Source organism: Brachyistius frenatus, unplaced genomic scaffold (genome assembly GCF_029030835.1).
Source record: "Brachyistius frenatus isolate BFR_SWC_R1_liver_20210118 unplaced genomic scaffold, ASM2903083v1 Contig_42, whole genome shotgun sequence".
Classification (NCBI taxonomy): Eukaryota; Metazoa; Chordata; class Actinopteri; family Embiotocidae; genus Brachyistius; species Brachyistius frenatus.
In genome coordinates, this window is record NW_027210641.1 from 2,960,778 (window position 1) to 3,021,725 (window position 60,948).

The window sequence follows — 60,948 nt, forward strand, 5'->3', positions numbered from 1 at the left end:
AATTTGATATTAAGATGGTAAATTGTATATTGGCTTGGTGTGAAGGCTAACTGTTAGAATGAAAGAATATCTCGAGGCTTGTCCTATAAGGTTCTTGTTATACTGGTGGATTGAGTTGTCTTACTTGTCCTAATGCAGTTTTCAAGGAACCTACACTGATCTATTAAAATTCAAAGCACATTCAACTTCCAGACCTTTGTTGCATGTCATTCCCTTTACTTTCTTGCTTTCTTCCTTAATTTTGTGGGTGTCTCAACTGTTACCCAGAAAATAAATCCAAGTGTGTCAAAAAAAAAAAAAAAACTCGTTCGATCGTTTCTGGCATTCGATGTTGGTAAAATAATTTTTTTTCATTGGTTTTCTTTACACAGTACCACCAGATCTTGGCCTTTCACTTGTAGCCGTTACGCTTTCATTTCTGTAGGTTGACAATTGTCATGAGGTTTTTCACATTCACCTTTTTTGCAGAGCTGCTTGTCTGCCTGTGGATGCAACAAGAGGAGCCTCACACATCTCACAAGCCTTGTTATCATGATACATGTCGAATAAATTATTTTTGTTACAGACCAGCTGTGGATTTGCATGTAAATGCATGTCCTCAAGGGTCAATGTGCCAATCCTCCAACATTTCAATTCAGAATCAGAACGCAGGAGTCAAACCTCCCTCTCCAAAGCTTATGGGTTAAAGAGTTGATGTTTCTGCTTTCTATTTTTAAAGAAACTCTCTGGGGATCTAAGAGTTAAGACAACTTCTTCCAAATTCTCAAAATGCAAACTCTTACACTTAAAAGCATTTTTGATTCTTCATAGCATCCAGTGCAGTTTTGGTTGGTCGCCGGCAATATGGGTTTAATAAATTCTAAACCTCGTGCATTTTGGGGGAAAGGAGATAAAAATGTGACTGTCTGTGCAGAATGTGCCTTTTAAAGGCTTCATGCAAATATGCACCTAAAACCTCCCAAATGACCTGCTCATCAATCAGTCTGCAAAACAAGCGTGTGATACTGCTCTGATCCAAACACAAAACACATTAGGACTGTGAAACTAACGGGTACTTTCTGGTACAGAATTCACATTCAGTTCACATCAAACATTTGAGATGGGAGTCATGAATATAATTATGAAAAAAGAAAACAAAAACCACATCCTGCGATGCGTCGACAGACAATTCCCGAGTTTCTGCATAGCAACAAATGAAAGTCTGAACATGCAGTTTGTTAAGGGGTCAGTGCTTCAAAAAGGTATTTTCGATATTGTCCTCATGAATTTAATGAGACAAAATGTCAGTCAAACATATTCAATAATTATTGTTAGGTTTTACTTGGTCATGGTTTCTGATTTTATCTCTTTTTTCCACAACACAAACTCTAACTAGCCCAAATTATTTTGGAGATTTAATCCAACACAACACTAAAATACAATCAGTTATTCATATCTGCCTCCTGATGTGGTGTAAATGGAGTACATTATAATACAGACTAAACACATATGCATTATAAATATATTTCAGAAAATCCATACTATTTACCATTTAATCAGCTGGGTTTTAATAAGGAATCTGGAATTTGTATTACAAATTAGTCCTATAATTGTAAATAGCCTGAGCTGCAAAGACTACAGTACTGCAAGCATAAGGAAGAATGACCTGCTCCTGAAGATATATTGATTATTCAACTCAGTAATGACCACATGTTGTAACTTGTTAGACCTTAGTACTGTAAAAATCCAGCACGTAACTTCAGAGACTCCACTAACAGTAACACAGCAGAAATTTCAGGACCAAGCTTTACAGCACATGCTCACAATTACTGAAAGAGTCTTTGATGAGCATATCTTTTTTTTTTTTCTGGAGTGTAAACCTTTGATTCGAGGTTTCAACAAGAGCTCAATTGATGGTATTCTTTTTCTTTGAAAAGCAATTGTGATGCTAAAACAACTAGCTGAAGTCTTCAAGCTATGAGAAGTCTGCCCTTGCTCTTTAACATCTTTCTCGGTGTGCCCTGAAGAGAGGACTCCCCTGTTGTTGCAAATGAAATGGTGTATGACATCTGTGTGAGTCAGTTCGTTTATGAAATGGCAAAAACCCAAGACAAGAGCCTCAACGAACACCGGAAACAGACCACACCAGCTGTCTGTGTACTCCAGATCAAAATCAGTCACAAAATTGATCGGGAATGGGACAAAGGTCAGCCGATGGCTGGAATAAGATCAAGAAGAGCATCAACATTGGATGCCATAACTGAGAAAAACTGAGAAAAGGGTATTTTCTGATGAAGGCACAAGAAGTTGAAAAGCACCTGGAAAAGTGCATTGAGTTATAGAGATCTTTTAGTTTTGGCAGCTTTCATAACCCTTTTATGAGTAATCCTACTTTTTCACGGAACATTTTTAAGTAGTTTCTACATTTCATTTCTTCGCACGATGAATAAAACATTGGTATTCCGCTCATCATGTCTGTTCATTGTATGTGGAATAGGGCAGAACAAGCAGCCTGGATCTGTCCAAAGATAGAATTTGCCTATGATCACCACTAAAAGATCCCTTAATAACCCGATGTATCATATTTATTGCATCTGTACACAGAGACTGATGTAACATTACAAATAAATGTGGTTGCAGAGAAAGTTATACAGTGCAAATATGTCCATTTGCCAACATTTCTATGCAACATCTTCACTGATTGCACGATAATCGCATTGTGACGATAAGACTCAGGTAACCAAGCAAAATGACAATTTCCATTTTTTTTTATTTCAGTTTGTGTATAGATTAGAGAACCAAGATAAATATGATGTGTTGGTGGGAACATATTTTAACTTGGGACAGTTCCAGGCTGTTTGTTTCCGTTTGGTATAAATCTTTGTGTTTAATAATGCTAACTTCCTCCTGGCTTCAGATTGACACTTAAAACACAACAGCTCGATATCATGCTAGAGAATGTAGTAAACACATCAGTCCACTAGATGATACCATGGCAGCGCCACATTTTGCCACGCCCAGGCGCAAAAAGGAAGTTGCCCACTCCAGCGATGCCTCCGTGTATTCCTCCGTTTCACAAACGGAACATTTCCGTGTGCCTGATTGTGTTGAATTCCTGATTTGATCAATTTTGTTTGATTTTTGTGAATCTGGGACTGCGAGGGAAAATAAATGCTTTCTCTTTTTTTTTTGTCCATTTTGTGTTTATTATTTTTATTTCCTACCTTAAGGTGTAGCCTACAAAAGGTAATACATGTTGTTGTGCTTAAAAAAAAAGACTGTCTGTAGCAGGAAGATAAGGCGTTTCTTGTTGTACGTGGGAACCGAAGGGGTCGATGTTGAGGTAGTGACGTGATATACAATCGTCAGGCTGCACGGGGTGTTTCTATGCTGGAATCTCGATGCTGTTCCTCCGTCCGACTTCCTGCCGGGTGGATCAGCGCACTGCAGCTTATTAAGAATAGACTATAAGTGCATATTAATCTTAAGCGAAGCAGAGTACCGAGCCGCTGCTGACACGCGCATTGGGAGGAATAACAGGAATTCTCTTGAACGGCAACTTTCAGCTCAGGTGGCCGAAACGGTTCCGGTGGAAACCCGTTAAAGTTTGGGCATCGAAATCCACATGGAAAGGTCTGAGTTAAAATAAGAAATTATATATAAGTAACGTTACGTACGTTACTCAACCTACATTACATTCGCTAAATACACTACTTACGTTATTTATAAGAAATCCACTTTGACCTTTGCTAACTTGTGAACTCAAACATCAATCGTCCAGGTTAAAGACCTGGGTTGTTCCATCCCATCACCCACAATGACTTTATTTAATCTTACCACCCTGGTCATACATGCTGATACTTTTCACACCTTGGCGAGGCACCATGTGACACTGAAACTGTGTCCTGTGGTAGACTAACAGGTCCATCTTCTCATCAAACTGTTGGAAAGAAAGTGAACTGCATTTCATATTTATGCCATTTATTTATTCTGTTTACTTAGTGGAACTTTAGGAATGTGCAAGCTCAGAATAAACTTACAAAGACATATAAATGTTTAAATCTATTTGTATCTGCTTTCTCAAACACTGTACTCAGTATCAAAGGCGGAGTCACAATCCTGCTACAAAAGATCCATATATTTATCAAGATAAATATAACATGTGTGCCACTTTATTTTGGGGGTCTCTGTCGAAATTTTACCGAGCTGAATCTGGTGCATAGTCTCACGAAGGTTGTGCCAGATGCCTTGTCTCACTCTTAGCTCAAGTGTCCCACATACAGTGAGAGAGAATTGCCGGTTACACTGCTCTTAGGACTGGCAGAGAAGCAGCAGGTTAGAAAAAAAAAACCTCCCAGGAGAAATGATTCAAGGTATTGGAGAGCCAGAGAGGCGAATAAAGTGAATGCAATTTCAAAGGGGAAATAATGGAGGTCATGGCGTTTGATGTTCCTATGCTGGTCACGAAAATAACTTGGTTGATGATGGACTCAATCACACCTCCATGGCAGTGAATGTTAATGAAGATATGTTGAGTTGTTTTTTTTGCATTTTTAATAAACAGTGTTAACATCAAGCCCAGCCATCCATTGCTCCAGACAGACTGAAGCACAGTTATCTGCTGCCGTACCAGGTGACATCAGCTGACTGAAGCAATAATATTTGAAATGTGACAGCTGCTTCGTTTCTTTTTTTGGGGGGGTGCTGTTCTTCTCTTGTGTTTTTGTTGTGATGAGTGAGCACAAGGTCAAAATGGAGTTTATCCTCTGATATCACCTGCCAGTCCAGACAAGAGACATGCTCACTCAAGGTGACATTACTTTGGTGTCTGTACTCAGCATCCCACTACATCTTTCATTTCCTGTGAGCTAAAATTTACAACTTATCCTTTGACAGGAGGAGTAAACATCTCTAATATGACCCAGGCTGTGATCTTCCCGGATAAACAAAAGAAAACCTGCCTCAGCCTGCGTGATCTTTGAAAATCCCAAAGAAAGCGATAAACAAACCGCCTTTTTGTTTTTATATATTTTAAATATGAGCCTAAAGCCCTTGAAAAACGACTTTAAAGGGTATTAAAGAATCAAACTGAGCACACAACCCGACAATACAGTTATCATAAGACTTGCGATGTTGACAGTGACGGCATTTCTGCATTCAGTGTGGGATTACTGGAAGGGTGAGCGCCACAGAATGAACAGTGCTTACATAATTAGATGGAAGCACTGATAATAGATAGTTACAATGGCAGTGTGATTTGGGAGGGCTCATGACATTTTCTTATTCTTTCTGCAGTGGCACTTTATCTCGGGCACAGAAAGTTATTTAGTATGCAATGGATCAATCACCATCCTCAAAAAGTCATTTAAATTAACTTCTTGGGCAGATATCTATCCAGCAGAGTGGCCAACGGAGGGAAGGGACTATCAGAAAATTAAAAAGGACATAGCATTTATTTTTCCGTGTGAAATTGTAATGGAACAAAATTGAGCAAAGCACAGCTAGACAAACATTCCAAGATGCTCCCTGACAGATTGTCTTTTTTTAAATTTTTTGTCTTTGAATGTGTTTCTTTTCACACATTTAAACAACGAGGAGCAGAGTTATTCTCACATACAAAGCTCTCTCTGGCAACACACTCTGCCTTTTTTTGTTATTGACAACTGGACCCGCAGTTTGATGTCCTTGCATGCCACTGATGCGGCAGTCATCAAAACCGTGACTGCTAAATTCATTTTTCAGTGAAACATTGTCCAAAATTATTAATACTTAACAAGAGCCGAGGGTAAAAAGCCTGCACTGAGTCTGCCTCAGTCTCTCCTTTAAATTAATGGGAGTCCAAAGTGAATGTTTGATTTTCACTAAATAAAAATAAGCCAATGTCTGTGCAGTGCATGTCTAATTGCAGATGAAGCATCAAATTAAAATGTCAGGCACTGGTTGGAGAAGCAGTAGCTGCAGAGTCTTAGTGTTTAAATTTATGCTCGAGATTATGCCATTTTCAAGGAAGGTGTAATTTGTGCAGCAGTATTACCAGAGCAGCACCATGTTATTAGTTTCGACAATTCTCAGTCATGTTAATGTCGGGAAGGAAGGAAGACTGCGTGCCACCTAGTGGGATGTGAATAACCCGTATATCTCACCACCAATTAGTATTAGGCTGTACTGTAAAGTGACAGGAAACTAATTCATAAATACTGTAGCAACACGAAAGAGGAGGGGAGCCTTCCACAGAAGAAAAATAAACTGTCATTCCCAAACAGATAGGGGAACATCAACGGAGCCTTTCCAATTACTTCAAGGTTAACTGTGAGCCACTAATAACTTCAGGGAACTGAAGAAACAAAACATTGTTAGCTAATTACATAAGCAAGTAATTTAGACTGATTGATGCAACATATTATTCTGTCCTCCCTCTCTCCCTCTCTCTCTTTCAATTCCTCTCTCTCTCTAATTTTCTCTCCCATATAGCAGAGAACAGCATAAAAGCTGTGTTTCCTTTTGGCAGCTGCCTCCATGACGGCCCACACTGACACAATGAGACACTCTCCCTGCTCAGCAGTAAACCACAATCAACTGGTGAACAACTGGCACAGATTTATCATCATCAGCTCAGGACCAAAGCTCTACAGTCGGCGTGAGCTGACACTCTCGGTGGATAGAGAACTGCAGGCAGTACCATTACTGTTTAAGACAGAGGTCAACCGCTCTGTTACTGAGGTGGAAAAGCAGCAGCCAATCCATGTGTACATTTATTCAGTGAAAAACTAATTTAATATGCCCGTGGTTGAAAGCCTGAGGAGATGAAACAGTCAGGTTTTTGGATCGCTTTATATCGATGCCATATAAAGAAAAAGCTTAAACGGAGATCCTTTCTGTTTACCGTTGTTTCTTGATGGGTATTTGTCACAATGTGTACTCTGCATGGATATGCTAATATGTTTGTTTGTTTGTTTGTTTGTTTGTTTAACCATGGACATTAGAAGCTCACCCTTGAATACAAATTCAATCACGGTCTGAGCTTATGTTTTAGATTATTATAAATATGCTCAACATGGTAATCAGTTTCCCCAACTCTTCCAATTGAATTGTGAATAAGATTTACAGTTAAGACAAAAGGAAAGAATACTAATTGTGTGTGGGTTCGGTTTTTGGCTCCGCTTGAGATAAAGATAAAAGAGCAGAATATGGAATTTATTGTACTGAATTGCTCGTAGATGTGCTTCAGCTGAAAATGAGCACTCAGTGATCTGATTGCCAAAGCCCCTCAAAATGTACTCATCCTTTGTTTGTTCATCAGACTTGAATGCAACACATCCTTAGCCCTGCAGATGATGCCACGCTGGACTGAGATAATTAAAACACAGGCAGCCCTTTGCAAAATCACGTAAACACAACAATAGTGCTGTGTAGTGCGGTTGTCACTAAAAGCCCGAGCCATAGAATGAAGAAGCACATCTGAAAAAGAAGTGAGAGTGTAAAAGTACTGACAAATTATTGCTATGCTGCGTGATGTTACTGTTGAACACAGGCTTCCTGTGAGAAGAACTCTATTAAAGCCTGATGTTTTGTAAAAGAACAACAGCTCATAAAACTCATTGCAAAGGAAGATCCTCAAGTTAGAATGAACCCGTCACAAAAGCAGTACATTAAATGCTCTATTTATTTTACTGTATTGTGTTTTTCAGATTACATTTTAGCCAGATTGCTGTATATAAAACTATGTCCCATAAGTGTAAATGATGTTTGGGCAGCCTATAATATTTTTTTGAGGTTCCATAGCATGATGTTTCCCCCTAGTGGTACAAGAACCAAAATAGAACAGACAGACGCAGCTATTAAGTGCTGCCATGGGCTACATAAAGTACAGGATCCACTGATTAATCACCTAGTATTTCCCTAAATAACTGGTGAGGGCCTTTGCAAGTTAATGCTACCTACATGAACTTATTTTGGCCCCACAGTTTGCATGAAACTCTCCACTGATACAAAACATCATCAATGATGACTGACTTTATGCTGCTGATCCAGACATAATCAGCTTATCTTCAAATTCTAAATTCAAATAATTAATGAATGCTTGTCCGGCTCCTGCCTTGACCGTTCATACATTTTGGAAATTACCTACAGTAGGAATACAAAAGGAGCATTGATTAATGAGGGGGATGACATGGATAGATGACCTCTGCAGCATATCTTTGGGCAACATTTCCTTTGTTCTGGGTTCTTTTTACTATCTCTGATCTCTTTCTTATCTGACAGTATGTGACAACAGATATAAGAAATAAAAAAAACAGAAAATATATCAAATCAAATCCAATCATTAAACTCCAAACAATAGTGGCCTATAAGCATTGTTGTCCGCAGGGAATACCACACAGCAACCCATTGATATTTTATATAAGTTTGATTTAAATCACATTTGCAGTTTTGTATACAAAAAGGCCAACTCGTGTTCTTCAAAACAACCCACTACATACATAGACATGTATTCAAAATCTAAATGGTTTGGGTTTTAATTTTGTGTCTTATTTTCACAACTAAAATTGTAGAGAAACATTAACTGTAATATGCAACTTGCAAAAATTACACCCCTAATTGCATTTTGCACTGAATTATTAAGTAAAAAGTATTTACGATCACACTGTGAAGTGATTTCATCACTTACAGTGTTTCGACAGATAAAGACTGCAATGTGTTACTATAATTCATAACAGTGTCTCTTCAGTGCTTAACATTAAAAAGAAGATGTATGACTATAGTTGGCTGCAGTCTGGTATGACACACAGGTAGCTACTGTCATGACGGAATTTATAAAAAACAAAACAAACGTACAGATAAACAAAATCCTTATGATACCTATGACTGATTCTTGATTCATATTTTTACATATATTTTGTTTAATGTTTTTCCATGATGTTTTAATGTTTACACAATTTGTGAAACCACTTTTTATCTGAAGGTGTCTTAAAGTTCTGTTTTAACATTGTCTTTACATAAGTAACCACATAGTTTTAGTCTTCAGAATAATCTTAACAGAACATATGTTTACAATACGTAATAAGGTGCCAACTATACAAAAGTAAAGCAATACATTGAACAAATCCAAATAGAAGTGTAAATAAATAACTGCAGCTGAAGGCAGCACGCTGTGATCGCACTCTGAGGCTCTGACATGTCTGACAAAGTGGACATAGATGGTCATGATCCAGAATCCAGCTGCAGCTGCAACAGCTTTATACAATCACGGGCACAAGCATATGATGAACATTTGCAGAGAGAAAAAACAAAACAATATTCTCAGCTTGGATCAAGCTGAGAGCTTTACAAAGAGAGAAAACAATATTCTCAGATTAGGCCAGAATATAAAGATTCAAATATTTCTTGAATGATTCATGCCAGCAAGAAAATAGAGGGAGCGTGTCTTGGACATGTGAATTTTAGGTTACAGTAATTGTTCCACATTTTGAGAAATGGGCTTCTTTTGGCAGTCTTATTTAGAGTTAGATGAGAAGACTGATGCAACTCTCACATCTGTTTATTCAATATGAAGCTGGGGCTAGCAGCCAGTCAGCTAAAACCTTAAAGACTGTAAACAGGTGGAAACAACCACCCTGCCTCTCTCCAGAATCAACAAAAGCTAGCAAGGGAGAACATAAATAAACAAATGAATAATTGAATAAATAGATAGATACATAAATAAATAATCTACACTGCATGGGTCTATGTAGAGGGACTTCTTGGGGAACTCCACAGACAGGCTAGCTCTTTCCCCCTGTTTCAACTCATTATGCTAAGCTAAGCTAACCGGCTGCTGGATTCAGCTTGTTATCAACTGACAGATATGAGTGGTATCAATCATCTAATCTAAAACTCAGCAAGACATGAAATAATAAGCATATTTCTCAGATGTCACACACTTTCTTTATGGTTATGTAAAATGCTTCTACTGGCACGGATAATGAACCAAAGGTCTCTGAACCACAAACACAAACTCACATGCATATGAAGAAATGACAAGAGACTAAAGTAAAAAGCCAGGTTGTCACAGTGGAGATGTCCTCTCTATGACACACTGTACTGATAAAATGTGATTACAGTGGGATGACAAAGCCCAAGAGATAATATCCCATAATTCAGTAGAAATTGTTGTTTTGCCCCTGCAGACCTCACATGTCTCATGTTTTAACCATCATAAAGCATCAGAAATCAAAAGGAGTAAAGTTTAATTTATCTTATAAATGATGCAGTTGGCATCTTGATGGTAAATGAACATAAACACAAGTTCTCCTTCAAGACAAACTGTCAAGTCAAAAACAAAGGGTGTGTTTTTTTTGTTTTTTTTTAACAAGAGCCTTCCAATTCAGAGCATCTAAAAGTCAATATCCACACTTGGCAGTTCAGACAAAGATGAAGATGAAGTGCAAGAAGCACAAAACATTTCATTGTGGGATGGACCTGAAGCACCGAACGACATCGATTCAGAAAGGCTCCATCTTAACATGCTGGGCACACGGGGAAATTACATCGCAAAGTTGAGATGCTAAGAGGCCATAACAACATAATCACAGTCATACAGTTAACTATTTGTCAAAAATAAACTTAACACCACAGGTGCGCAGGCTACAAATGACGAGTGCAGACCTGACTCATTTGTCTGTGGACTACTGATGAGCTGAAAAGCAGCTGTAAAAACACTTTTTCCTAGTACCTGGGGAGATTTTAAATGTGCTGTGAGAGTTGCTGCAGAACATTAATGTGAAGGCCATTTGCAAATAAATGAACATGAGGTCTGTCAGCGATGGCTTTTCAAACAGACACACATTTTATAACCAAACTGTTTTATGAAAATACCTTGTGGCATAAATTGTCAGGTCAGTGCACAAGTTATTTGACCTACAAGGAGCACATAAAGCAATGATGGAGGGAACCATATTATATTGATTGATAAATGCATTTTCCCTCTGCGTAGAATTGGCTATCTGTCAAACCAGTGCTCATCACTGGGGGCACAAATGTGACCTTCTTTCTTATTGCCTGCCTTTTGCACTGTGAATCCTAAAGGTAATAACTTTGCAATTTTTTTGAACTGCGGTGACTTTGCAGAACAGAAGTATTAAATACATGTTTAAAAAAAAAAAAAAAAAAAAGGTGGTCCGCACAGCTTGAATATGGAATTCTTTTTTGCACAATGTCCTCTATTCATGAGGCATATTGTGGTCATGCGCGAGAACTCTGTTTAGTGCTTTTATGGTTACGTAAAAGCCATCTAATCCACTCCATTCCAGCTTTTATCACAGCTATCAAACATAAAAAATCAGGTATTTATGCTCATGCAAATGAGCACTGCTCTTAGCCCCCATTTCCTGCAGATGAACAGAAAACAGAAAAAAAATAATGGCTCAGGCTGCCATCAGACTCCACTCATCGCTCTTCTTCGGCAGCAGTTTTGGAAACTTTATTTTCTCTAAAGGCTGTCCCTTACATGGCTCTTATGTAACTTGTAACAGCCCCCTACTTTTGTCTCATTTGCTTTTGTGCATCAAAAGCTCTTTTAAAAGGACCTTAAAAATAATGAGGACAGAATACAGTGACAAACTAGTACATGAGGATATGAAAGTCAGCAGGTTTTGAATTGTGTTTTAAGATGTGTATTTTCGGTTAACCTTTCAGTTATACAACTCAGGAGCAAATGTTTTAAAATGTTGATGAAAAGCAATATTAAAGCAGACGTTTACATTTGAAGTTGTTGATGAAAACCCATGCACTTCCCCATGGACATGGTCCCTTGATTGAGAAATGTATTTAATTGATTTTTTTTTTCTTGCATAATTTACTTACAGACTTTCTGGGTTCTTGCAACTGCGTGTCCTGGATTTACTTTCATGTGGTTCTATTTTGGGAGATGTAAGTGTAAACACTTCAACTTTAGGACTGAAAATAATGTAAACGCAGGGTAATTTGTATGCCACAGCTACCTGATGAACAACCGGGAACCAGAGTTCGGGTGAATGTTTGTCACCCAAGCTCGTGGTTTTAAAACTCATAAATTTCTCATCAATAAATCATTTGGGATCAGTAACAGTTTGCACTTGCCCTACATCCTCATGGCTGAATAAAAGTTAATAATAGTAACCGATTCTGGAAATGTGAAAGTAAAGCTGGGCAAGCAAGTGCCTTATCGGTGCCAGAGAACTCGATTTCTCTTCGTATATCTAGTATCTTGTTCCATTTTCTGGGTTGAGGCAGATGAATTTACATACATGTGCTGAACATTTTCAGCCTCACAGCAATGAGTGACAGGCGGGAATTTGTCAAGCGACCCGATATATGTTGTACTGTCTTGTGTACAGTGATGTTAATTATTTCAAAGAGCAATGTGACAGCACCCAGCAGGATTTTGCAGGAATAATGGTTTATACTTTATTTTCCACGAGTACCAGTTCTGCTCCCTCATTTGCATGCAAGAAACTCAACCGAGCAACCAAGGAGTCTTCAAAGCCAGTCTCCCAGGTAATGGAGCAGCATCAGATTTTACATCTGATCATCACTGACTGGAGTCTTGATCATGTAGATTCAAACTGGGGGAAGAGTTCTCCATGTTTACAAATTCAGACTGGGGTTTTCTGATGGCAAGGGAGTATTATTTCATCTTCAAAATGCAATATTTTTCAATTAAAATGATGAATTGTCACATTTCATTATAGTCGTCCTGTCAACCTGTTTGAGTAAGCTGTTGAATCAATAACATTTTCCATCATTTCAATCACACTTTTATTTGAAAAAGATACATCAGAGTGCATCTCAGAACGCAGTAAACCAAAATTCAAATAATGTTACATGAGTAAACGTACAATCATACGATAATTCTGCTCTTCAAAAAAATATGTACACCTATTACAGTGAGAATGTTTACAAATATGTACATCTTTCAGTTCCATGTCAATCAGCTCACGGCTTTTTAAAACATAGTTGCAATCTCTAACGCTGTCGCTACCGTTACAATATCTGGACTCTGCCTGAGGACCGCAGCGCCTCCAACGTCAGCCTCATGCTGCTGCAGAGGGAAGTAGGAAGGAAGGGTCCCGGTCCTGTTGAAGGTTTGCATGCTGCCTCGTGATTTTTGCCGATTTGTGCCATAACTGGAGTCCTTCAAAGACTGGGGGCCGCCATGAGGATTGTTGAAGACGGGCGCTGGGGAGAAGCTGATTGTGTAGGCATTGTCTGTGGGGGCTCTGAAGCTGTGCACTGGTATGGCAGAGTAGGTGCTTTGACAATCCCCAGATAAGATGCTAGCAGTGCCTGAAATAAAAGTGAAATAAATAAGTTGTTGATGCATATGTTACATCACCACCATTAATCATTTATGTTGTTGTGGTGAATGCTTGTCTTTTACTCAGCCGTGTATGATGTCAACAATTCAAAACTCAGAGAGGAAAACTCACTTTTTAGCCGTGGGTGGAAGGTAGTGAAGTTCTTCTTGCCTCCGTCGCCACTCACATCAGAGTCACTGTCGTTGAAGTCACTGTCCCCTTTACCACTGTCCTTCACGCTCAGCTGGTCAGTGTTGCTGATGCCACTGCAAATGCAATCAACAGATACAGTATGAGCCATGACTGCACCACATTAGCTAGATTATTGATGTGTTTTTTTGTTTTTGTTTTTTTTTATCATCTACAGGGCCTGGATCTTTACTGTTCATCTGATCTCATTCAACAGGAATGCAACAATCTGTATGCAGAGTCTCACGCTTTCTATTTAAAGAGATCTTATAGTTAATAAAGCATATTTTGCATGTGAAAAATAAATCTTATGGAGTTGTCTTACCTCACTTGCAGGCAGTATTTGTCACCTTGCCACACAGACGTTGGTTGGAAATGCTTGGAGGGCAGGAACATCTAAGAGAACAAACAAAAGTGACAGCAGGGAGCTTAGTTTCCATTTCTGGCTCAAAGATCAAGGTGGCATGAGGGAAAATCATGTGCATTTTAAAAATAAAAGATGAAACAAGTCTGGAAAATATTTAACACAGCAGACTCACCTTTGTTTCTGAGTCTGCGCTCCGCTCCTCGTACAGGCAGGAATCATCCAGAGACAAAGAAGTCCTCTCATGGAAGAAGCCTCGCTGACCCGTGTAAATGTTTGGTTCTGTTGAGCCGAGCATGGCCATTGGCCTTCCGTCGAACAGGCTCTGGCACACTTCTCTTTTGGTGTTACGGCTTCTCCCCCCACGGCCGAGTTTGCATGTGACAACAACAACCACTATCGCAATCAGCAACAATGCACATCCCCCGCTGAGCGTGATAATGATAATTAGTGAGCCATCTAAGCCGGAGCCTTCTTCATCACTTGACCGCAGCACAATGAGGACTTGGTCTTCAGAGGGCTCTGTGTCTGAGACGACAAACCTAATAGCGGCCGTGCTAGAGAGCCGGGACCTGCCATTGTCACTCACTGCGATTTTCATTTCCAGCACGTCCCCAATTTCAGCTGTCAGCCATTGTTTTAGAGCAATCTCTCCAGTGTCTTTGTTCATTGTAAAAAGCTTTGCGTCCCCCTGTACAATTTGGTAGGAGAGCTCGCCATTCACTCCCTCATCATCATCTTCAGCTGAGACGCGGATGGCAAGATAGCCAGAAGGTGCATTAAAGGGCAGAGGAATATCAGCGGATTCATTCAGCAGGACAGGCAACGTGAAGTACGGATAGTTGTCATTCTGATCCACAACTCTAATCCTGATTGTTGATGCGCTTGACAGAGAGGGGAAACCTCTGTCTTCTGCTTGGATGACCAGCTCAATCTGCTGAAGCTTCTCGTAATCAAAGGACCTTAAACTATACACAGACCCCGAGAGTGAATCTATAGAGACATACGTGGACAAGAGGCCTCCCCCTGGCACCTCTGAATCTATGAGTTTGTAAGAGACTTTGGCATTCTTTCCCATATCAGGATCTCGAGCAACAACGGTGGTTACATATGAACCTGGGATGTTGTTTTCCAGCACTGAAACTTCATACAACGACATACTGAAGAGAGGGGGGTTGTCGTTCTCATCTGTAACACGGATAGTATACCGTCTGACAGTTTTGAAAGGTGGGCTCCCCAGGTCTTCTGCAACCACAGTCAGGTTATACTCAGGGATCTTCTCTCTATCTAAAGTGGTGGTGGTAACAATCATGAAAGTGTCTCCGTATGCCTGCTGGAGGGTGAAATGCTCGTGCCCGAGCAGGCTGACACGCACGTACCCATTGGAGCCAGAGTCTCTGTCCGAGGTGCTGATCAGAGCCACGAAACTCTCTGCAGCTGCAGCCTCTGTGATGTAGGCGAGTCCATCACTGCTGGAGGTCATCGGTTTGATGTTGATTTCCGGTGCGTTGTCATTCACGTCCACGATATCTATCACAATTTTGCAGGTGGATGGGACAGAGTTGGCGCCCAAATCAGACGCTTTGATGTTCAGCTCATATGACGACCTCTTCTCAAAATCAACAAGCGCCTTCAAGGTCACGTCACCAGAATTAGGGTCGATGTGGAAGAGGCGTGCAGCTTCCTGTGACAACCCCTCGGAGAACGCGTACACCACTTCACCGTTAATGCCGTCATCGGGGTCAAACGCATGCACTTTAAGAACTCGGTGACCTACCGGAGAGTCTTCATTCAGCTCAACTTTCAGAGAGCTGTGCTCAAACGTCGGGCTGTTGTCATTAAAGTCCAACACTTTGATATAAACAGTCATTGACCCGGACTTTGCAGGCTCCCCTCCGTCAGATGCAGTGACTTCGATTGTGTAGAAGTCCTCCACCTCCCTGTCGAGCTCCCTCACCAGCACCAGCTCAGCAAACTTCACTCCGTCCTCCCGATCGCGTACTTCAATGGCGAAATGACTGGATGCAGAAATGTTGTAGCTCTGAATATAGTTCTCGCCCACATCCTCGTCGAGAGCGATCTGCAGCGGGAACCTTGAGTCCAGTGGAACATTTTCCAATATCTCCAGATCTGTCTCGTTGCGCGGAAAATGAGGAGAGTGGTCGTTGATGTCTTTCACCTCTATTTCCACGTGGATGAGTTGAAACTTCTCTCTGGAGAGGGCCACGATGTCGAAGGTGATAAAGCAACGGGGAGACCTGGGGCAGAGCTGCTCTCGATCAATTATTTCAGCAACACTCAGAAGTCCGTCTATTTCCCTCATTTCAACCACAGACGAGTTGTTTTCTTGCATGAAGCGGAATGATGTGTCAGGGTCATCAGCCGGGTCAATCTTCAAATCTTGAGACAAATTGCCTATCTCCGTCCCGGGTGCATCCTCTTCATAGGTGAAATACCTTGTAGTCGTACACTGAACAGTGTATGGAAATACAGCAAGCAAAATAAAAAGTTCGGCCACTGCAGTCTTGCAAAATCCCATGATGGAGGGGCTACAAAACGCTGCCCACAAATGTCATAAATGATGCAAGCAATCCGCCTCTTGTGCTGTCAGGTCGAATCACAACTGTGTTCAACTCTGACTTTGCAGAGGGACTTTAAGCCCCGGTATATGCAAATGACCTGGCCAATGGACCAATTGCTTTCCAGTGGGGTGCCAAAAGGAAAACGTTTGAGAATGGAGCAAGCTGCTGATCGCAAATGGGTGATTAGATCAACTGATTGTTGAGCTTTAATCAGGCTGATAACAAAGTTATTTAAAGAATTCTGCACACGGCAATTACTTAAATAAATGACGTGGAGGACTACATAAAAGAGGACTTTATGCAGCAGGGGGAAGCTCAGGTCTACCTGTTGGAAACTTCATTGGGCGAGTTAGTCACCCAGCTAATGGGCAGTATGTAGAAGTAAGGGTGGAAACATAAAAACGTAGGAGGAAAAAGACACATAAAAATAAAATAATAATTGGTGGTAATTTCTGCAAAAGTTCACAGCGATTTATGACACAAGAAAGGAGGCCTATATGAGCATGATTGACAGGCTGCTTGTAGTTTTTCCTTGCTTTCCCTGCTATTTTCAAAAGGAAAAGTATGAGAGCAGTGGTGGAAGAAATGTTTAAAAGTATATGCCACAATGTAAAAAGACTCATTACACAAGTAAAAGCACAGACATATCAGAGTGCACTTCGAGTATTTAAAGTAATATAGGCTAGTGCAGAGTATCTAATTACAGAGATTATATTACTGGAAAATAACCATTGATGTTTTAACACATTAGCAGAATAATGTTATGGAGCCGCTGCTACTTTAAACAATTTTATAGTTGCCGCTGGGTCTTTTAATAATGAATTATCCTGAGTTGCACCTCAGATTACTATATATTTTTACATGTACTGTAGAATACTAATCTGCAAAGTATATAGCTGTTAGATAACTCTTGTGAACAAGTTCAATCATGCCTTTTGATATCTTGTGAAGTAGAAGTATAATAAACCCCAGACACCATACTGAGTTAATGTACTTGGTTATTTTTCCACCACTTGGTAACTGAAGAGAATATTTAATAATGGAGGATCTCGGGTCTAATGACATTCATTGTTATTCATATTCACCTAAAATCACATTCTGCTCATATTTTGACATTTAGGCTTAATAAAACTTCATAAATATTTATTTGAATTCTGTTTTTTCTCCCAATATTATTTATTCATGTAAACATTGCCCATAAATAATCTGCATGAGAAAAAGCATAAATCTCCTTTTTTCTGCTGAACGACTGTATACACTGTCTCATCTGTTCAAATAGCGGGGGAGGAATTTCAATGCAATGCGGTTAAGAAAACCCACAAAGCCAGACAAGTGCCATTTGATTAGTGTTGTGTTGTTAGGACACCCACAATGTTAATTACACACAAAATATCATTGTAGCTCCGTGTCAGAGGAAAGACTTGCCAGTACAATCAAGACCATCTGTATTGTAATAAACACTTAATTGCACTTGATTTACCCTTTTTAACAATAGTTTTTGTAACGGAAGCCTTGGAAGTCAGAAAAGACTACAGTGACTCCACACACACACACACACACACACACACACACACACACACACACACACACACACACACACACACACACACACACACACACACACACACACACACACACACACACACACACACACACACACACACACACACACACACACACACACACACACACACACACACACACACACACACACACAGATCTCATAGTGATAACAAAAGAGCATGAGTCAACCAGACCTTTGTCAAGCATATGGGGTGATTAGCTTCTGATGATTAAGAGGCATCTATTGCCCTTCAAAGGGCTCTTGACACCTCACAAAAGTTTGGTTTAAATCTGTCTGAGCCCCCCCCCCCAAGAGGACACAAACTGAAAGCTGTGAAAAAAGGCACACAATAAAGACCCACAGAGCCCAGAGACACTTGTCAGTGAGCGGCTGTATATTTAAAGTGTTATACAAGCCAAATTTTGCTTACACACTAAATGAGAAAATTGATTTTCGCTTTCAAATAATAGCGCCTGCTGTTCTTGGCAAGAATGCCAGGCAGCATTAACAAAAAACAATAACAAAATGCTGCAACACTTTGTAGCAGAGTAGGGCAATTTACAATGTGTGCTATTGAAAGCTGCCGTGTTTCCATATTGAACTTGGAACACGCTTCAGTCAGATCACATTACAGCAGAAGTGGCTGCTTATAGTTTGTTCTCAAATCCACAAGGCACCAAGTCAACAAGTGGGTTTCCTATACGCTGCATTCATCGTTACACCACAAATCATGATATCAAGTGGCATTCGGAGCTTGACGGCAGGGCAGGCCAATGCAAAATATAACCTTAATCACTAATCTGGGAAGTTCAACAGCGCTGCATCATCCTTCGAGCTACTCAGTGATAAATATTCTGATGCAGAGTTGGATGTAAACATGAAATGCAGCCTCCGTATCGGCAAATTCTGTACTTTATTTACTTGGCCTCTATTTGTGTTTTCATGCCTAATTAAAATCAAGACCATGCTGAACATATGAACCCTGAGCCAGTGGGGGAACAAACGTAAGACACCTCTGTGGCCCAAACCAGACACAAAGCCTTCAGCACAATAACCCCATGCTGGCTGCGTGTTCAAATCCAGGATTTTATGGCTATGAGGAGTCAGAAGGTAACACAGATTTATTAGCCAAATTAGTTGTTTGTCACTAAGAGGATTAAGCTTTAATCTTATCAAATGTCTCACACACTTCCATCTCTGTTTCAAGGTAACAACTGAGCAGCTGTTGATAGAATGTTTTTGTCTTGCACAGACATATCGCCTAAAAGAGCAGCTGTACAGGGAGCGCTGATGTGTTCATTTGAGAGCCCCCCCCCACCACCACCACCACCACCATGTCATTGAGCTCACTGCCTCAATAAAAAACTTTATCTACTCATGTCCAAAGTATTTTTCAAATCAATGCATCACGATAGGGTCACCGGAGGTCTGGCCACAAACAAAGCCTGGCTAACACAGGAGTGATACTTGTTTGTCACTTAAGTCAGGTGATTAATGCAGATCACGGCTTGATTAAGACGTGTCTGGTGACAGTAAGAGCTTTACCGCAGATTAATGGGTTTCACCATCTGTTCTCTCACTGAGGTGATTTTAATTAATGGTAAGAATATTGTTAATCTTGCCTTGGCAGTGGGAATCACAGTAGTCACAATGATGGTCAGAAATCAGTCTGATGTCAGCCCAGCCTTTGACATACTTTGAAGGCCATTTGAAGATTGTGCCTCCTCTAGCTCACACGGCACCAGGTAGGGAGGCAGGAAAAGCATTTGGTGACACTGGGAGCAATAATCCTGGCATATGCCACTGGGAACAAATGTCTCAAAGGTCCACCTTTTGGATAACAGCCACAATGTCACCCACTGCTAGAAAATTCAGCCAATTGTTTTTTGTCACAGTTTCCAGGTTCCCGTTCCTCAGAGAAATTCTTCGATATAAAATGCAAAAAAGGAAGGTTTTTAAATATATAAAAAAATAAAAATCTATTCAAATATGTTTACTGTTTTCTATTTGAATATGTTTCACAGTCTAATTTTGTCAGTCAAACTGAGGTGATTCTGTTGGGAATTTTTTTTAACATTGTCAAAAAAACCTAGTTATGAACAGTGAACTGAGAACATTTCGGTTTTATTTGTGCGACTGTTGGTTTTCACTGGATTTATCCTGTCATAAAACTATAAATATCACATGCCAGCATAAATATACAAAATAAATGCACACAGAGTTACACATACACGGAGTGGAGCTACAAAAATACAGGTGCATGTATACCGACTAACTACAAAATGAACACTTGAAATACGAACAAGCTTACTTAATTACGAAAACATGACACAGAATTTAAAAAAGTACAGATTTTTTTCCTTTATCCTTTGTTTTTCTGGCTCAAATTCACGACAATAACAGAAGCTCCGTGTTGTATTTTACATCACTGACTCCAATGACAGTTGTGTCATGCATTTTTAGTCACCACTAGGAGTTGTATATTTTCACCAGCTGTTCATGTACTGCAGCGAAGATCATTCTATTTGCATTAATTAAACGATTATACGCCTACTTTCAAACTTGTGTGGAATCTGAAAAGAATCACAAAACAATCAGTTCAATAAAGTTAGACTGAAATTTGACTTTAGTATCATGCTACTCCCTGGTATATTTAACCACTTGTAAATATTCTGTCACCTCATTGTTTAAACATTTGCCCTGCTGCTAAATACCCCAATGGCTGCCTCATTGATTTGCATTCATGACACAGCGTTTTTAAAATTTAAGATAGGCACAGGCTCTCTGGAAACTCATCCAGCCAGTTTCAGTCAAGCCCCTTATCGGTTTCCTCATCTCACTTTAACCTTAGGTGCTCTAATAAACTGGGGGTATACATGTCAGTACCCTGGCCGTGAGGGTCATGTGGAAGGTTTAATCTCAGCCATTTGGGCTGTCTGAAAGGCAGATAAAACAAGATTATCCTGTGCTTGGTGCTGGCCCTCGGTGAGACGAGAGGGTGGAAGCATGTGAGCAGCAGCTGTGGAGGTGCCAAATACTCAGACTGGTCCGTGGTCTCTGTTGCTTTTGGCACCTCCTGCGGCGTCAAAGGCACAGATAACCCCCCTCCCCCATCCCACCCACCTCCACCCTAACCACAGCTCATCCTCACAGCTCTCCAATTGATTACAACTGGCCAAATGTTTAACGTACTGTCCCTAATCACACCCAACATTCTGTCACAATTTGTTCCTAAATACCTTTTAGGGCCATATAAATCACAGGTACTTGCAGCCCTCGATGTTATTGGGTCTAAGGTGAAGGCTTTTTTCTTTCCGCTGTTCCTGTTTCTTTTTTTGTGCTGCAGCAAATGCATTTAGATCATTTCAGCAGGGATGAAATCTCTTTTGCACAGCTGCTGAATTTAGGACATGTGAGGGGAAACTTAAAAAGATATATTTGTAAAACAAAGATCAATTATGGAAATAAATGCATAACATAAGAAAATCAAAAAAATGCCTCACTATTTTATGAGAAATTAATTAGTCTATTAGGGCAAAGCATGAATAATGAAGGGTTTTCCTGTAATTAGATCTCAGTGGACTCTACATGTTTTAAACAAATCCAGAACATTAATATGGATGCCGTGTAAACATGTTTCCAGGATTTTCTTCATGTTGGCCACAAAAGGCTGAGTCTATTAAGAAATTTGGAAAGACAGATTTTGTTGTTTAAATCTCCTAAAAGCTGAGGCAGATCAAAAGCGGCATTAATATTCAGGGACAAATCATGTTTGGCTGAGGTTCCTCTTCCCCCACTCAACTCCAGCCATTCCCCACTGTGTAACTAATGCTCGCTGCCTGAGAACGATTGGAACAACAGTTGCTAGCTGCATTTCATTATGCATAAGCATTTCTGAGTAAGCTTTGGCCATATGCACAAACAGGTATTCTAACGCTGCAGACGAGAATATTTGTCATTACAATTTCAGCACCGAGTGGAAAATATAACATCCCAACACACCACCGTAAAGAAAATACCTTTCCAGAGAATCATAATGACAAACAAAGCAAATCAGGTTTTTGGAAAAGAGGCCAGTCATCTCAAAATGGGGAGTCACCCTAAAGGTTTGGACTAAAAGCAGGGATAAGAGTGCCATCTACAGGTTGAAATTTTGCCATGTTAACAGAGGCGACTTGCAAGCAACAACACATCCTGAACTACATCCTGAATACTTTTCCCGAATAAATAACAAGCCGGTTGCGTCCCCTGTCTGAGCGAACATGTCGTCCTGACAGACACTCTAACAGGCAAATTAGAGCCCAGACTAGCGACCTCAAAATACTGAAGCAAACAATTGGATTTCAGTCTAAATCAGCTGCCCTCCGCTTGGTGTGAAGTCTGGCCTTGCTGTGTGCTTTTATACTTTCTGTTGGTACAGGCTCCACTATGAGTTTCAATCCAATTATGATGACTACTTCACATTTCATGCCTCATATTGCATTTCAGTGCCGTAAGCTACATGGATGAGGGCCCCAAAAGATCAGCAGGCCTGCACATTAACCTCCCGTGATATTCCGGCGTGATGATTGCAGGCACATATTTGATGTGACATATCCCTATCAAATGTTCACTTTGATTTCCATTTTCCACGTCACCGCTGAACTGGTCATTGTAGATACAGCAGTAAGGAAAATCTCCTTGTTTCAGCGCGTCTGCAGCGAGCATGTACACACTTGCAGCCCATATTTCCACGGTTTGTTGGCTGTTACTATATCAGGTGAGGTAAATAAGAATTTGCTCGGTAGTCCCGGCTGTGAATAAATTTGATTCTCTCTTGGACGGTTACATTATTCAAAGCAGGGAAGATTAAGCATAGCCTCCTTGGTTGTGTGTTTTTACATGAGTGTATGCGCCACTGTGTGTGTGTGTGTGTGTGTGTGTGTGTGTGTGTGTGTGTGTGTGTGTGTGTGTGTGTGTGTGTGTGTGTGTGTGTGTGTGTGTGTGTGTGTGTGTGTGTGTGTATGTCAATGCTAATTTGTGCCTTTTCAAGGACCAGGTCTCTCTCCTCCTCCTTGAATATATTTCACATCTCCATATTGCCATCCTAGAATGTCAGCTCCTTGAAGCAATTTCCTCTCAGCCATTATCTGATGGGTGAGAACTGCTTCCCATTGGCAGGTGCAGATGACACTTGGGCTAGGCAGGAGCTGGCTGTTAAACGTAGGACTGGCTCCTTACCAAGCTCCAGTCGGCCTGGTCCTGACAGCCCCCACAGGGCTGGCCACTGGGGGCGGACTGTTGGGCCAACTGGCCACTGAGGGGTGTAATCACTCCCCCTGACATATTTGGCACAAAGCAATCCATTTGCTCCACAACAGAGCCCTGAATGACTGCTTAATCCTGTTAGGCCAGGAGATGGCAACATTGAGGTGGGAGATACACATTCGAAACACTTCGACCCTGTAATCGCTCATTTCACAAAAGGAGAGGAAAGGAAGTAAGGATGAAAACCTCAAGAAAACAAACGTATGAGAAATCCAATCCAACAAAAGAGTAAAGTATGAATTTCAGCTCTGGATATTATTAAAGGTTCATTTTATCTTATCTTATCTTATCGTAGTGGTCCTCTATTAAATGCTACTAGATGTTTTGTTCAAAATGTTAAATGAGGTGTTTCTTTGTTCACCTGGAAAACGAAATAAAAATAAATACAATAGAGTATGAAATGTTAGACAATAAGACAACCAAATATTGCTATACTGGACTATTGTCTTAAAGGTATTCATAAACCCACAAGTCCTCCTCCAACTAGAGACAGCGGTTAAAGATTCTGTATGGAGACAATACTCCCTTATTTTTCAGCCTTTGCTCATAAGAGTTCGCAATTAGGGATGCAAAACTGTAACAAAGGCACTAAAGAGGATGCCGACGGTGTCTAGTGTGTGTGCACACGAGTGGAGCAGAGAGATAGATTAATGTTGAGGGGCATCAGCTTAGAGGATGTTTTGTTTCCCCACTGTGTGCCGAGTGCAGAGGGGAGTTAAGGGATTCCAATCTGGTCGTCGAGTCCTGCGGTGCGAAGAATGCTTGGAGTATGCGTGGTGATAGCGGACTCCATTACAGGGCTGAGTCTCAGGGTAGCCTGCCATTGTACCGGCAAGCGAGGAGGTTAATCAGATCCCAGCTCCATTATGAATGCTTGCTATTTCTAAAGAGCCCTATGAATAGAAAACTGTAAGCTCTCGTAAAAATGAATCTGGGCTGGGCGCTTTTACAGAACAGCGCCTGATAAAGAGTGTTGGTGTATATTTGAAGTGATTCCACATCCTCCAGAGCAAAACCAAATGAGTGTTTTATGGAGGCCTAGTTATTAATTATCTGAGATTAAGAAATTCTCTTCCAGCTCCAAAGCCACATGTTTCCCATGTCTGCTTTGTTTGCTGTAAAGGGCAGATTAGCTTAATTGATTTTTTTAAGCATTAAATTAATTTCACAATGTAAGTCAATGACATCAGCTTGCACAAACTGACGAGCATGTTATCAGTCTTCCCTCATTAAAGCCGGACACACTGTTAAACATACTTTTTTAGCGTTCTTTTGTTTTAGCTAATGCCTGTATTTTTGAATTTATTTCAAGACTAATCTTCAGCACATTTCCTTTATTTTAGGCCTTGTAGTTGCTCATTAAACAGCTTTGTTAGTCTGTTGATCGACGGTTGATAACGCGACCTTACGATGAACTCGAACCGGGATTCATCCCTCCCTACTTTTAACCCTTCACACAGTAAGTAGTTGTTTGCCAGTGGTTTTGGCTGCGGACAGGTTCCAGGATGATGAAAAGCCCAGATTGGATTTCCTGGGTTGTTGTGAGCCCAACTCAGGAAAATATCAGAGAAGACAGGCGGCTGATGGATAACACCGCCGACATGCCTCCACTCACACACTCAGCTGAAACTCTTGTAGATTGGGCGGCTGCTGAAAAGTGCTGCTTGTCTGATGAACCTGCAGATTTGTGAGAGTAGCTGATGTCCTGTATGCTAAACATTTCAGGGTAGGAAGCAACAACGATTGTCCTGGATACTGACACACCTGACTCTCTTATGTTTTATACTTTTACCACTATATGTTTTCTTTTACACTCTTGTTTATTTTTATCTGGTTAAGTGCTTTAAATTGCAATCTGAAAAAGTGCACTATTAATAAAAAAAATTAAAAAAAAAACACATTATGAAAGCTACACTTACAAAATGTGCTTTTGGGATTTTAAACATTTACCATGAATCGCAATCCAACTTACAACGTCGCATGTCTGAGTTGAACACCGAACAAAGAAGACAACAAGACGTGACTTTTGGGAAGGATAGAAAACAGGAGATTCAACAGTCTGCCATCAAGAAAACAAACATAGCTGTGATTTAGAGCGCAATCAGCGGACGCCTGAAAAGGCAGTTCAAATTTCACACAAAATGCAGGAAAATCGAATTTCTTTGTGAAGGCACAGAAGCTAAAATTCAACTAAGCTTTGCAGAACAACAAAGCACTTATATGGGAGGAAATGTGTTAACAGGCTAGACAGTCCTATTCTGAGCAAAGAGGTATTTAAGTACTGCAGATGAAGTGAGATGGAAAATCTCATTTCCATAACAGAACAGGGAAAACAGTCTGGCAGAAGGTGTTTTTTTTTTTCTGTTGAATTGTCAGCGCAATCATAGTCGAGCCACAGCCAGGGCAGCAGACTAAAAGGAGTGGTGGTGGGGGGGGGGGGGGGGGTGGAGAGGGAGGGGGAGGGGTGAGCCCTCTTTCCAAAAACACACAAATGAACTTGAACAATCTCATGTCTACCCGCACACATACTCTCTCTCTCTCTCTCTCTCTCTCTCTCTGCGCGCACACACACACACACACACACACACACACACACACACACACACACACACACACACACACACACACACACACACACACACACACACACACACACACACACACACACACACACACACACACACACACACACCAGTATACACATAGATGCAGGGATGCACAAACATTGCTTAGTCTCAGAGGAGCAGACAGTGAGCACATTATGCAAACAGAGGCTTTGTGTGTACGCTGTCGAACGTGCCTGTGTGTTGGAGAGAGAAATTAGACTGATTAAGAATCAGGGAAAATCACAAACTGTTAGATGAATCTCCTAGGGGCTAATTAGTATGTTGAATCTTGAGCCAAAAACACACTGTTTAACAAAACTGGAAATGTAGGTATATTCATGATTTGTTTTTCTGAAATCTGATTTAAACGTTGGACATGTTTACATTTGAAATGCAAACAGTAGTCTGCACAATAACTGCACCGCGTCGTATTCCTCCGCGCAATCAATCTGTCTGCCGTACAGTCGCTGAATGTGTAATGCGGGGCTCCTGCCTTCCTTTAGGGTGAGTTATAGCTCAGCATGGAGCGAAGTAGAGAGTACGGACGAGGAGCAGGGGGTCGGTCAGTCAGTCTACAACTTTCATGTCGAAACCCAGGTAACAGCGGAGTACATTTTGGTGCTTCAGGAGCAGGAAATGAACTATTGTTAGCTTTTCTATTGTGAGTTACGCAATAGAATGACTAGAGGAGCCTGCAGGAGCAAAATTGCAATGACCCTCCTCACAAAACAGAATAAATATTTAATTCAAGCCAAAGAATAGGCTTTTTCTGAATGTTTTGTCCTTGACCATAAGCTGAGCCCCGAAGATATTAGTTCAACGAAGAAAACTATAATCAGCACACAAGCTAATTCTGTCCACCTTTATCAAAGGGAAATCTGAACTGCTCCGTTCTCTTCAATCTGGCGTTCATAAACTCAGCACAGTCTGCCAGCCCACATGAATATATTCAACATCACACAGAGACAGTGAACAGAGGGAGATCTGTTTTATGTTTGGAGCGCAGGCAGAATTCAACTTTAATATTTAAACCACTTTCCACAGTCTGGAGCTTTCCGTATCCTACTCACTGTGCCTTGTCAATTCCTCCTTGTTGCCGTGGTGTTAACAGAGCAACGGTGCCCGGTAGGTTGAATGACCATGACATGACAATCAATTGCACAGACGTACGAGAGAGGCTATCGACTGCCATACATAATGCATCCGAATTCTGTTTCATTTATCCACTGCGTTACATTTGAAATGGAATGCATGTATAGTAGAATATATACTATTCATTTATTCTAGTTTTTGCTGCAGATACCGTGTAGATTTTACTCCAATGACCCCAGCTAGAGCTCGAGAGATGGGTGAACAGCAACAGGCATGAAAGAATACAAGCACAACATATATTTTAGAGCACTATTAAGTCTCCGGTGCAGTGCAGAACAGCTCAGGTCATGTTTAGAGAAAATCTGATGTTTTGCAGAGAGCGATTTGACTGGCTGCCTCTAGCTGGTGTCTCGGGTTAAAGCTGTACGGCGCTTCAGAAAGAGCCACAAGCAATCCAGCGGGTCAGCGAAGCACACCTGTGCCTAATTAACCTTTGTGTATGTGCGTGTGAGACGGCTCAGGACCAAACCGGGGACATACAGCAGTACACGATGCAGCTACTACAAAATGTTGGACTTAGCGCTACAACAGGAACATTCAGTTATTGTCAACAAAGGTTAGAGGGGAAGAGGCTTACACAGCCAAAGTTTGAATAACCAGGAGCCATTATGTAGCCAAGTCCTCATAAACCCTAATTTAATACATTTATCAATCAATACAGCGATGATATTACTAACTGGAGTGCTGTTACTATCAATTTTATTGATTAGTTTCAAGAATAAATCTACAGACTCTTCAAGAAAAGAGAAGACTGACACTAAGACGAGGTGTACCACCACAAATCGCAACACGATGCGACCTAAATTTACTACCACACACTTCTCCGTAAATGCCATGTGCACATAACGCATACATGGAAACTGTCTTTGGTCTGCCACCAGGAAACCCAACAGAAGAATCCGTTTTAAAATATTAAAACCCACAGTGCTAAAAAAACAATCTAGCAGATAATAATCTGCACTTGACTGGAAATAAAAGACACTGACAGTTAGACAGGAGTACAGCATAAAAGTAAATTATTTCACATGCCCTCTGGCTTGTACATACTGCCTGTTTCACAGATATTCACCCAGCCCAGGCAGCCACAGATCTGTGTCCCCGAGGCACAGCTCTGGTCGACACAAATCACAACACAAGAGGCAAAACAATAAACCAACCAAGGCGTTATATTTGCAACATACTTCCACTCATAAACCATGACGTAGCCACCGACTTGTTCAGCTTTTCTTTTCTTTTTTTTAACATTATTTCAATATATTACTCGCAGCCTCCAATTTTTTTTTTATTTTTTTTATATATTATCAAGGTTAAAGAAGCTTTGGCGAGGTAACATGCGGCTTCATCAACAATTACTGTCTGGAGCCTTCACTGTGTGGTGCACTGTGAAAAATGTTCAACTTTCCTTTGGGAAATACAAAAGATTAAGTTCACTATTCAAACTTTGCTTTCCATATTTATGGTGCAAAGCATTTCCCTTTCTGCAGTGAGTGTCCTTCACAAATTGCTTGAATTGCATGAAAGGAGGTCTTCTTCAGCTAACCTTGCTTTTTACATGTAATATTACAGATTCACTTCACCTTGGAAATCTTGGGTTGGTACCCAAATGTGGAGTTGTTGGACAGATTTATAGACTATCCAGAGTAACATGCTGTAAGCACCACAAATTCAATTTGATCTATCCCCACTCTATTGGTGTGAAGACAGAAACTTTAGGGATAGATCAAAACCTCTGCAGATAGTCAACACTGAGGTTACAGATCAAGTCCAGTGATGATGTATATTTTACTTATTTTCAACACATTTCTTAAAAAGAAAACAAAACCAACAATGAATTAATAAATAGGATTAGACAAAAGCCTGCTGTAGTAATTTCCTCTGGTCCACAGGTGCACTGTAGCTAAAACAAACCACAGCCTATATTAAAAATGAAACTATTTCCGTTGATCTGTAGAAAGATTCTTGTTGTGAGTATGAATAAAGGAACGTGGCTCTGCCAGACTTTTGCTCCGGGCTTTAGTTTTAGAAAGACATCTACTGAGGTATTAGCATGCTAACCCGCTAGCCGCAGTCTGTCCTATGTTGTAAAACCACTTTGTGCCAGAAGAGGTGATCGTAAATCACTGTAGCTTCCAGTCGGCCTTCAGTCCAACATGAGAGGAAGAAGAAGTATTGTAAGCTCTCGGGATTATGAATGAAACAGTAAATACGTCAACGGCTTAAACTGTTGGCAAAACAGAAGCAGAACAAGAGTCAACGTTGGCGTTGCTTTCCACCGCTGGAGCAGCTCTTTGCGAGCAAAAACATGAAGTTCGTTGCTGTACTCTCAACGTTTCCGTAAACAGCAATGATCAGTTGTAGAAAAAGACAACAATGAGTTAACAAACACTTTAGGTCAACAGTGTTTCCTAATGTGGGCAAACTAACCCTTTAAAGCGGCACAAAGCCCTCTCAGTTCAAATGTGGCGAGAAGTACATTTTCTACAAATTCTCGAAGCAAATTTCTCCACTCTTGTTTGCTACCTTCACTCTCTGAGCGCTGTCACAGCCTGTCACCACAAAAAAAAAAACCAAGCAGAGAACTTCCTTGTCAGCCTAAATCACTTTCTCTGATGCTCCCTCATGTTCAGCGTCTCTCTCTTGGTTGCATGTTTCCATACAAACTGCTGTGCACAGCTGGATACCATGAAATCTGTGTAGTTTGCTCAGGCCACGTGGACGCACTGTCAGCAGTGATGTGCCGAATCAAACTGACAGTTCAGACATACAAAAAAAAGACCCCAAGATTATATGGATAAAGGGCCGATCATCCCCCGTTCCAGTCGGTGTAAATGTTGATAAAGTGCTCGAACCAGGCTGGAGGAACGGTTTTATAAACTCATATCTGTGAACTCTCCAATGTTTTACCCTCGTCGCTTTTTGAAGAGCACGCAAATCTTCTCAACTCCACAAGACATTTCAAATAAATTCTTCATTGGCCTGTCAAAATGCTTTTCCTCTCCCTTCAACACCAGCAAGAGACTACCGTGATCTACTATGAAATGGCCTCATTGTGCAGGGCATCAAGGATTCTATGGCTCCATCTGCGGGTGTGCTCTGAACTGTGAATTTCAGATTCAGACAGCCCAAGGCCTAGGGCCATGAGCCGCTAGCGCTGCTGAAGCACTCTGTTGCTTCACACATTTTGAAATTGGCTGACATGTTTAAATTTGCCATACCTTTGCTCAATCTTTGTGTGATTGCTCGGCGGAAACCCTGCAAAGCCAAGTGACTCAAGACCTACATGTGTCAGGGCAATGAAGTTCTCTCTTCTCCAATTTTAGTCTACATTTCTTGAGCTGCTATACATGCACATTTTGATGAGATTTATGGTATATAGATGACGGGCTTGTGAGACACATCAGCATATAACATGGTAATCTGAAAGAGGATATTTGACAGAAAGTTTTCCATTCGGTCTCAGATCCCATGGTGCTTTAATCCCTTAATATCTTACCAATAACTATTAAGGATTTAATGTCACTCGTACTCTGCTGGGGTTTTACTTGATTCACTCTCCGTTTTCCTGAACCCGGGACACGGCTGAGATTGACTGAGCCCATAAAATCGTTAAAGTCTCCTCTTTCGGGTCACAGACTTTGCAGAGACGGGATGTTCACATTCTGTGTAACAGGAAGTCAGGGTGACCAGTCACTACTGTACCCGTGTCATGTTAACCTCTTTTGACTTGCTTCAGTGGAACATGAAAATAAGACGTGAGATAATATCCAACTGTCACATATCAAATAAAAAAAATTAAAAAATGGCCTAAATAGCTTGTCTGGAATAAAGAGATTTTTTTAAATTCACTTTGTTGCTGATAGACTGAATTAAGCATTGTCAGCCAAATGGTATCCAAGCTCAGGATAAAGCCCCTAAAAGTGTGAAAAAATGTAGATCACACCAGCCAAGATAGATGAAAAAAAATGCTCGACATTCTAAGATCTCCTCAAAAATCCCCCAGTTAATTTTTCATGGCCGTACCTTTTAAGAGACATGTCAGTTTGATTTAATGTTCGGCTGACAGTTATTGGTTTTTGGTGTTTACGTCTTATCACTTCTGCAAACTGGGGAGGCCAATTTATACTCTGGATGCACATAAAGGGGCATCAAAAATTAAGATCTTGACGCCCTGGAAACATTATAAAAGCTTTCTATAATGCCGCTCTGTGTGTAATTGCTTATGCTCTTTTTGTGAGTGTGTGTTGAGAGGATAGCAGGCTTTTTAAAATGTATCAGTATTTTCTCTATTCTGTGTTTAGACTGACGTACTGCCACATACTGCAGAGACATTTCTGATGCCATTTTCTTTCCCGTCCTCCTACAGCCTCATCTGTAGCTTCGCTCAGTCACACACTGGACACCCGGACAGTTTGCATCTGAATGATGGAAGTGCAGGCTGGATGTTGTTGTATTTTTTCCCCTTTCTACTCCATTACTGACCCCCACAGTTTGCCTCCGTCTAGTTAGAAATTTTCCACAATAAACAACCAAGCTGCAATAAGTGTTCATTGACACATATGCTGGCACATTTGATAAAGAAAATCTTTAAAGGGGGGGCTTACAGTGAAGAAATTGTCTCAAATGGTTCAAAGGATTTGAAGTGGGAGAGGAGAGGATTGATGTTTGCGCTGCAAGCCCCTGAGTAGAACTGGCCCAGGGTCTAATCAGAGACCAACAACGCACCCCTCCCCAGGCCCTCTCCTTCCTCACAGCCATAGGATTTTCTCTCACTATTCAGGGGCTGATAGATGAGCCTCTCTTTGTATTTCAGCCATGCACTTTCTTAAATCTGAAAAGCCAATTCATCTTGGGCAAACGCATAAGGAGGAGGGAGTAAAAAGGAAAACTTCAAAACTCTTTTTTTTTTCACTCGTTGCCAGCACTCAAATGTCATTCACAGGCTACTCCTCACATTTAGTCTCTCCATCATTAACTGTCTCAGTGCTTCACACACATCACGCCCCTCGACTACAACTGAAGCCGAGCAAATTGTACCTTGGCTATTGCTCTGTTTTGTTCCCCACGTTGTAAGTTCACCATAGATTTAAAAAAACAAAAAAAACAGGAGAGGTGTGTGTGGGAGTGTGTGTGTGTGGGGGGGGGGGGGGGGGTATCACAAGGAAAGAAAAAAAAAAGGGGGGGGGTATGTTTTTGTTTCCTGATGGACCGGATTAATCTTTGCTTTTCAGGTACAGTGCTTTGCAGACATTCAGGCAAAGTAGTTTATCTATACTTGCTGTCAAATAGAATTCAAGCATTTAGCGGGCCAGACAAATAACCAGCGTAATAAATCATCCATTTTGATGTAGTAGGGCATCAGAGAGGCAGCAGCATGGACAGACTGTTTGAAGTTTAGGCACTTTCATTACACACATGTCAACATGTACAAAGTTTAATGGTCCTGTAGTGAACTGAAAGGGGGAAGGGGGTGCACATTTTTTTACACTTCAAGTCTCAAAATGAAAGCCTATTTTTTTTTTTTTTTTCCAAGAAGATTATTTTGGAGCCAGCAATACAATATACACCCCGGTATTTTTTTTTAATCCCACAGTGTCTCACTGTGCCCATGTGTTGAGGGAGAAACGGTGTCAAGTTTAATTAGCAAATTCTCACAGTGAATGTGGACACCTTGTTGACACATCCATTCCACATGAGCTATTGCTGATTCCTTTGAATACAATTTACATAATTATACCTCATCCAGCCCTGTGAAGCGCATGCCTCAAACATCATGTTGCTCGCAGCAAAACCACATGAGGAAATACAACCATATTAATGCTTGTGGCAAGAAAACACTAAACGCTGAAACTCCCTCCTCCATCTGCATTGTATGAGACATTATGGTCTCGGTACATTACAGAAATGACCCCCCATATGTGCACACACGTGCATAACACCATTTCCTCTACAAACATACACACCAAGAGAGAGAATCTCCCCGCCTGGGTAAGCTGACCTACATTTTGACAATGCTTTGCACTTACTGTACACATTTAAGTTTATCCATTTGCAAATATGCAAAGCGCATAGTGCACCACCTCTTTCCAAAACATAAATTCTCATTTATATGCACAATATTGCAAAACAAGACACACCGCCGGTGAGTCTATAAGCTTTCTGGTAACATTCAAAGTCAAACAACACCCATCTTCCCCAAAGAACAATGAAGCATGACAGTGTGAATTGCCAGAACGTACTGTCAGAGGGCTCCTCCAAAGCTCCCATCATTGAATTTCCCTCTGAATCATGTCTTGCTCATCTAATAACTTTGTTTATGTCTGGAGAGACACCCTGAATACCGGGATGCAGCTCTCGGTCCAAACATAAAGAGAGAAATGAAATCTCCCCTCTGTCTCATTGTCTCCAAACTCCAGGAGAAGAATCAATAAAACATAACATTGGCTTCCTTCTGAGTTTAAGGCTTCCAGTGAGGTTTGAAACCCCCGTGTGACATCGGCAGCTTTACTCTCGCATATGAAAACACCAGAGTTTTATTTTGATGTTTGAATTAATCAGCAGAGAGCATCTTCAGAACAAAAAGATCTGATGTTGCCTGTGGGATCTGCGGCCATCTGAGATTTCACATCCTGTATTTAAAAGCATGTTTTGAAGAATGCTTTTCAACAGCCCATAATAAGCCCAGGCGATCCGTAGTGCCTCTCATATGTGGCGTACACTCTGTTTTACCCCCCTTCTATACCACATATTTTTTAATGTCCTGATCTATCCCTTTGAGAGCAAAACTGACTGACTTCAAAGGCAGCGTGTTGAAAATTAGTGTTGACTCAAATAACCTCACTGCATCTTTAAACACCCCTTTCATGTGAAGGTTAAACCCACATGTGAACTGTGTCACTTCTGACAATACAATGGGGCAATTATGCCGAGCGGGTCAACATATGTAGATACTACTGCAAGACAAAGAACGGGTTTAAATAGGAGGGGAATGTGACCCCATTACCGTGTTATCTCAGAGGAGAAAAAAAATCCTTTCTGCTCCAACGCAAAGAAAAAACTGTTTGGAAATGAGAGAGTCGTCTGGCTTTGCGAACATTTACAATAACACCAGAAATAGCTGTTTTCATAGTGAAGTGCCTCGATTTGTTTGTGTTGAAGAGCCAGTTTGCCATTTCTGGAATCATGTTTATTAGCTTTCTTGCTGAGATTTATTTTGGAAGATTGATACCACTCTCATATCTGTCCATTAAATATCTGTCTACTGCCAGCAGATACAGGAAAACATGGGAAATCCTGCTTCCAGCAGCTCAGTAATTACCATGTTATATCTCATTTGTGTAATATTCACAAAAAGTGTACAAAAAAAACACACACACACACACGCACACACACACACACACACACACACACACACACACACACACACACACACACACACACACACACACACACACACACACACACACACACACACACACACGTGAGAGTGGTATGTTGGCAGGGAAGTGAATTAGTGCATTTCCCAAGACCAATTATTCCAAAGGGAAGAATTGGAGAGCAAGACATTGACATATCTACAGAGCGAGAAGAGTCTGGCTTCTGAAAGACGTGGCATATTGAGTTCTTAAAGGTAACTGATCTCCCAGTAGAGCAATATTCAGTTGAGCTGAGCTCCACCATAGTGTAATTTGCTTCTGATTTCTAATCTTTGTAAAAGAATGCAAAGCTAAGTGCCTTCCGCAAATGCAGACTATCATGGCATTTCTTCAGGCACATTATGGACCAGAGTGATTAGAGAACTTAAAATGCAAAGGCATCCCTTGAAACTAAATGCATTTACAATCCCATTAATTATGGAATTGTGTCTGTGGGCCAATAGTAAATTTGAAATATCTTTCCGTGCAATGTTTCTTTTTTTTCCTCATACATTTTTGGTTTACTGCTTGCTCCCTTTCCTCTCTTGGTGAATCCGTCGGTAACTTTCATGGAAATGGCTGCACTCGACATAATTATAAAACATTAATCACAAAATTGCTATCACCATTTTGCAATCAGCATCAGGCAGACATTTTGTTATGACTGATGCTTCCGACACTTAATTGCTTTTACAGTGAATAAACTGTTATAAATTGCCATCTGCATAAAGATGTAAAATCAAATATTAATATAAAATGCAGCTTGAATTCAGAGCCATTCAATGCTGTGCAAAGTCTTCCTGTCGAAGTCACCTTGAGCTAAAGTATCAGGATACAGAGACACTGCCTGAGTTATTATCATCTAACTGTCCGCAGAAACTCAGATATCTAGCTAAACCTTTGACAGGTCATAAGAAGCAAAACAAAAAAATCCATCAATGCAAGAAGAACGGACTGTATTTAATGTTTTCAACCACTACACGTTACAATTATATGTAAATTAAGCAACAACAAACTGGAATATACACACCATCTGCTGAATAACCTTTCTCAATGACAAACAACCATTTATTTATCAGAAATTCACGCAAACTTCTTCGCGTCCCAGTTCAAACTAATGCTGCATTGTAGTAAAATAATCCATCTATCACAACAACAGTTTGACCTGGTTTAATGTAATCCAAAGAGAATCGCCCACACTGAATCCATGATCACCTCCGTTCTCATTAAAGGGAAAATCAGCCTCCGTGACACGTGCCTCTAAATTAAGCTTTAAGAAGCAGCAACTCTTTATTAACCTGTTCAATGAACAATTCCCGCATGCTCTTCACTCTTTACTTTGCTGCTTTAAATATATAGTAAGATGTTATTTTGCCACACACTAATCTCTAAACTAAACTCTAATCTGAAAATGTGAGAGTTTCTTGTCTCACTTGACAAGACCTTAAAAAAAAATATTAACAAGAAAAGGATGAACTTCCTTTTGGCATCGAGAGACGGTAATGTCAGTCTAGTCCTCTGGTCCAGACTGACACATCAAAGTATCAAGTATGAAATGGACTGTCATTCATGAAGATGTACGGTTGGATGTCAAAGTTTGGGCGCCCTTAGAGAAGTTGCTGTACATACATAGAAAAAAATGACATGGTGGTTAGCATGTACAAAAGTTTTGACACCCGTTGGCTGGTCGCAGACAAACATTTGGCCTTAATTGACTTGTTAGGACATATGAGTCCGTTTTATAAATTCCCCGACTCTTCGAAACACGGGTTCATCTGAGCCATTGATTGAGGATTTGAAAACAAAGCAAATTGATGCCTATAAAGTAGAAGGCACTGTACAGCATTTGAAGTTCTTCCACAATTTCTAAAATGTCGTCGAAAAATAGCAGTTAAGGGGGACAGTGGAAGTAAAGACAAAATCTGGAAGACCCTGAAAACATTCAGGTAAAACTGCACATCTGCTGAGAAAAAGGAAACAACACCCACGTATGACTGCAAAGGACCTGCAGGAAGGTGGAGCCGACAGTGATGAAACACCGATGCACAAAGTAGGTTCTACACGTAAGCATCATCATGAGGAAACGTTCCCTGATAAAAGGCAATGTCCGAAGTATGTAAAGCAACATTTGGACAAGCCAGAGTCGTTTTGTGAACAAGTGCCGTGAACAGATGAAGCTCAAATTGTGCTCTTTGGCCACAACCACCAAAGGTGTGTTTGGAGGAAAAACAAAATATCAGCATTTAACAAAAAGAGCACGCTGCCATCTGTTAAGCATGGGGCGGAAATATTTCATATTTGGGGTGGGCGGGAAGTATTGGGGTTGTGTTGGGTGGCAGCTAGTGTCACAGAAAATACTACACACACAGGAGGCAGAAAATATTCTACTAAATATCAGTAAGTCCTGGAGACAAAGGTCCTAAAGTCAGTCGAGACACTGAAACTTTAGTCTCAAATCCTGAGAGAAAATGGGTGTTTTTAGCAGCTAAATATTTAATTATGTTCACCAGGTAGTCACTAACTTTGTGTGCCTGCTGTTTTTTTTGTTTATGTTCAAACTATTGACTGGTGCGTCTAAATGTACTCGTATGAGATACATGTAACAGCACCAAACATCTAAATGGACCCAGACGTGAACATTAGCAGGAAATAAATGACAATAAATTTCATGCATTTCAGTGGGAAGCCTGTGAGAATGAACTGTTCATACCTAATTGTTTTTATTGCAAGTATAAAGTTCTTCTCAGCGTACCTGAATATCTGTATACAAATTACACAGTACTTCACAGATAAGGCGGTGACTATATGCACATAACATATTTAGAAGTCATGAACATTCATTTAACAGCGTATTTCCATCTGAGTGGATATATTTGACGAATTGCTTGTGCTTCAAAGAATATTGGCAGCCTTGGTGTGAATCTGATCATCAGAGGATTAGACAAATTAATTACTGTCTGTATTTAAGGCACATTTCATTTATTAGCTCACACCAAAACATGATCTAAACACAGTTTATTTCCCAACGTGATAATATTTCCTTTAAGAAATATACACATTCTGTCACAGTTATTCTTCCCATGTAGGAAAGCTTATAGTATGAAATCACCCAACTACTTCTGTTGTTTACTGCAGCCTCTCTTATCTAAATGTGCCTCTGTGGACTCCCACAATGTCTCAGATCATTTATAGCATTATTATTTCTGATTATGGTAAGTGTTTCAACCTCATGGCTGACTAATGAAATGTTATGAGCATGGATTTATTTAAAAGTCAAAAGTAAGTAGTCAGAGACAAATTGTGAGCAGACTTCTGTCTAGATGCTGAGGAAAGAACAACTACACTCTGTGTTTCTCTGTAATCATCTAAACTATGTACTCTCAACAGCAGCAGAACAAAGAAGTGAAAAACCGTAATAATACTGCCAATATTTACTCTGTCAGATTTAATAAAGTCTGCCAAGGGTTGGGGAGAACAAACTAAAAAGAACAGACATGCGTGCACACATACATGATAGACATTAAATTAAATCAGATGCTTGGTGAAAATTCAGAGACTTTTTTTTCTAGGTTACTGCTTATATTTGCTTTATAACTACCACTTCCAGCTAACATGTTTTAAAATAAGGGTTGACATTTACAGTAGCTGTAACGATACTTCACAAATCCAATAGAACAGGCTCGCTGCTTCAGTTCTGCAGTAAATTCAACATCGGTGAAGTGCATGTTGTTGAAACTGTGCCAAAGAAAGTGTAGACATAATTCTGTGGTTCAATTTTAAGGCTGTAGATTGTGATGTTGATGTATTGTACCCAATTTTAGCACTTGAAAATATGTACAGAGTTCCCTACATGGCCAAAAGTATACAGACACCCAAAGGAAGCATGCGGACATTGCATCAATAACTGGTTCTTCAGTGACAACCACGGGTGTCAATACTCTGACTTTATCTCCCTCTGCACTTCCAAGAAGGCTTTTCACAAGACTGGATGCAGAGATTTGCTCCCATTCAGCCACTTATCAGTGAGGTCAGACACTGATGTTGAGCGATAAGGTCTGTCTCACAGTTGACATCCGGTCATTCAAGGTGCTGAGAAAGGTCAGATTGATGTTTCTGTGCAGGCCAGTCAAGCTCTTTCAAGTAAAACTTGGAAAACATTTTCTTAAAGGACCTCAATTTGTGCAGAGTTATGTTGAAATATAAAAGTTGCCTTTATTAAATGCTGCCAGAGTGTCATTTGTCTGCTGTAGCCTTAAGGTTTCCCTTAGGTGGAACAAAGCAGCTGCAAAACAACTGCTAACCAGCACTGTTTATGGACAATGGTGTTCACATTATTGTGGCAATATAGGTCACCCCTTCATACAGTATAATCCATGCAAGGTACAAAAAAGAACATCATATTGCAGTGCACTAAATGTTAATTGAAGACTTGATGTAATTTGAAATTCATAGCGGTAATATAAGTAGTCAGCAAATATAGTGAATGGTTCCCATAAACCCAGAGACAAGCAGCAAAACTGTGATTTGGAACTATAAAAAAATTCAAATTCAAATTCAATTGTGTAACTGGGTTATAAAATAAAGCACCCATTCATCTTAAATTTCAAAGTATTTCCGGTTTTACCTCCAGGCTAGTTTAGGTCTTAGCCTCTTAGACGCTGATTTATTTTTATTTTTTTTCAGTACGACCAGATATTCTCAAAAGCAATTCAGCTATTGCCGGAGATCAAAAGCATCTCTCCTCCCTCAAACAGGAGATGTGGATATTTTCATGCGGATTTTTCTCGTGATAATCAAGCTGTTGTCAAGCTCTGTAGAAAACCAGACTCAGCTCCCCAAAAACAATAGAGGTGGTCTGGTGAGGACGTGCAGACATATTGCAGACATGTGAATGTGTGCGCGCACCTACTCGCGCCGAGGCACGTTCAACAGACAATAACCTAAACATCAAAAGAAAAGAAATAGGCTTTCAGTAAATAAATCCATCACTCTGTAATGGCTGTAATAAGACGATAAACAGTGCAGGAACTATCTTCTAGTACTGGCACATCTTTCTGTCCCTTTTTTTCTCTTCTGCAACTTCCTTCAGTGTGCAGTCTAAAAAAAAAAAAAAAAAACAGGCTTAGAGCTTCTTTTTTTCTGAAGGGAGTATTTTTAATTCTAAAGCGAGGGATTGGTCACACTTCGTCTCATTAGCATGAGGAGCTGTATAAACCCCGCCACTGCAGAATTTTGAGCTGTGTTGAAGGCGAGGCAACAAGCGTGTCTGACTGGCTGCGCGTAAGGAGCGAGTAACTTTCACTTTCAGCACAGTTCAGTTCATAAAAGCGGGAGCTGTATGGAGAGCTCGCTCCAGAGGTGAACTGCTCTCAACTGTTCAGCACACAATGGGGCTGCTTTCCGAGGGAAAGATTACTACGAAGATGACAAGGGGCACATTTATAACTTATTGGCACCGGTGGATTTTTATATTCTCAATCCATCAATTTTTATTTGCCTCACGGGCTCAGTCCGAAGGAAATACTGTAAGATATCAGACCATGGAGGAGGACGCGCCAGGTACGGTCATCGGAAACCTTGCCAAGGACATGTCCTTGAGTCTGTCTCATTCCTCCAAGAGCAATTTCAGGATGATGAAACAATTCAACGATTCATTTATCAGGGTAAGAGAAAGCAACGGGGAACTCATTGTCGGGGAACGAATTGACAGGGAAAGAATCTGCAGACACACTCCACAGTGTCTGATTACTTTTGACGTGGTTAATTTCTCCAAAGATCGCTACAAATTGATTCACGTGGAGGTGGAGATAATGGACATCAATGACAACTCTCCGGAGTTTCCAAACAAGGAATCTATAGTGGAGATCTCAGAGAATGCAGCAGTTGGGTCCCGTGTCCCTTTAGACCCAGCGGTGGACGCTGATGTCGGCTCAAACTACATCCAAAGCTATCAAATTTCTGTAAACAGTCATTTTACTATTGATGTGCTCTTGAGAGCGGATGGGGTTAAATATGCGGAATTGGTTCTAATGAAAGAGCTAGACAGAGAGACTCAGTCATCATACACCGTGGAGCTGGTCGCCACGGACGGAGGAACCCCGTACAGATCGGGGTCAACAAAGATAACTATAAAAGTGACGGACTTTAATGACAATAGTCCTGTTTTTGACCAGAATAGTTTCTCCGTCAGTTTGCCAGAGGACGCGCCGGTTGGCACTGTTATACTGGACTTAAACGCAGTTGATGCTGATGAGGGTTTAAACGGAGAGGTCGTCTACGGGTTCGGAAAACAGGTTTCTCATGAGATCCGAGAACTTTTCCAAGTGGATAATAAATCAGGCCGCCTGACGCTCAGGAGCCCTGTGGATTTTGAGGACAAAAGCACCTATGAGCTAGACGTGCAGGCGACCGATCTGGGACCCAACCCGACCCCCTCCGTGTGCAAAATCATAATTCACGTCACAGACGTTAATGACAATGCCCCAGAAATCAGTATCACCCCGATGACCTCCATCACGACAGGCATTGCATACATCAGCGAGTCGGCAGACAAGGACAGCCTGGTGGCGCTGATCAGCACCTTGGACAGAGACTCTGGCGTGAACAGCCAGGTCCACTGCACGTTATACGGCCACGATCATTTCAAACTCCGGCAGGCTTACGAGGACAGCTACATGATCGTTACAGCTGCAGCCCTAGACAGGGAGAGGATTAGTGAGTATAACTTGACGGTCATGGCTGAGGATTTTGGGTCACCTCCACTGAGAAAAATCACTCAGTACACCGTCAGACTCAGCGACGAGAACGACAACGCCCCTCACTTTGCAAAAGCTGTCTATGAAGTTTCAGTGGTGGAAAACAACGCCCCCGGCGCGTATATCACCATAGTTGAGGCCAGCGACGCGGATCTGGGCAACAATGGGAAAATTACTTACAGGCTTGTGGACAGTGTTATCATGGGATCCCCACTGAATACCTTTGTGTCTCTTAATTCGGTGTCTGGCTCTATATATGCACTAAGAAGTTTTAATTATGAAGTGATGAAACAGCTAGACGTACACATTCAAGCAAGCGATGGGGGGTCACCACAGCTGCAGAGCACAGCTGTCATCAGATTAAAAATAGTTGATCAGAATGACAACCAGCCTTCTATCATAGAGCCCCCCCTGTACAAGGGATCTGCTGAGGTTATCCTGCCCAAAGATGCACCTGCAGGTTATGTGGTAACCCAGATAAAGGCCACAGATGCTGATGAGGGCATAAATGCACAGCTGTCCTTTAAAATCACCGAGGGCGGACACCTGGGTTTCTCTATCAACAAAGACACAGGGAAGGTGCACGTGAGTCGACAGCTGACGTATGATCTCACAGACAATGTCAAAGTCACAGTGTCCGTCATTGACAATGGATCTCCCGCGCTTACCTCGACAGCCATTATACACTTCAATTTCATAGAGGGTACTCTGCCTAGTTTGCCTTCCTTGGCTCAAAATGGCAGCAAGGAGCTGTTTGAATGGGACATGTCCATAGCCATAATCATTGTCCTGGCAGGGAGCTGCTCTCTCCTCCTGCTGGCTATCATTCTCATCACAACCATTTGCAGCCGTCGGAAAAAAGAGACGAGGGAGGGGGGGTTTGATGAAAAAGAAGACATACCAAATGTGGAGAAAGTGGAGAGCGGTCACATTGATTCATTGATTGCCAACCACAAAGGCAAAGTGTTTGATACCCATCCATTTCCAGAGAAACCTCCATTGGCCGGCAGCAACGCAGCAGAGACAGGCTGTGAGGATGGCAGGCAGACAGCAGGCATCTTTGAGTCAAACAGCAGGGTGATGGAGGGGAAATTAAAGGTATGTACATTTGCAGATATATTTAAAGTACACTTTACACTGACTTTGTTGTCTTTTGTATTTTGACTCAAAATGTGCCTGGTTGTGTTTGTTAACTTTGCAGGGTTATTCTACACTACCAGGATACGGGAAAGAAACTGTCAGACCAATAACAATATGGAAGGGCAATTCATTCACAACTATCTCAGCGAGAGATCCCCACATCAGTGGCAAGGACAGTGGAAAAGGAGACAGTGACTTCAATGACAGTGATTCTGACATAAGTGGGGATGTGCACAAAAAAGAGTCGCCACCAATGAACAGTGAGTGTCACAAAAATGTAAACATAAAATACAAATTTAGACAGAAAATAAGACCAAATGTAAAGGTGAAGTGCATGCAGTGATGTGACAAGTATGTCTTTGTCTTCATGTAGTTTGATTTCTATTTGAATATAGTACAGAGTCTAAACCATATCCAGAACAGACTGTACCAGTTTCAAAAATCTATTTTTCTAGTACATTGGATACATTACGATCGATTTACCTTGAGCTGACTTTCATTATTTGACATCCCCAACCAGGTGAGCCAGCAACTGTACTCATGTTACATCCTGACAGCACTGCTGTTTTCCACAGGTCTCTGGGCATGTACAAGTGAGTGCAAAGTGTTGGGACACTCAGACCGATGCTGGAGCCCCTCAGCTACAAGGCCCAACACAAGCCTGGCCTGCGGACCGCATCTGTCAACGTTCTCCAAGACTGCTTCTCTTCCCCGGGACACCAGAAGGGAAAACTACTACCCAGCTCACATACCCAAAACCAACGGTCTGCAAAGTGTCTACGAGAAGGTTCAACACCAGGAATTTGATTATATCCTTGTTGGTCCACCGACACCAGCCAGAATACAGGAAACAGATGAAATATCCATCCCTGAGTATACAAACTCATAAGGCAGCTTAAACGAAAGACCAAACAGTTATTACAATGAATTTTGTCTTTATACTGTACAGTACTTTTATCTTAATTGACTCTATGTTGGATTGTTGCAGTGTTTTGTAGTATGTCATGTGTCTTTTGGCTCATATAAGACTGTTCATTGTATCATGTGTAATATGCAAGATTTTCTACATTAATAATATATTTTTCATAATGACTCAATGTAAAGAAGAATTTTATTATGAATTTTTAAGAGCATGTGTTAGTATTTAAGGGGCATGACCTATGGACAATTAGGCTTAAAAAAAAAAGGGCCTTTTCTGCTGTGGAAAACAATCAATATGAAAGATTGCCATGTTTGTGGTAGATTTTATCACACTGTTGCACAAATAAACTGTTAAAAGCAAAATTGATTTACTGTTCAATGAGCAATCTGGGCATTGAGTACTGTCAACTGTAATCTTGTAAACAGAGTACAACCTATTGTCCTGAGGAAATATAAATGCATAAAGCATACAGAATCACCTAAATTAGCCGACTGAATTTAAGGGCTTAAAAACCGCAATAAATAAGATGTGGTTCTCCAACCGTTACAGTTAAACTGGTAGCGAGCATAAAGTCAGTGTCATTGTCTTTTCAATGTAGACAATGTAGTTACTGTGCTGTCTCAATTTGCATGCAAATATTGCGTTGCTGATCAAATGCTCTTACAATAACACATTTTTCAAAGGTCAAAGATTCCCCTCACCTTTTGTGATTGCCTCGCAGCTTACCAATTATCCCCAAAAAATAGATTTAATCGGTTTCCAAGCAACAGCAGCACAGGATATTTCAATCTCTTTTCTTACTATGTTGGTGTTTTTTAAGTTTAGATAAAGACCGAGTAACCTTGACCACAAAATTGACTTTCTCCCATCGTCAAATCAGAAAAAAATTATAATTAAGCAAAGGTTATATCTGCACGTTTGTTGTGTAGGAACATAAAGACCTCAGAAGACTTGAGGACTATGAAGCCTCCTACACAAAAGTTTGACTACAGATAGTGCTGCTCGTTTCTGCCGCCACTTGTAACAGAAAGAGAAGCATATAAATGTAACCTATTAGAGGTGGGTTATCAAATGAAAGAACGAAAAAAATGCCAAGAAAAAACATTACCTGAAAGCATAGCTGACTTAATAACAATTTAATATAGTAATATATTTTCCTTTCAAACACTCACTGCCTGAAAGGTCAGACAAATATCCTTTTTCCCAACCTCTCCATCACTGTCTAACAAATGACACCAGACAATCTCTCATGTGCTGCTTCTCAGCTGCTTCAAAAGTCTTGCTTTAGTTTGGTTCCACAGGGTGGCACACCTTGCTTTGGGCAACAAGAACAGCCAGGTAACATTCAGACGAAGAATCTGGCCTAAGTAATTTCTATCAACTGTACGTCATTCACACTTTAGTGTAAAAGAGCCTTCTGGTGGATAAGCTGACTCTCAAAAGAGAAGCAACTAGAGACAGAATTATAGGGGACATGATGGGAGAGACGATGGAAAAAGTCCAAAATACAACTCATGGATCTTGCTGTTTTGAACACTACAGGCCTCCGGTAAGAAAGTCTTAAAAAGTTTTTGATTAAAAATAGAACAGACATCCGTGACATGTTAATAAAGCTGTCGACTCTTTAAAATTATAAGCTTTCCTGGGATGTTCCTCCCGTCCTAGTTCAATGTGTGTCGTCTCTTACCTTGTTTACTCTGAACTTTAAGGGGCAAAGCGCATCCAGCACACCAACCTCTGCGACACTCGGTCATCTCCTGAGATTTAGAGCTGTGGTTCTTATTGTCGCTGCAGTTTTAATGCTGTGTGCGTCCACGGCGGCTCTCTACCTGTGGAAAGTCAGCAATAAAAATGTAAGTGTCGACAAAGGACCGCTGGAGTTATTAAAGTGCTCCTTCAATGACCAATATCTCAAAGCGAATGTGAGGGCGATGCTTCTGGTGGGAAACAGACCGGAAGTAAAATCTTTCTCATGTTAACATTTTTAACAGGCACGGTTGTTTGCAATGTCTCGATACTGTCACAAGTTATGTATGTAAATGACTGAGAGGCTACTCACTACTCAAAAACTACAAAACTGTAACTTTAATTCTGTCTACAACACATAAAAACCACATAGACTGATGTTGGAACTCTACTTCATCTTATAAGACACAGCGTAATGTTTATTTGTGTTCTAATGAGCACACCTGTAGGGCAAGCAGCCCCATCAACAGCATCTCTGGTGGTGCTTTACTCAGATTCTCAGTGTGGTAAAACTACAGAGGATTTTCTGCAACAACAAAAGAAAAACGACTGTGTGGGGGAATGGGATGAGTAACATGCAGCTCGTTTTCAATTGCTCTTCTTTTGTGTTTGCTGTACTGTGATTGACATAACTTGACTAATCTTAACGTCCCACTTTGAATGCTGCCAGGTTTATAATGTTCGTTACAGTATGAACATCAATGGGGAGGTGAGGGAAGGCTCCATGGAAATTGATTCTGACAACAATCTGGAGAGATTTAAAACTGGGAGTGGAGCAGAGGAAGCTGTGGAGATTCATGACTTTCAAATTGTGAGTGAGTTTGTCCTTGTTCTCTCTTCCTGAGGTAGTTCAGCTGAGACCTTCTGTGTACTTAGCAAAGTAGCGAAGCTGTGAGTGTAAACATGGCATCTCTGTGATTTGGTGCAGGGAATAACTGGAATCCGCTTCTTTGGAAGAGACAAGTGCTATATAAAATCCCATATCAAAGCCAGCCTTCCACACATGGGAGCTCACAACAAAGAGACGCTGATGTTTGACCTGGTATATGCACACTGCTTGATATAGAACGGTGCAAAGTGGAAAAAAAAAAAAAGAGAAGAGATTACTGTATGAATTTATTTTTTCCATTTGAGTAATTCAAGGACATATTCTTCCCCCCCCCCTTGTCAGACAGATAAAATAATGCCAGTGAGGTTTGATGAGGAGTTCCTCATGTGGGCTGCAGCAGAGCAGCCGCTGAAGGATACCAAGTTTCTGAGCAACAAAATTCTGGATCTTTGTGGGGGTCTTCCTATTTACTGGCTCCGACCTATGTATCGTAAAGGTTTCCTTCTTCTCTTTTTCATTCATTGTTTCTCTGCATCCAACAAACTCAAGGAAAACCAGACTTGTATTGCTGTCTATTCCATGTCAGTCTTTTTAGATCAGTTTCATAACTTATTAAAAACCTTAGCAGTGACTGCCCTGCTTATCTGCTGACACACTTGTAAAATTTACAGCCTTGTGTAAGAAGTTAGTGAAACACTTGAACGTACACTACATTTGGAGTCGAACAGCAAAAAAAAGACTCGCAAAGGCTTGTATTAAAAAAGAATGATCTTGAAATATGCAAGACTGCTTGATATCACTGCTGCTAATTTAATTATTCAGGACATCTGAGACAGCTCCAGCTATGTAGGATTGAGCTCTGAGGACATGTATGGCATCTTGTGGATGTTGACCCAATACTCGTGCCTCCTGTGGCTGCTGTAACAGATGGGGAGAGGAAAAAGAGAGACACACAGCGAGTCACACGGCAGTTGAACATGGAGGAGTTGGAGGCAGCTGCTGAGGAGAGGGACCCGGTGAGTCAGACAGAGCACGACACCTCCAGAGTTTTGGAAGGGGAGGAAGAGGAGGAGGGGGCGCAGTCGGCAGCGGGGTCAGCATACAATCCCGAAAACCCATATCATGTGAGTAACAACTTCATCAACACCACTGTTTGTGATAAACAAGAATACAGAGCTGGTGAATTTTTGATTAACTATCAAGAGGCACATGCAGAGCCCTGAAGCAACCCCTTAAAGTAACATTATGCATTGAAGTTTCTCTGTTTTGTCAACACTTTTTCAGATGACTTCATATCACCATCCTTGAGATGCCAGCCTTGTTAAAAATGTATTCTAACAAAAATAGAAATACAGAGTGTGTTAAATGTGTTAACCTGGATTCAGTCTGTCAGCAGTGGGTGGCATATACTTAGGCTGCTGCTAAGGTGTCATGTTGGCAGCTTTAATTACAGGTCACCAGGGTAATATCTGCCATTCCAACTTGATGAACTTATGAACTGAAGTGAAAACTCCCAGTGGTTATAAAAATTCATGTTGCCTTAGAGAACTCGAGTCACATGTTTGGGACGGATGAGGAGTTTTTGAAAAACATTTGAATTGCTAATGAGAATATATTTAAAAAGTAATAAAACTTTTTTTTTTTTTTTTGAAGTGTGCTCTTCAAAATTAATATTGCTTCATATAACTGCAGCACAGCGGAGGGGCCAAGGAGGAAGGCGCCATGACCTTTGACACCATGTTAGACCACCAGGGAATCTGCTGCTCCGAATGCCAACGCAGCTACACGCACTGTCAGCGGGTATGCGAGCCGTTGCGTGGCTACTGGCCTTGGCCTTACAACTACAGAGGGTGCCAGGTAGCCTGTCGAGTCATTATGCCTTGTCGCTGGTGGGTGGCACGCATTCTTGGTGTGGTGTGAGAAAAAGCACTGCGTTTGTTAGGGAGCATGCTTTTAGCTTTCCTGCCTTGAGGTCTCTAAACATTCAGCATCTATTCAGATGTGCGTGCAGATATATATTTTTTTGACGGTAAATAATGCCAGAAAGCTATGCCTGTTAGCGTGATATGTAGATTGTGAAAAATTATTATTTATAGCATAACATCTACACTAACTGGGGCACATTTTTCATTTTTATAGACCCACTCTGCTTCTTTGCATACAGTGGAATTGGAATACATAAATGTCACATTCTTATTTGCAGTAACAGATGCACAAATGAGCACATTCATTTTTATAACGTGTAATACTAGGGCTTAAAGCACTGTAATGTGTTTAATGGATGGCTTGGGACTGAATCCAAAGGCTCAGCAGATCATGTACCTTTTCTGACTGAACAGGCTTCAATAAATTCTAATTACAGTATATGCTGGCTTTGATGTGGATGTTTTTTGTGTCACATGTTGTTTCCATGGTTCCACCGGGTGTTTTTCTGATAAAACTGAAGTGACAGCTACGGTTGCCATAACTTCCATTCACAGCTCGGAATCAGTTTGAGGGCAATACAATTTGTGCACACTGACATCTGCATTGATGTGAACTAATGTCAGATGAGTGTCATGGCAATGATGGAAAATATTTCCATAAAAGTGACATTTTTATTAAATAAATAAATCAATATTTTTTTTCGATGAAAAGAGAAGCCTGTGAATGCTAAGCTTCCAAATAACACGATCGCACAGACATGCTTTTATTGTTACACAGCCGTTGTTGGGGCTTGTGGTTGAGGCTATTTGCAATACCTCAAAATTAAAAGAAACCAGATACTATCTCTAAAGCCACATGCCAACTTTCTAAATAATTGAAAGGAGCCATGTTGTGATCAAGACGATTTCACAGAGGGTGATCCAGGCACATCAAATTACAACAGATGTGAAATTGCACCATATCTGCCACTAAAGCTGCATTGAAACTCTGGAAGCAGTGTGAGGAGGCAACACAAAGAGATGCTTGTCTTTTTGCTTGGAGATTTTTCCTGGTTTTCATGGGGGTAGAGGTGCTTATCACATCTGCAGTGCTGATAAGACGGCCTCTGTGCTTCCGTAGGCTATATAATATTAATCCCTCTCCCACGTCTGCAGATACACTTAAAGGAAGGTGACAAGCATGACATATCCAGGACCTCCTGATGGCTCGTGCTCTGGAGTGCAGCCGCTAAAAGAGCCCCAAGTACCCTCAAGTGATGTAAATTTGCAGGGGGAGTCCAATTTCCATCACAGTGCTGTCACTGCCATGGTCATTAAACTAAATCATCCCGCTGTGTGTCACACAGCTCCCATTTTAAAGTCCCCTCAATAATGGAGTTATACTTGGACTGCAGATTGCAGCACAACAGTGAATGTCTGACCTGGCAGCAGCTGTAAGACTATCCTGCACATTATTTCATCTTTAGAAATCACAGACAGACAGCGTGTACGGGTGTAAGTTACACCTTGGAATTATTAATCAACCGAGAAACCTTTTTGTGTACTAGATGTGGCTGCTGCAGTTCGACAGGACTATAAAATGATCATCTCTAGCAGGGGTGTGCCATAGTGTCGTCAAAAATATTCGTATCATCATTAAAAATGATTTTAAATATTCACATTGTGATAATGGCAATGATCTGACTTGTTGACGTAATGACATCAGACCGAGTTACGGTACGTAATGTAAAAGATCAGATTTACCACAAACCACAGTATGTTAGTTCTTAACTATGTGAACTGAATGTTTGAAGGCAAACTGTTACATTTATGCTAACATAATGCTTAAAACTAAAACTTTAGTTACGATTGTATTCCCTTAAATTAATAATAAAAAATACTCAGTGCTTTGGTTGATATCGTCCAAAAAAATCTTATTGCAGAAATATCCTAAAATATCATAGGACCATATTACCCACTTCTACTAAACTGAAATAGTAAGAAGGTGTTTTATGTGCATGTTGTTTATGGTGGTTTTCTTGGGTTTCATTCAGAACATGTCGATAGAAGACAAAGAGCTCTGAGTTTAAGCTATAGACAAAAGGAGATGAAAAACGCAACACTAAAAGACAAAAAAAAAACATCACCACAAAGCAACAACTCAAAATGGCATTTAAACTAAGAAAAAAAAAAAAAGACACAGCTCAAAACAACAGCAGTTTTGTTATCCTGAGGCCCTGTTTCTAAAGAACTTGTTTCCCTTTGCCATTCCTCTCCTAAGAAGAGAAATGTATCCCCGTTGAGTAGAAAAGACGAAAGTGGTGGAGATCAACTTCAGTGTGCGAGACAGTGGTGCCTTTTTGTTTGTCTCCCCTCTGGAGCCAGGCTTACCCTGGGAGCCCTGGAGGCCAGGGAACAAACAGAGCTTTGTGAGCACTGACCCACTGTGCCCAGCAGCCAGACTGCAAACCTTCACTCCTGTGCTAATAGGAAACCGCAGATGAGGAGTCCGTATAGCTGACGAGGGAGGGGAGCTTTCTCGCATCCACCTGTGCTTTCATCATTGCCCATCAAAACAAACGCAGGCAGTCGGGTTGCTGCGGTGCTCTGGTGGTCACCGAGTCGAAAAGCTCTTTCACTTTGTGTCCAAACTCAACACAATACATTTTGGAAACCTCAGTGGGTGATTTATTTTGTGGCTTGGAGTTGTACTAATCAAGCCCATGCACTCACTAGAGCTCCCCATAAATACGTCAATAGGCTGTCATAAATTTGCCTGTTGATGCCCGAGAGGCATTAGAAGTGTGAACAGAAGTGTGAAGTGAACCACTCTAGTCAATGTGTCCTACATTTGATGGCATGTTTTCCATTACATCCAGACATGGATGAAATAAACAGTAGTGACAGTCCATTTTGCACCTTAACCAGAACACAGAAACCCTTTTAGGCAAGCTCATTATGTTTTTCTGCAAGAAAGCACTGCAATACATTTATAGATGCTGGCGTCGTGAAAAACCTGTTACCCTCAAATTTGCACCAGCAGTAACAACCCAGGCTCCCAACATTTGTCTTTTCTTTTCTCCTGAGTGGTCAGAAATACATGACTGGATGAAGGGGGGGTGGGTTCTGGTACAAGGCTTAAATGCTTTTTAATCCCATGGTTGAGTGACCACTTGCAGTTCTGCCCGGTAGTAGGACTCTGCCTGCCATTTGCAGGTCTCGCTGAAGTTTCCCTGCCATTGGCTAACGTATCCGCTTGCCTCTCTCCTTCTTAACACACCACTTACATTCTGGATTCGAGCCCCAAATGGCCATTAATTAAATGTGCTAGAATTGTATAAGGACGCCTGTTTTGCGATTTTACAAAGTTAAAACCAAGTAATATCCGTAGACCCGCCTGCATTCAGTGAGTTATTTTCCATCAGGCGATTCTCCTGGGTCACTCAATTACCCTGCACACACTGCAGGGATTTTCTTTTCCCTGTGTATTGCACTTGGTTGCATGGTGTCCTTGTTACACTCAAATAGAAAACCTGCAGTGTGGTGAGGGTCTAAATTGGACACAGTGCTGGAATTTGCTCCATTGTTTTCCTTGGCATACACTGTATATGTGACAGTTAGTGTGGTGGAGGTATCCGACCTGCACTGCATGTCAAGAGTGTCTTACAAGAGGTGGGCAGTTATCCTCAAATCACAGCAGGCATGGGCACTCAGAGAGGATACTGTGTAATCTACACCATAAATTAGACTACCTCACCTACACCACTGTTTTTTTTTTTTTCACCCTGTCAGTGCAATCTTATTTGAAAAGTCATGCCGGTGGGATTGATATTAAAAGAGTTCCTCTCAGAATATGGCATTTGTCTAAACTTCAGTCACTGTAGGATGTACCCCAGAACATGCACATCCTCTGGTGGGATGCTTAAAAAGAGCTATAGATAGCTCAAAGCAGAATCAAATCAAGACTTCACATCTACAAACTGTAAGAAAAAAAACAGCTCCTCCACAAAGCAATGTCAAGAGGCTTGCCACATGAAAGAAGAAGTTGTCTAAAGAGTTGCGGGAAGTACTGACAAAGTTTATGAAGAAAAAAGTAAATGTGTTTTTAATCCTCAGCAGCACGTGCAACAATGAGGGAGACTGAGCGCTTAGATATGCCACCCCGGGGGCAGGCTCTATACTTAAGGCTTACAACAGCCTCATTATCTCCCTCAACTCACATCAGATCCTAGCAGCAGTTTGTCACAGGCAGGCTCCTCTCTGCCAGTAGGCATCAGACCAATCCTCCTGCAACACTACTGTACATAATTGCCATATGGACAGCATTTTGAGCCAGACTGAAGACTAAAAAGCCCTCCAGGCAGATTCCCCAGATAACTAAATGAATATTTTATCTCATTTCCATCTAATTTGCACCGCATTATTATACAGAACTGAAATTTTTAATTAATTGATAGAACAGATCAAACACAGGTTTACACTTTGATTTTTGGGAGCTGTTATTTTGATAATTTGCATGACTTTTTTCCCATGCCAAGCTCAGAATTTCCGCATCTCTATAAGGAAGCACTATAATAAAACATACAGCAAATTAATAACTGTCAGCGCACATGAAATGCCTGTCTTGGTTGTGTGAGCAGTTCCAGTGAGAAGTCCTTTTACCTGCCACCCCACTGATTAATTAATTTCACACTGTTTAATTAAATCCACAGTCTGGGGAGTCTGGGCAGCACCGTGGGGAGCCGTATTTGAGCCTTGTGTGCACAGAGATTACGAAAGCAGGTCTGAGACTCCTGCTCTCTCGCTGATGTTGACACTGACGTCACCCTTCCCTGAATACCAGAGCTTGATTGTGTCAGTGGCATCTGACAGTTGTGAGCTTTTACTGCTGGGGACATGATAGCACAGCACCATTAGCTGATTATCACCTGGCATTTACATTAAGAAGAGCTGAGCATTTGATAGGACCGGGCACAAATTAGTATTTGACAGGAGCGTCTGACGAAAATGTGCTGCTGCTGTGTGCAAACCTGAGATTTCTCTTAATTTAGTTAACTGTACAAATACAAATTAAAGCCATCCAATTTGTAGTAACAAGGAGATTTGAAATGGAAATCACACTCTAAAAAAAACTTAAAATAAGAAGTAAGGGAACCCGGCAGGACTTATTCGAATACATGGACCATAGATCAAAAACAGGACAGATTGGCTTCAGCGTAGACGAGCACATTGAACTCCCGTATCATGTCCAACGCTGATGCATCCAACAGTCAAAGCCTCAGAGAGAGTTTCTCTTATGTCAGAACAGAAAGAGGTGTATGAGTGTGTGAGCACAGCAGGCAATATGACCGCGTGGGCTGGAAAGCATCCCTGTTCTCATGAAACATATTTTTGGCATCTCTAATCACAAACAAACACATTTTGAGTCAGATGGCTCAAATTTGTCTTTACAGTGCAATTTACAAAAAATATGACATTTTAAAGGTTACATGATTTAGATCTAAATGAACAATTCGGAGGCGTGTGATGTGTTTATAAGAAAAAAAAAACTTGGAAAGGATTGAAACCAGAATGTAACTTTGGCTTCCTTAATCTGGTGTTTATACACGAGGAAAGCAACGTTATTTGATCTGGTGCGTAATGATGGCAGCCTGCTGGTTTGATGTGATGTGATGTGGAACCAGAACTTCCGCATTCTTTCTTTTTGATGTGCCAAAGAATATTAGAGCAACAAATGCTTGAAAACCTGCAGTGTGTGAAATGCCACTGACAGAAAAAAAGTCACTCAATAAAACAAAGTTGATATTTTCATATCGCACGTTTTTTTTTTTATATTTCATGGTTGTATTGCGCATTAAAAAGTTTAACTGTAATTTAACGGACTCTTTAAAGGTGCAATATATAACTTTAAGAGTCAAGTGTGTGTCACTTTAGCATCCAGTCTGCCTTCAGTCCAGCTTTCAGTCTAGTTTCTGCAGTTTGGTCAAATGTCACATATTCTTGCCCTGTTAGTGAATAAGTAGTTGCCGTTCTTGCTAGTTTTTTTGACTGATGATTGTAAAGTCAGATTGTACGGACCCAAAAGTTGGTCCACTAAATAAATGACGATTGGTTAAATCTACATTGCAGCTTGATTGTTTTTAATAAGACCATACGAGGACGGCCACAGCAAAACCGTCTGTCAGTACGGTTTGTGTTGTCATTAGCTTCAGTGTTCAGCTTTAGTGTCAGAATAAGGACAGTACGCCTGCTTGTTTGCTCCATAAAATTGACTTGAGTTTGTCAGATAGATGACGAGCTCATTGAGTCACATACAACTATTTCAATTGGTGTGAACCGCTGCCTTTATAAGCTATGGCTACGTTACAAACATTAGCAAATATAGCTGTTTACTTAACAGTCAAGTATAAACGCTGCCAATTCAGCATCAAACCTTTTTCCTTTAAAACATGTCTCCAGCAGGAGAAAAGCAACGCCAGTGATAGCACTCGTTTTGGTTCCTTTTGGCAAATACTTTCAGTCACGTCTGTGTTTACTGTTGAAATGATTCCAACTAGAGGTTAGGAAACACCTCTTCTTCCTCTCAGGTTGGACTGAGGGCAGACAGGACGCTAGTATGGCTCACTATCGCCTATTGCTTGAAAGCACTATTAGATGAATGTTTAATTTGATCAAAATAAAGTACTTTACTTGAGACTTGGCTTTAAAAAACCCCATCGTGAAATCATGTCCCTAATAGGCCCACAGCTCACTGTTGTATAAGCGTCACACACATCACAAGCATTCACTTGCTGTTATTCAAACAAACTGCTCAGTTTGAGTTTACTTCGACAGGATAAACTTTTAATAGGCATTCCAGCGCACTGCTTCGAGACAGTTTTGCAGACTGATACAACATTAACTGGAAGAGCTGCGCTCTGTTTGTGCTTGCCTTGTCCTGTGACAGGAAGACCTATCAGGTGCCCCCCCACGCTCCCCCCGTTTCTCTCTCCTCCTGACCTCATTCTGTCATCATCGTTTTCCTTCTTCCCCACTCTCAGGTCTTTTATAAAGTGTCTCCATGCATTACACATTTAACAATGCATTAAAAATAGGCCACCATCAATCAGTCATTCAGTGGCGGAGACAGGATCTACTTGTGGTACCAATTTTGATACGTTTCTCAAGGTTCAAGAAGGAAAGGAGCGCTGTAAAGTCTTAAGATGCTGCACGTGTGCACCGAACTTAACAGAGATGAAAATAACGTTTACGCGCTAATAATACGCCATACCCCATAAAACCCACCGTAATAATTTAGAATTCCCAGTTGCCTGATTTCCTGAGGCAAAGTGTCTTTTTCAGAAAAAGAATTAAAATAATAAATGCAGGCGGTAAGCTGTGACAAGATTTCTGTTGATGGGTGCCAGGTTAACATCGTGCCCAAAACAGTGATTTGAGAACTGTGATGCATGATACAGGATAGGTAGGTAAGATCTGATGTAATGGTCGGGAGTGAGTCAAGCCTCCGAGGCAAATAGTCTGAACAGTCTGACTCCAGGTTGCTCATGCCGAAGCAGATGTTCAACTGACGACAACATTACAAAAGACAGCGCTCCATGTTTTTCAGAAGGTATTTTGTTTTATCAGGACGGCATGTCAAGGTTGCGGCGCCACTTACAAAGCAGCTTTGGTAGTTTTGATAGCTACGTACATCTAATAAAGAAATATTGACAATCTCACAAAGTATTTTCTCAGTTCCACATGAGTTTTGTTAACACAGTGAGGTGTTGTCCTTCCCGGGTTCAGGTGTGGAAGTCTGCTTCTCGGCTTTGATGTTGCAGCTCTGCTCTGAGGCCTGATCCTGCATTCGGGACTTCAAAACAGGCTGCACCTCGTCATGAGTAACAGCTTGAGGAGGTAGACACCAACTGCACAGACATGCCTGGAGGACCACACACAACATTTTGGTCAGAAGACAACACACTTCTATGCAGAGAATTGCACGTTAGAAATGCTATTTATGTGTGAAGTATTCGGAGTATAATCGACAATAAAGCAACCTTGCTTATATGTCCTTTAACAAAGATTCACAGTATGAGTCTTTTGTAATTTAGAGGACAAATACAAAATAGAGCAGTTGTATTTCATTTGGTAGACTTTTGTTAAAAAGAAGCTTCAGTTTGGAGTTTTCTTTTAAGTTAGTGAGTAACTTAAAAGCCCCAAAAAATAATCTATGAATTAATTACAAAATATTACATTAAAAAAAATAAAAAATACTGCAAAGGAAGAATACTTTGTTATGCACTGTGATGTGCAAAAACCTGATGGTAGCCAAAACAAATGAAAACATGTTTTAGATATCTGCTTCTGAGCTTGAACTACAACAAAGGCTTTAAAATGTCTTTCCTTGAAAATTGCCTTGAAGCTATGTTTTCTTCTCCCTCATAACACGTCACTTTGATTCAGTGACCAACTATCTGATAGATTGCCAAGTGTCTGCTTTTTTCCTTGATGATGTTTTTCCACACCATTTTCACTTATCCCCGCAGGTGATCACTTGCTTCAGTCTGGCTATTTAACAGACATGACTCCATATGCTCTTAATGACACACATGATAGCTCATCAAATGCGTACCACAGCGTCGTCAACATCTACCAGATCTGTTTAAAACTGACTACTGCCATACGTAGGAACAACAATATACACATGGCACTTACCTTGAAACATTTCTTGAATTTTTTGCTGACTATGTACAATGCAATAGGGTTGATGCACGAGTTCAGTGATGCCATATTAATGCCAAAATAGTCAAGGACGAGAAAGACACTGAAAAAAAAAGGAGCATACGTTAGCGAAATGACACAAAAGCTCGAGTGCTGGGTTATGAACAATAAAAAAAGTTCTCAATACTTCATGCTCACCTCAGTAGCTGACACCTATTAGGATCTTTTTCATCATACATTGTTAATTTCAAAATCCTGCTGAGGTACAGTGGCAACCAACAGAGTGCAAACACAATCACCAGGCAAAAGACGGTTTTTGCAACTTCTCGTCTCTGTAAAAGAAAAGATATGATTGCTTTTAAAATGTATAATAAAGTTGGAACTGTGACAAATGTCAAAATGTTGCAGAATGTGCTTCAAAGTAGAAGATAATCTTATAACCTGCTTGACGTGGTCACTTAAAGTGTTCTTAGTGTCTCTCAGCATTTTCCTGGTCATCAGTGCGTAGAAGACCGCAGTCCAAATCAGTGGCATGCAAAAATAGAAGCCAAAAAGCCACCAGTCTTTGATTGCTTTATAAAACTGTTGATTAAACATGACGGAGACACACAGTCTGTCAGTGGTGTCGGTGACATGATGTTTACTGGCTGCTATGATACAGCGTCCATGAAATAATATTTGGCATAGACATATACAGATTTACAAAGACACCATCAAGAATGTAGTTGGCATCTGTTGGCCGAGGTTAGGAAAAATAATAATAGAGCCATAATTGATTTCATTTTCTCTCAACAGTTATAAATATTAATGTATGCTGGATATGAAAATATAGTCAACTCAAACACATGTTGATCAGTTTATTGTATCTTGTTGCGTTGCGTGGACACAATAACATTACCTGCATAAACTGCGATGTTTGTGTGGGATGAAGCAGACATATTCTGAGATGCTTTTCTTTATAGTCCATTGTTATCATATCAAAGCCAACCAGTTCAGGGACAGGCAGCAGGATAGAAATAACCCATATCAGAGCTATTTCGATTGCCGTCCACACTGAAACCCAGATGCCTTTGATTTGATTCCAGGATACTACAGCTCGGTATCTGCAAAATCAATGAGGAAATGTTATGGCTTGGGGATCTCTTTGTCTGTAACAATGATGCATTTTTCAGTGTAATAACATTTCAAGGGCTAATGCTAAACAAATCTGTCTGCTTGATACAGATAGTAAGCACCAAACACTATTTTCTTGGAGGGCACAGGACAGTGCTGCTTGTCTCCTTACCTGTCAACACTCAAAGCACATAAGCTCAACACAGTAATTCCAACAGAGGATTTTTGAATGAAGGGGATGAGTTTGCATAGCACTACACCGAAGGGCCAATCTTCCGCCAGGAGCTGCAACGAAGACAAAAGGACAATTTAGTGAAAAAAACAACAACAACAACAACAACCACAATCAATTCAAGCTCAAATTGAAGTTATGAAATAAAGTGCAGTGAAATAGGATGAGGTGCAACCTTGCTTTCTCATTGAAACTGCACAACATGTGGAAAATAACTCACCCTGTATGCGTTGATTGGAATGTCTATCATAATGTGGATTAGATCCCCCAAAGCGAGACTCGCAATCAGAATGTTTGGTCCACTTCTCATGCATTTGTTCACGTAGATGATTTTAAGCAAGGCTGAATTTCCCACTATTCCAACAACAAAGACGAGCAGAGAGACCATAATATTGACATATTTGAGGGTTTCTCTGATTCCAGCTGACTCTAAGCACATAGGAGGGTGTGGTGTTTTTGGTCCTGCTACTTGGGGTGGAGGAATAGAGCTGTTGGATTTCTGTTTTTCTAGGATTGAAAGACCAGGGGAGTCCGTTTCAGAGAGTTCAATTACAGGGAATGGTTCTGAATGCTGATCGTTGGCCTCTCCTCGAACGAGAATAAGTCCCAAACACAGAACGAGAGCCACTGTCCACATTGTTGTTGATGATTTCCTCAAAAGGCCCCGGAATGTTTTTGCCAACTGAAATTGAAAATTGAAATAATTAGCAGAGCAAATTTACCTTGAGATTACAGCAAAGTATTTAAGCGATGAAAAGGACTCAATTAATTTACAGATCAAAAGGCAAGAAGAAATTCACAAACAGCATTGATACAATATAACAGTGAATTACGCCAGCTTACCTTCAGATAGAGACATACAATACAAACTCTTTAAAGTGAGTGTCTAACACCAAAAACCAAATAGGCTATATATGTTTGACACAAAGAAGTCCTCTTTCTTGCTGTGCCTGTTATAAATGTTTAAACCTAGCTGAGGGAAATCTGGGTTTTATAGACTAAGGTATTGTTGTCAGCATTAGTCATCAATCTGTCAGTAGTGACTGTAATTACTTCCCTTGATGCATCACCCTGAATGAAAGGATGATGTTGACTGTATTGTCTGAGTGAGATCATTTTATAGGCTTTATTGGGGATCTTATGTTACTGTCCCCCCTCCTCTTTTACTAAAAAAATGTGGCCACTATCTTGTTTGACATAAAGGTTCCTCACAAAATCTAAATGCAGCAAAATGTCTATTTTAGTCAAATGATAGATTTTCTTTGTTTGAAGCCACAAAGCATCTATCAAGTCATTATTAATTAATGTAATGGGAACTGGAAACTTATCTTTTGTAACTGCATGACAATGTGGATGAGCCTGATGCTCAGCTACTGCCGAGCAACCGCACTTGAACAACAACAAAAATGATACAAATGGAACTGTACACTATTCGGTGAGTTTCCTCTGGAGATGTTGCTTCAGTTGACATATCACGTTTTGAAAACATGAGTCAATCCCCATCCTACCGGAGAGATACTGCCTCCGTATCTCCTGAGAGTCTAAAGAAGGTGACTTCTCCCTTCGACAGTTTTATGACATCCTGAAGAGCCCGGAGGAGCACGAGACATGTGACGACGAGAAGGATCCCATTGTCAATAATATACCCGACGACTACTCCAGCTCGCTTTTGAATGCTCAAATCTGTGCTTCACTAAATGACCTTGGAAAACTATGTGCTCGCATGTTTCCACAAGAACTGAAGATTAGGAAAAGTGAGATGGAAATGGAAAAACTACGACAACTGTTCGTAGCGTAGTCTGTCTGTATAGCTGACATTGATACAACCTTTTGTTTCTTTTCCATGTAGAACAACTTCATCATCTGTTAAAGAGAAACTGCACAGAACTGTCATGTGCAGTGGTATCATAGACTTAGAAATATGACAAATATATTTTTGGTGACCATCTTGCATTTTTAATCCCTGTATTATTTTCTCCCACCTTGTTTTACCCACCCGAGCACCGAATGGTGCGAAAGCCCTGTTGTTATTAATGTTCACAATCACTACCTCCCAGGACCGCTACTGGCCATTTGGGTGCACTATGCATAATTGTTTTGCTATCAGAAGTGCTGTTTGTGTACTGTTTATATCATGTATACCTGAACTGCAGGTAGATGGTTGGTCAGTATCTTCCTCTTGGTCCTGGGTTCCTCCAAGCAAGTTGTATTCATCTTAAACCACAAGGGAGAGCGAGTTAGCATATATATACACAGTTAAATATAGTTCCAAGAAAGTCAAACTTCAGGAATTAACTGAACATCAACAAAGATTATGTCAGAGTTTAAAAACAAAACAAATCTGTGTATGAATATATTTATCAAACAATAATGTACGCTTATTATTATAATTCGACCCTTATATCGTAAGCAAAAGTGTGTTTTACATTTACATTCATACAGGAAATGAACAAACAAATAATGGTCCACAACTTAGTCAAGACCTTAAATTCCTTGATTTAAATAAAACATTACAATCCATGATGATCCATCATCTAAAACATATATCTTTTTTTTTTTTTTTTTTTTTTAAACAACATTTCAATTGTCCTTTAAATTACTAACCAATAGCAGTTAGGATTAAATTTCACCAGCATTTGCTGACTTTACCATAAACAAGACAAGGTCAAAACCAGGTAAATAGCTGGCTATCTACCATTAGATAGCTCACTCAAGCATTTTCAGAGTTAACAGTTTTACACATACCTGTGATCAACACGAGCATCATCCGACTGTCTCTTCTTTTTTTCTCTTCTATGCCCCCAACTCCTGTTGACTTTGGCCATTCTTTCATTTTAGTAATGTCATCAGGTAATTAAACAACCCACGGGAAGCTTAGGGAGGGCACTATACATTATTTATTTACTATTTCAAGCAAACATCTTTATCTCGTATTGCTCATAATGGTCAAATGGTGCCTATTGTAATTGTTCCTCATTTTAAAATGACAATTATTCATTATTACTTTTAAAATAATCATTAGGCTATTTTGGTGGCAATACTACCTCCATTGCATGTGGTCTATATTATGAAACGTTATTTGGTCAAAAAGCACTTGGTTTATTGCAGTGCCTTTAGGAGAAAAAGAGGAGCAGCC

The 60,948-nt window shown here is 40.6% G+C and overlaps 4 protein-coding genes across 5 annotated transcripts; 2 read left to right on the forward strand and 2 right to left on the reverse strand.

The window, feature by feature from the left end:
• Window positions 1-12,739: 12,739 nt before the first annotated feature.
• Window positions 12,740-23,316, reverse strand: pcdh8 (protocadherin 8). Its single transcript, XM_069702431.1, has 5 exons — window positions 23,212-23,316; window positions 14,021-16,315; window positions 13,807-13,877; window positions 13,425-13,558; window positions 12,740-13,281 (listed from the first exon to the last, which is right to left on the reverse strand). The coding sequence occupies exons 1-5, from the start codon at window positions 23,314-23,316 to the stop codon at window positions 12,941-12,943; spliced, it is 2,946 nt and encodes a 981-aa protein (XP_069558532.1). The 3' UTR covers window positions 12,740-12,940.
• Window positions 23,317-39,722: 16,406 nt separating this feature from the next.
• Window positions 39,723-43,636, forward strand: LOC138623255 (protocadherin-8). 2 transcript variants are annotated; one of them, XM_069702665.1, is made up of 3 exons: window positions 39,723-42,321; window positions 42,425-42,623; window positions 42,939-43,636. In XM_069702665.1, exons 1-3 carry the CDS (start codon window positions 39,856-39,858, stop codon window positions 43,250-43,252), a joined length of 2,979 nt encoding a protein of 992 aa, XP_069558766.1. In that variant the 5' UTR covers window positions 39,723-39,855; the 3' UTR covers window positions 43,253-43,636. The 2 variants fall into 2 exon arrangements, with proteins under 2 accessions (XP_069558766.1, XP_069558768.1); XM_069702667.1 differs by having other exon boundaries at window positions 42,884-43,063.
• Window positions 43,637-44,761: 1,125 nt separating this feature from the next.
• On the forward strand, window positions 44,762-48,196 carry cnmd (chondromodulin). Its single transcript, XM_069702425.1, has 7 exons — window positions 44,762-44,834; window positions 44,995-45,138; window positions 45,702-45,842; window positions 45,960-46,073; window positions 46,203-46,356; window positions 46,788-46,984; window positions 47,553-48,196. Exons 1-7 carry the CDS (start codon window positions 44,763-44,765, stop codon window positions 47,778-47,780), a joined length of 1,050 nt encoding a protein of 349 aa, XP_069558526.1. The 5' UTR covers window position 44,762; the 3' UTR covers window positions 47,781-48,196.
• A 7,318-nt stretch (window positions 48,197-55,514) lies between these two features.
• LOC138623129 (endothelin receptor type B-like) lies at window positions 55,515-58,449 on the reverse strand. The gene is made up of 7 exons (XM_069702432.1): window positions 58,033-58,449; window positions 57,753-57,865; window positions 57,366-57,570; window positions 56,909-57,049; window positions 56,666-56,799; window positions 56,462-56,570; window positions 55,515-55,685 (listed from the first exon to the last, which is right to left on the reverse strand). Exons 1-7 carry the CDS (start codon window positions 58,447-58,449, stop codon window positions 55,515-55,517), a joined length of 1,290 nt encoding a protein of 429 aa, XP_069558533.1.
• Window positions 58,450-60,948: the final 2,499 nt, after the last annotated feature.

Excerpts from the sequence above, each read along its gene's own strand:
- LOC138623129 (XM_069702432.1), bottom strand. The coding sequence starts at position 58,449 with ATGTGGACAGTGGCTCTCGTTCTGTGTTTGGGACTTATTCTCGTTCGA. Across the intron at positions 57,571-57,752 it reads TGTGCTTTGAGTGTTGACAG|ATACCGAGCTGTAGTATCCT; the intron begins GTAAGGAGACAA and ends TTGATTTTGCAG. Across the intron at positions 56,571-56,665 it reads AATAGGTGTCAGCTACTGAG|TGTCTTTCTCGTCCTTGACT; the intron begins GTGAGCATGAAG and ends TTTTTTTTTCAG.
- pcdh8 (XM_069702431.1), bottom strand. The coding sequence starts at position 23,316 with ATGTCAGGGGGAGTGATTACACCCCTCAGTGGCCAGTTGGCCCAACAG. Across the intron at positions 16,316-23,211 it reads ACCAGGCCGACTGGAGCTTG|TGTACGACTACAAGGTATTT; the intron begins GTAAGGAGCCAG and ends TACACTGTTCAG. Across the intron at positions 13,559-13,806 it reads AAATACTGCCTGCAAGTGAG|TGGCATCAGCAACACTGACC; the intron begins GTAAGACAACTC and ends TTGCATTTGCAG.
- LOC138623255 (XM_069702665.1), top strand. The coding sequence starts at position 39,856 with ATGGGGCTGCTTTCCGAGGGAAAGATTACTACGAAGATGACAAGGGGC. Across the intron at positions 42,322-42,424 it reads TGATGGAGGGGAAATTAAAG|GGTTATTCTACACTACCAGG; the intron begins GTATGTACATTT and ends TTAACTTTGCAG. Across the intron at positions 42,624-42,938 it reads AGAGTCGCCACCAATGAACA|GTCTCTGGGCATGTACAAGT; the intron begins GTGAGTGTCACA and ends TGTTTTCCACAG.
- cnmd (XM_069702425.1), top strand. The coding sequence starts at position 44,763 with ATGGGAGAGACGATGGAAAAAGTCCAAAATACAACTCATGGATCTTGC. Across the intron at positions 44,835-44,994 it reads TTGAACACTACAGGCCTCCG|GGGCAAAGCGCATCCAGCAC; the intron begins GTAAGAAAGTCT and ends CTGAACTTTAAG. Across the intron at positions 45,843-45,959 it reads AGATTCATGACTTTCAAATT|GGAATAACTGGAATCCGCTT; the intron begins GTGAGTGAGTTT and ends GATTTGGTGCAG.